General features: G+C 36.6%; 2 protein-coding genes across 10 annotated transcripts; one reads left to right on the top strand and one right to left on the bottom strand.

Annotated features, from left to right (window-relative positions):
• Nucleotides 1–17,088: 17,088 nt before the first annotated feature.
• On the bottom strand, nucleotides 17,089–54,687 carry LOC121417324 (fibropellin-1-like). 9 transcript variants are annotated; one of them, XM_041610987.1, is made up of 14 exons: nucleotides 54,551–54,686; nucleotides 54,299–54,356; nucleotides 50,761–50,812; nucleotides 42,058–42,240; nucleotides 41,594–41,701; nucleotides 40,680–40,787; nucleotides 39,795–39,902; nucleotides 38,221–38,328; nucleotides 35,820–35,927; nucleotides 34,774–34,881; nucleotides 33,063–33,170; nucleotides 31,910–32,017; nucleotides 30,554–30,661; nucleotides 17,090–18,517 (listed from the first exon to the last, which is right to left on the bottom strand). In XM_041610987.1, the coding sequence occupies exons 2-14, from the start codon at nucleotides 54,299–54,301 to the stop codon at nucleotides 18,165–18,167; spliced, it is 1,563 nt and encodes a 520-aa protein (XP_041466921.1). In that variant the 5' UTR covers nucleotides 54,302–54,356; nucleotides 54,551–54,686; the 3' UTR covers nucleotides 17,090–18,164. The 9 variants fall into 9 exon arrangements, with proteins under 9 accessions (XP_041466926.1, XP_041466921.1, XP_041466925.1 ...); XM_041610985.1 differs by having other exon boundaries at nucleotides 17,091–18,526; nucleotides 54,551–54,684; XM_041610986.1 differs by having other exon boundaries at nucleotides 17,091–18,526; nucleotides 54,299–54,338; nucleotides 54,551–54,684.
• Nucleotides 43,802–50,500, top strand: LOC121417325. The gene is made up of 2 exons (XM_041610995.1): nucleotides 43,802–44,728; nucleotides 50,414–50,500. The coding sequence occupies exon 1, from the start codon at nucleotides 43,878–43,880 to the stop codon at nucleotides 44,691–44,693; it is 816 nt and encodes a 271-aa protein (XP_041466929.1). The 5' UTR covers nucleotides 43,802–43,877; the 3' UTR covers nucleotides 44,694–44,728; nucleotides 50,414–50,500.
• Nucleotides 54,688–72,089: the final 17,402 nt, after the last annotated feature.

Raw genomic sequence — 72,089 nt, 5'->3', positions numbered from 1 at the left:
AATAACGCCACAAATGTTCGGATTAACGAACCCTTTTACGTTTTCGGATTAACGAACATCGAGGTATATAGGCATATTAACGTGTTTCGGAATTACGAACCTTCGGAATTACGAAGTGTCGACCGGAAAGAAGGGGGGCCCTGAAGCTTAAAAAAAACATCAGAAGAGAATTTAGGTTATATTTTCCATATCAATTTAGTATGCTCTCATATTTTCCTCTCTATTTCATATCTGACTGTCTGCCTACAATTCGTTTAGGATATTCCTCATTGGAATGGTCGCAACCGTGGTTGCCGTAGCAATCCTGATGGACGTGGTCAAGCTAATCCGTCGTCCAACCGACATCAAATACAAGCGAGTCCCAACTGCCTCCATGGAAGGGACTTAGAAGCAATCAATGGCCAGAGTGGAATTCATATTCGGAGTGACGTCACGTGGATTAGCGCGCTTCTTGACACCCTTGTGCGCAAGGTCAAAGGTCAAGCATTAACATTTCAAAAGTTCCTTCAATGTAATAGGAAATTATCAAGACTGTCTACCGCTCCTTAACAAAAATATAGAAAATAGCGATTGAAAAAAAATCCGCTGATGTCATTCTCCGTGTATACTTTATTAATAATATGATCTTTAAAAAGTCATATAGTAGCAAATATAATTCAACTATAAAGTTGATTTTGATTTATTTAAGTACTTCTTCTTGTTAATTTACTGCTGGTGGAGGACTTAAAATTGTGTTTTTCATTCTTTTGTAATGCATACAAAAGTTTTGAAGACTAAAATTATTGTAAGAATTATTTGTAACACAGTCGTCCCATTTTATAGTCAGAAGTTTGCGTTCATGATTATCAAAACTATTTGATGCTCCTGAACAAAACAACAACGGGATATTATTATTTAAAAAAAATATATAAAAAACAAATAATACGCTCAAATCATTCCTTTATATACCAGTCCAATCTGGGATCAACCGAAAGTTTGACTATCCTTATTTACAATTTGCTCTTAAAATAGCCGTAGAAGAGGAAATATAAAAAAAAACTCAAATGATAATTGTGATTTATTTAAGTATGTCTTATTATTTTGATTGCTGGTGGAGGGCTCTTTTTGGGGGGTGCATTATTTTCTAATGTAAGTTTGCGGAAGACGACATGAGTATAGTAAAATCATTTTAAGAATTAAAATGTAATCCTAACATTCTACATAGTGTCTCAGAAAAAAAATGTCTCATCTATTAATACATCGATATGTCCTACTGCGCTATAAAAAGTGTGGTGTTAAAACTTACACCAATTGGTGTTAATAAAGGACCACACTCTGAGGTGTTAAAATTACACCCTAGAGATTGAACATAACACCAAAGAGTGAACTAAAGGTGGTGTAATATAGGTGTAAAACTAACACCATCAATTTAACACCGGTGTAAAAGAACTGGTGTGGCCCTTTATGTACACCGGTTAACAATACAGTTTTTGTCTCACCTGCGAAGCAGAGTGAGACTATAGGCGCCGCTTTTCCGACGGCGGCGGCGGCGGCGTCAACATCAAATCTTAACCTGAGGTTAAGTTTTTGAAATGACATCATAACTTAGAAAGTATATGGTTCTAGTTCACGAAACTTGGCCATAAGGTTAATCAAGTATTACTGAACATCCTATTAAAGTTTCATGTCACATGACCAAGGTCAAAGGTCATTTAGGGTCAATGAACTTAGACCATGTTGGAGGAATCAACATCGAAATCTTAACCTGAGGTTAAGTTTTTTAAATGTCATCATAACTTAGAAAATATATGGACCTAGTTCATGAAACTTGGACATGAGGTTAATCAAGTATCACTGAACATCCTGCATGAGTTTCACGTCACATGACCAAGGTCAAAGGTCATTTAGGGTCAATGAACTTTGGCCGAATTGGGGATATCTGTTGAATTCCCATCATAACTTTGAAAGTTTATGGTTCTGATTCATGAAACTTGGACATAATAGTAATCAAGCATCACTGAATATTTTGTGCAAGTTTCAGGTCTCATGATTAAGGTCAAAGGTCATTTAGGGTCAATGAACTTTGGCTGAATCGGGGATATCTGTTGAATTACCATCATAACTTTGAAAGTTTATTAGTCTAGTTCATTAAACTTGGACATATGAGTAATCACATATCACTGAACATCCTGTGCGCGTTTCAGGTCACATGACCAAGGTCAAAGGTCAATGAACTTTGGCCGAATTGGGTGTATCTGTTGAATTACCATCAAAACTTTGAAAGTTTATGGATCTGATTCATGAAACTTGTACATAAGAGTAATCAAGTATCACTGAACATCCTGTGCGAGTTTCAGGTCACATGATCAAGGTCAAAGGTCATGTAAGGTCAATGAACTTTGGCCATGTTGGGGTTTTTTGTTGAATAACCATCATATCTCTGTAAGTTTATTGGTCTCGTTCATAAAAAGTGGACATAAGAGTAACCATGTATCACTGAACATCTTGTGCGAGTTAGAGTAGTATTCAAAGTCAGCACTGCTGCTATATTGAACCGCGTGATGCAGGTGAGACGGCCAGAGGCATTCCACTTGTTGCTGTGTAGAATCGTCTCCCTGTATATTCCGGTACCAATTTCATACGGATCTTTGCGCGTATGACTGAGTCAATCTCAAAAGGATGGTAAAATCTGAGTTGCGCCGGGTTGACGGCTGAAGAATTAAACAAAGTGTGAACAAATATTGTGTGCAGGCAGGAAGACACCTACCACACGCACATACTTTTTTTTTTTAATAATATTTTATTTTCTTCCTCTTTCAAAACAATAAGTTGACAATCACAATTCATATAAATAAAGATTCGTTGCATGTATACAAGCAATTAACAGTCAAACAAATAAATATATCAATATCAATTAAATTACAAATATTTTAAAAATGATTACAAATGAAATCAAACCGCCATATTTCTCTTCTATCATGTCTATAACAATATGAAACTTTTTTTTTGTAAGAGAAAAAAAAAAAAATTACCTCAATATCATGTTAATATCAAAATTATGTCAAATCAAATAAGAAACTCTACAAGCCTTCAAGAGGAAGATTACATATATATGTTTCACGCACCCCACACTCCCTACTACACAATATACCACCCCCCCCCCCCACCAAAAAAAAAAAACACACACACGCCCTCACACACACAGAAGACCCCCCCCCCCCCTCCCAGGCAGCAAACATACCATTGCACACTCGCATTCACACGCGGACATACCATTACACACTCACAACACCAGCAGACACATCACACCTGTTTGCATTCAATGTCTCATTCACCCTCAGTTCTTCCCATTTCTTTACATGCAAACTCAATTTGCCCGATTTTATAGCCAAGCATTTTTCTTCCTCCCTACGTTCTGCAATATATTTTTGTATTTTATGGCAGGAAGGAACCTGACTATTGGTTCTGGATTGGAAAATGGCATGTTTGATGAAAAAGATTATACTGTTTACACAATTATTTCTATTCGTACTTCCAGATAATCCCAAATGTATATCTCTCCATTCTAAATCTCTTAATTCAGATATACAAAAATATTTAATAAAAAATTCCCATAAAGGTTTTACCTTAGAACAATTTAGAAAAATATGCATGTATGATTCGGTTTCCCTGCCACAAAAAGAGCATAAACTGTCTTTAACATACCCAAATCTCAATAACTGTTCTTTGGTATAAATCGCCCCGTGTAAAAGTAAGAACTGGAATTCTCTTTGTTTCCTAATCAACGTTGTGCTCCTGGTTTGGGAAAACCTATTACACATTTCAACATCTGTAAAATTCAAATTAATGTTTTTATCTTTCAATGTTAAATTATACGTTTCCCGTAAATTTTCAACAAAACTATTATATATCGTTTTTTATTTTATCACCTCAAAAGTAGTTTCCAGCTTACTGATATTCAAATTAACATTGAAGTTCTCATCGTCAATCTTTATAAATTTAATAGAGCTGTAGGCATTTTTCCAAGTAGTTGGAATAGCATGTACTATATCAATAATGTGGAGCAGTTCATCTGCAGTTACCCCAAGATTTTGAAAATAAGCCACAGGTCTTACAACCCCGTTATCAAAAATATGATCTACAGTGTAAATTCCCTTATTATAAAGATCAATGTCAAAAATCATTTTACCTCTTACACATATATTCTTATTATTAAATATAATCGGATTTACTTCCTCTTTTGTATATCTATATTTTCTCATATCTTGCCAAGCCTTCAGCATTTCAGAATAAAATTGTGGCATTGTCTGTGTTAATTTGCAAAAATTAAAATCGCATAGAAATAACAATCTCCCACCAAGTGATCTAAAACAGAAATCAAAATACAATTTCCACCCAGCATCGCGTTCCCCGTATAAAAGACGTTTCAGCCACATTAGACGTTGGGCCTTTATGAACAACTTAAAATTCATCATTCTTAACCCACCGTGTGAGTAATCCTGATACATAATGTTTCTCTTTATACGGTCTTTACCCGACCATAAAAACTCAAAAGTGATCCGTTCCACCTCAACGAACAACCAGTTAGGAACAACTAAAAGTGACGAGACGTAATTTAATTTTGATAATGCATAACTTTTCAACAGATGTATTTTACCCATTAGGGTTAGATCCCTTTGTTTCCACCATCCCAAAAGTCTTTTTATTTTGCTAAGTATCTCTTTGAAATTTAGATCTTCTTTTATTTTTACATTTAGAGAGAAATAAACGCCTAAGATTTTAATTTGCTGAACCAAATTTCCAAATAGTGGAGTTTGAGGTCTGTCTTGATCTTTTCCCATCCAAAAAAAATTTGTTTTCCCTTTGTTTATCTTCAAACCGCTCACTTTTTCGAATTCTTCCAAAAGATATTTAAGCCGTTTAACAGAATTGCTATTTTTAACAAACAGAGTGATATCATCGGCATACAATATTTGCTTAATTTCATGAGATCCAAACTGAATTCCTTCAACTAGAGCGTCTCTTCTTATTGCCAAAGCTAGTGTTTCTATGCACAGCAAAAACAGATAAGGAGAAAGGGGGTCCCCCTGTCTTACCCCTCGTTTTATATCAAAATAACCAGTGGAATAACCTCCATTCATAATACAACTAGTTATATCTGTATATAAAACACGAACCCAAGAACAGAAAGACTGGCCAAATCCAAATAATTTAAGAGTCTGAAAAAGAAAATCATGGGAAATAGAATCAAAAGCCTTTTCAAAGTCCACCGTGATCAAATATCCAATATTTCCAAAAGAGGACTGAAATAAAATATCATCGATTAATCTCACACCATCTCCAATGTTCCTATTTTCAACATACCCTATTTGATCAATATGAATTATTTCATTCAGAACCTTTTTTAATCTTTTTGCTAATACCTTTGATAAGATCTTGTAATCAACATTTAAAAGCGTGATCGGTCTATAGTTTTGAATGTATAAAGGGTTTTTGCCTTCCTTTTCTAATAGTGTAATCACGCCCTGCCTTTGTGAAGTTGCTAATAATCCCCTATTATACACTTCATTTAACACTTCCACCAAAGTCCCCCAAATAAATTCCAAAAGGTATAATAAAATTCAACAGTAAAACCGTCGTTTCCAGGGGTTTTATTAAATTTCATTTCTTTCAAAACACTTAAACAATCCTGAATAGTAATTTTACCTTCACAAATATCTCGACTTTCTTTGGATAATTTAGGAATATCCTTAAAGAAAAAAGAGTTTTCATTTACAATCACTTCATTCAATGAATATAATTTTTCGTAAAATGACTTTAGCTTCTTTAATATTTCACTCCTATCTTTTATAATCTGTTCACCTTGATCATATATTTCTTTTATTACACTTTTCCGTTTATTTGACTTTAATAACTGTTCAAAATATTGTGTTTTTTGTTCTCCGTCCTCAAACCAAAAAGCTCTTGATCGGATTTTTACACCTTGTCGGCTATAATCAAACAATTTGTTCAATTTAGACTTTTTCTCCTCCATTTCATCAAGTATTTTCCTCGAAGGCTGAGTCGATAGGTGGATTTCCAAACTTTTTATATCTTCCTCTAATTTTTCAATTTCATGTTTCCTAAGCTTTGCTTTTTTCTTTGTGTACTTATTAATAATCTCCCTCATTTTCATTTTTAGAAAATCCCACAACAATAATTTATCTTTTATTTTCGGGAGCCATTCTTTTTTTAATTCAACTACTTTATCTTTGAATAAATTCACGAATTCCTGATCTGCGCACAGACTATTGTTAAACTTCCAATATGAATTGCCTAAGTGCGGCTTGTCTACACTGCTTGTCAACTGAAGCAGAACGCCCGAATGATCTGGCGTGATTGACGCTACAATATCACAACCATTAACTAAATGTTGAAAAGCAGAGGACCCGAACCAATAATCCAATCGACTTTGCATAATAGGACATTTTTGCCTGAATGTAAATTGTTTCTTTTCAGGATTTATCCTCCTCCATATATCTTCTAATCCGAATCTATCTAAAAATCCCTCAAATTTCTCGTTAAATCTGTTTTTATGAAAGATTCTTGGACCTAAATAATCCAAATCTCCATTCATTATTGTATTAAAATCTCCCCCAATGATTATCATTTCTTCAGAGCTGTAAAGCTTTGAAATACATTTATCCAGTTCCTCTAAAAAATCAATTTGCATCTTCTCCTTATCTCTTGTGGGGAAGTAACAATTACCTAAAATTATTTTAGATTGTTGAAATTCTAACTTCATAACGACTTATCTTCCATTTTCATCAAAAACAACATTATCCATTTTTATATTTAAATTTGGAGAAATGAGAACAGAAACACCTCTACTATGGTTCGTTCCATGACTAAACAATATAGGCCCATTCCACTCTAATTTCCACTTCTCTTCAACCTCTTCCGTACTGTACGTTTCCTGTAAAAACACAATATTACTCCCTTTATTTTTGCAAAATTCAAAAATATTTTTTCTTTTAGCCTTGTCTCTGAGACCCCTGACATTTAAAGTGAGTAAAGTAAAATATAACCTTCTATCCATAAACATTTACCAAATCCGAAAAATACAAGATAACTTGAATGAATGAAAGACATGAAAGACTATTCATAAAATGCAAACAGGCAACACAAAACTCCATACAACCACGCCCTCTCATAGTATCACACTCCAAACACCCCCATTCATTCAACATCCAACACAATAATTCGCCAGTCACCCAAACACACTTCCCCATGCCATTCACGTGGTGATCATGCATATCTAATATGCCAACACCAAGTTAAGCCTAACCCAAACATATTATATCCAAAGAACTCCCGTCTATTTCCAAACATTAAATTCTATGGGAACCAAATAATGCGTGAATAGGGTGGATCCTTTTGCAATTCAAGGAATTAATTGTTTAACACTGCACCTGTCTGGTTTACTGTGGAAAAGAAAATACCCTTTCCATTGCTTTCTAAATTACCCCCCACACACACACACACATTAAACCCACTGCAATGAAACTTTTCCGATGTGCCTAAATTTGTTTGAGAATGAACATTCTCACCTTTACGTCAGTCATGTACCATAACAAGCATAAAAAAGTAGGGGTTTGGATTTAAAAAAAAATCTCATCTAGGTTTTACTCAGATGCAAACATGACATAAAAGAGAACGATCTACTAAATTATTCATCTTCATACTAAAAAAAAAAAGAGGCTATACAGCTAGCTATCCGTCAAGCTGCAACTAGCTATAACATATCTTACGTCACTGATGTAAGGATAATCAAACGATCATGCACCATTACCCTACAACTCCATATCTACATTTTTAAAGTGAGTGTATTATAATAATACCAATTCATAAATCTTCCATTTCAAAAACCACTGCGGTGACAAATATTATTGAAAACAAAACACCCCCCATTCCATTATCAACATTCCATGCTCCGACAGTAAAGAGTAAGCATGTTGTAAAGCTTAAACCTCGTATTATTTAGTTTCATTAAGACGCATAACTAATCAAATCGCATTCTTTTTTTTCCACAAATATTTTCCAAAGACTGATAGCATTGCCTTGCCCGGGTTATGCATCAGAGCCCTAATTAGAGCAGAGACAAAAAGCTAGGAAGACCTACACTTTGCACGTAAAAAAAAAATATATATTTCATTCCATACACAATTAAAGGAAATAAATAAATAATGAAGAAATGGTTTCTTGCTCCTGCTCTGAGCATATACATATTTTCAATAATATCAACATTCCAGTCCCTTTTTTTCCTTGATAATGAGGACTAAACCTTTTTTTTTCACTCAAATCAAATTCATTCAACATCCAAACATATCCAACGCAACAATTCGCCATACACCCAACCACACTTTCCCATGCCATCAACGTGGTGGCCATGCATATCTAATATGCCAACCCCAGGTTAATAACCCAAACATAATACATCCAACTCATTAAGGCGCATTACTAATCAAATCGCATTCCTTTTTTTTTCACAAGTATTTTCCAAAGACTGATAGCCCTGCCTTGCCGGAGTTATGCATCAGAGCCCTAATTAGAGCAGAGAGAGATAAAAAGCTAGAAAGACATACACACGTTGCACGTGAATGGTTAACTACACCTGCACTTTGCACGTAAAAAGCAATTACATTCCATACACAATACAGGAAATGAATAAATGATTAAGGAATAAATTCTTGTTCCTGCTCTGAGCATATACCGTTTTCAATAATATCAACATTCCAGTCCCTTTTTTTTCTTGCTAATGAGGACTAAAGACCTATTTACTCCAATCATATCTGAATAACAAAGCTCCCATTTACACTTCGTATTTGCTCGCAATGAAAAATCACCCTTATACATTTTTGTAACAATACATGAACTGTATAGTGTACAGTAACAGGTATATTATTTGGATCACATTCTTCTCCCTCTTTTGTATATGCAATTTACATGATCTAAGCTCACCACATCAATTCCATTCACGAAAAGAAAGAGAAATAAAACGAGATGCTGTTACCTAGAATTGCTTGGTGTATTGCCTACAATAGGCACCAAACATAACCAGTGATGCAAATCAGACCTATAACCCGTTCAAGATTGCATGAATCAAATTAGAGTTAAACTACTGGAGACACATAAAAAAAAGTGGCCCCACGACCCAATTATTACTACCGAAATGTGATCGGAATGCCATTATTATTCATCCCTATCTTCACACTTGTTCGGAGGCAACTGAAATTTTCTTATCCTACAGGTGCACTTGAAACCTCCAAGTTAGACAATAATTGAAGGATTCCAATCACAATCCCAATCCATTTTCGAGTTTTGGTATTTTTTATTCACACCTTGACCGACCCCCCCCCCCCCCCCCAATGCCGTAGTCTGACCTTTTCTCACAAAATGAGAAATATATACAAACAAAGTAAATCTTTACCTTAAGTTGAGGGAACAACGCAAAAGCGATTAAATGACTTTAAAAAAAAATTTTAAATAGTGAAGGACAAACATGAAAACAGCAACTGCCCTTACTCTACTCATTGACAATTATCTGTCTCATCTTTGTTTCTTCAGGAGGAATTCGTGACCACAGGGGAAAGAGGAAAATAAAAATGGGTTAATGTTCTTATTTAATGGTCTTGTCTTTACCATCAAAAGTTTTAAAAATCCCATTTCACTTTCTTTGGTGAATTCTTCTTCATTCATCTGTTTGTTTTGAAGGCTTTGTTTTCCTTTTTGAAAACACAAACCAGACAGTGTTTTTCAACTCTGAAAACAAAGCCCTGTATCTTTACTACAATTTTTTTTTCCTTCCCCTATAGTGATCAAACATAATAATAATAAAAAAAAGGTTTACGCATTCCTCCATAATGTAAAAAGATCTGAAGTCGTATATTATTCTATACCTTCAAACATCATATCTGTTTAAACTTTCTAACTTATAATTCAATCTTCGGTTCTTTGATTTAAATTATTTACATGTTAAACATGCTAATCTAATCCATGTCTACTCCTTATAGTGATTTTTCTTCTTTTAGTCAACAAAAACAAACTGTCTAAATTCTATTACAGACTAACAAAGGGCATTTGCATTTACTACTCTCCTTTGTTTTAAATATAAATAATAAATCAGAAGTACAAGGCCCTGCAAGGTCTCTTATGACACCATGACTTTTATCGGATTAAGACAAACAATTAAATAATCTTTCTTGGTTTTCAAATCTTAAGAATATCCTTATTATAGAAGCAGGTCCTGAATTTTGAACTTGTAATATTTGACTCATGATCCACTTGCCTTCACATTTTCTCTTCCATTCCAGGTTGTTCATGGTCCCCTTGATTATCAGGGTTATCATCTCCTGTATAAACCGCTACTTCTCCTTCACTACAGTATTCACACTCATATCTCGATCAAATCTAGCTCCATGATCAAATGAAAGATCTGTATAGGTAAATAGTCTAAACACAGGAAACACACCATCATATAGCTTTAAATCTTACATATCATGATTATTCCACTTGCTTGTGCCCTTTTCCTTCCATAAAAGGTGAAGCTCGGTACCTTTCTGAAAGATCCTTGTAGAAACTCCCTTCTCCTTCCTTAATTTGTAGGCTTCATTCGCGAGGATCGACCTACGGATTTTCATTGCTGGCGGCAAATCGGTTCGCACAGTAAGTCGAGTGAGAGCATGGCTGGTTTCCCCGGAGCTCCTCGTACGTTTCCTCTGCTGATCTTCGAAAGCCGTCAAGATCCTGTTTCTATCATGCATGTAGCAAAATCTTGCAATAATCGGAGGGGGTGCTTGGGCGCCGGCGGCTTGGCCTTCGGATTCCCGTCGTGGAAGACGATGGGCGTTGGCTATCGCTATGAGCATTGCTATCTCTTCCTCTATCCCAAGGGAGACAAACGCCTTTCTGAGCACTTGGTAGACATTTTCCCCGTCTGTAGATTTAAGTCCGTAAAAAAGTAAATTTGACTTCCTATTATGGATTTCAAGAAGTATGATTTTTTGTTCTAAGGACTTGATTTTTTGTTGAAGTGAGTCTTCCAATACCGGCAATTTTTGTTTTTCGATGTCCAAGATTCGTTCAGAGTTGAAGTCCACGTTCTCTTTGAGGTCGTTAAACCTCTTGTTCATAGAGGAAATATCTGCAGCAATTTGGTCCAATTTAGACGATACAGAATTCTTAAAATCTAGAATGCTGGCATGCAGATCTGCGAGTGAAGGTTGAGTCTCTATTTCTTCATCCTCAACTTCCGGTGCCGCAGAGGCGACGGGTGGCTTTGATTTAGAAGTAGTGGCTTTACCTTCTTTGGCTTGCGTGCGAGTCATCATGCCTCTTCTTGTTCTATCTCATGCACGTGTATGAAATATCGTTATAAAAAAAAACAGCTTCCCCGCAATACAAATCAATGCAAAACGACTTTATATCACCAACTCCGACCCAAAATCGTTGAAAACCGGCGACAATCAGTCAACAAAATTCCATTCCAGTCAAATCCAATGGGAGAAATCATATGGAAAAGTAAAATTGGGTGTTGGCTGGAGAGCTCCTTTGCTACACGTCCGCTCTCGTCGATGGCATAATAACACACACCCTTCCGCACATTCACAAACACACACGCACACACCCTCGTCTCCACATCCACACACATAACACATCACCTTCCCCCAACACGCATCGCCATCCACACACACACACACACAAACCCCCTTACACTTGTAAAGGGCTAAACATAACCTTTTTCAACTCAGGCAACCCATTTTGAAGGAGGTAGTACAATAATATGACAGTTGTCCATTATGATCAGCGACAAACTATACCAATGAGAAAAGGGAGATATGGGAATATGTAAACAGTGCTATATAAAGGGTCTATGAACTTGTGTGCGGAGTGGCTGGGTGTATCGGAGGATGTGTGATGTGTGCGTGATGCATTGTTCACACAGAGCCGAGTTGGGTTCACGAGTTTGTGCGAGTTGTGGCGAGTTGATTTTTTGGGCTACTCGCGGCAAGTTTTCATTCAACTCTTGATAACTCTCCGTTACTCGCAGCTACTCGGCACAGCTCTACAACTCTTGGCAAATCGACTGATGTCGCAGTAATATTGCCGGTGGTCCTCCGAACCGTCGTATCCACAAACGACGGTTGAAAACCCATTTCAGAGAAAATCGACTTCATAGTTTACTTTAATTTTTGCAATTAGTTCTACGGCCTTGCAACATATTCATTGCTAGAAAAATACATGGTTGGAAAGACCAAGAAAATTGCTTGACAATGGTATCCTTATTTTTACACAAAACCAAGGATTGTGGAAAATATTGCAAAAGAGCTCCGTGCTTGCAATTTCGGTTTGAGCGGTTTAGATTCACCCTGTACAAAAATGCCACGGGGAATACAACAACCCAGACCGCGATTTCAATACGGCGTTCAGTCAAAACGTCGTATCGCTTTTGACGTGCAAAGTCATTTTGCAGTTGGCCGATACGACAGTTTGGTTGACCGCGCGCACTGAAATCGCGGTCAGTCAAAAAGTCGTATTGCTCTGCTGCAGTACATGTTCCCAATGGGATTTGCGCATTTTATCAAAAAAATGTATGTCATCGCCGTAAAAATCCCCTCATATCTCTGAAACTAAAATAAATTGATGCCTTCATTTGTGAATAGAATAGGACTTGTATATTCATTTTCTGCAAAAATCTCAAAATCGATTTTTATTTATTTATTTTTTTTTTTTGGGGGGGGAACAAAATTGACTGATACGACGGTTCGGATGAACGCCGATGATATGTTACGTGTATGGGGTATGTGCATAATGGTGATGGATGGGACCAAACCCTAACAATATCTGTGATAAAAATGTATCCTCATGATGCTTTTTTTTAAATAGGAGGACATTCTCAAAGTGTAAACTCTTGAGAGCTATGGTTGTTTCTGGTGGCTCAACGGGTCTGCAACGTGACAAACTGTGAGGGCGCTATGCTCGGGAGTAAGGTCACACTGGTGCGGTACTATATTGACGAGCCAAAGTAAACAACAATAGGGAGTATTCACAAAGAACGCTTTCAAGAACCTAGAATATGTATTGCCAAATGCCCTTCACAACAACAATAAAAAACATCAACAACCAAGAAGCCTTTGTCGAATTTGGTGAATCAATTAATTAAAGCATCACTTTCTGGAAAAATAACAAATTTCCACCACGAAACAGCTCTTCCGGTTTAACCAATGTTCGACAAAGACCTCCTAGCTGTTCATTGCCATTGACTCTATTCTTATATTCATTCTGCGTCGCAGTTGCGAAAAAAAATCACTAGTTTCTCCAACATAAGCGAGGCCAGACACAAAATGAATTTGGTATCTCCAAAATACTCTAGCAAAGGTGGCATGAATAACGCATGGAACCGAGATAGCATTAGGTGTAAAGTCTAACGTTAATTCCTGGCTGTCGCAATAGTGGGAGTTGATCTTGAACCTCGATCTAACCCTCGTTATCTTTTGTAAGTCTTCGTGATTGGCAGAGGATGTCATGGAAAGGTAATACCATGGTCACATTTGCTCTACGGTGGCCGTACGGCGAGTCGAAACAGCCGTTTTATTCATTTATTTTCAAACCACCTATATTTAGCTGGCACAAAAATGTTAAAACGGCTGTTTTTGACTCGCCGTACGGCCGCCGTAGAACAAATGTGAGCATGGTATAACGCGCATTATCTGATTATGGGCACACATGAGTATTACAGCCCCATTCACTCACGTGTTATATCATAGCTCATCAAAAAATCATTAAAAATCAATCCCTCGATAGATTTTCCTTTATTTCACTGACATTAGTCACATTTAACAGTACATTAAGACTTGATATGTTAATCAGGTACTTGCCCAGCTCAATCAAAATTAAATGGCCTGAAATAAGAACAAACATAATTTCGGCCAGTTCATTGCCAGAAAAACCAGAACTGCATTGTGGGTAATAATAATTAAAATGAAATACAAAAATGCAGTCTAGCCTCCCCAAACGCCTTAATTATGAAAAGTATGAACATAGAATTATCTTTATCGTTTTTCCTTTGATATACAAACATTTGATCTATTTTTAATGAATTATTTTAATCAATAAAGTCACGTGATCTTTACTTAAGCCTGTCCGGCATGCTTTGCGCGCAGATGAATTACTCTCCTGTGCCCTATAAAGCAGCTTGCCTGTTTCCCTCAAGAGGGCGACAAACACTTTACCTATACATTTTTGTATGATTGTCACCATCTGTTGGTAAGAGTGGTCATTTTTTTTTCATTCGGTTTTAGAAAAAGTGTGATATTGAATATCGCTTAGGGATAGCGACTGGTTGTTGATTTGAACGGGAATTAGTTGCACATAATAAAGAAAGCCATTTTTACAAAGGTTTTCAGTTCAACTTCAAGACCACAATCCATTTTTTATTTAGAAATTTTACATCTCTCATCTAGCAAAGTTTACATCAGATATATATGTACTACTTACATTGGCGGCGGAGCAGAGGATTATCTCTTGTGTTTTTTGGGGAACGCAACAATAGCTGCCCCCCCCCCCCCAAACACAAAAGATAATCCTCTGCTCCGCCGCCAATGACTACTTACATGACATACTTATGAATAAAAAATACGACATTGATCAGTCATTCTTTACTTTACACTACAATTCCAGTGCAACGAACTGGGTCACATAGTTTGTGTTTTGATAGGTCACTATGGTCAATAATTTACATTGGTGTTGGGACAACACCAACACCAGCTACAACACCGTACTTGAAATCACGCTGGTGTTGGGATTGACCTCGGAAAATATGACGTTTTTCCTGCAGTTTGTGTTGAATGTCGTCTGCTCAACCGAGCATTACAGCTGGTGTTGACGATCTACGTGCAATTTCCCCATTCACCAACACCAACCCCCGGGATTGGGGAAATCGTGATTTCAAGTTCGGTGTTGGTGTTGGTGTTTATGAACTGTAGTTTACGAACAGGAGGCGAACACGATGAAACACCCCCGTAAAATTATCTATTACAGTTAATATGAGCGCAAATCATTAGAGTTTTACACATTTTAATAAATAATATTTATGTTTTCTGATTACTGCAGTGATTTTAACCTGTGCATTCTGTACAATAACATTTTACTGCAATTTCTTCCCGATTTCACTTTCGTCGTCGAGAATTTCTCGCGTAAAGTTGAGATGATCAGCAGCGCAGAGGCGTGACGTCATAGGATATCGATAACGCGATCGGTATCGCTCCTCTGAACTCCAGTGGCGTAGCTAGGATTTTTTTCCCGGGGGGCAATGGGGGGTCCTTGCTTTTTCGGGGGGGGGGCCACCGGCCATTTTTCCGGTGTGTGTGTATGTGTCACAAGAGCGGATCCGATTTTCGCCAATAGGGGACGGGGCCCGAAATTATCTTCACCTATATTTTCCCCGATCAGTCACTTCTTAGTTTTATTCTTATAAAACCACATAAACATGTAATAATCTCATAAGCCTTATAAAAAGTGCGAGCGCGAAGTATTTTTTCCTGAAAATTTAATTTTCTGGGCAATGTTGTGTGTGATCCTGAACAAGATTCGTATGTAACTAGATGGTTACTGCAGACGCCAATATATTTAGATAATGCGAGCGCGAAGCGCGAGAATTTTTTTTTGACATTCCGACCTAAAAATTGGTCATTCTAATTTTTGTATTAATAAATGGGATAGGTATGTAACTTAACAATTGATGCGAGCGCGAAGCGCGAGAAGAAGAAAATTGAGATTTTAGACCTAAAAGCGGGACACTCTATTAATATTTTGTAAATCATAAATAGGATTTAGTCAATTGGGTATAATTAATAATGCGATCGTGAATAGTGAGCAGACAATTATTGATATTCTGATGTGAAACTGGATAATTTAAGTACATTTTAAATAAAGAACATGCAGGCTATCGCACATGTTTTAGATTTAGACCTTAGAATCTGGGCATTCTGAATACATTTGTTTAATTGAAAAAACATTATGGAATACACGGAGACAATATGAACTTAGCTAATGTGATCAATGTGACCACGCAGCGCGAGCTTAAAATGCTGATATGTAGACCATAAAACGGACATTTTACAGATCACTTAAATTTGTAAATGAAAAAAAAAATGATAAAAGCTCGATGTCCGAGCTAAAATATGAGTTTGAGTTTTTAATTGCGCAAGGAGTGTGAAAACGTCTTTCAGTTTATCAAAGTATGATCGTGAACCATACTGCAGTGACTGACTCAGATTGTGTGTGCTTTAAGGTAGACAGATCTATGATATATAGTAATGAAAATATGATAACATACTCAATTGATATTGATAATATAACATAATTGACATAAGGGCAACCTGGCCATGCAAGGTGCCACATTAAAGCATTACAAGAAAATTTGAATTTCCTTAATCGCAACAATGTCACTATTTTAATCAAATTGGTAAAATATTGTTCTGATTTAAACAGTTATGATATGGGAATATAAAATACCTTGAGAACTCAGAAGTAATTCTTTAGTTTGAAAAAGAAACATTCCAAGCTTAAAAAATGATCGTGTCAAAATTGATCAAGAATACCCACAAATTAATGATTTAATTGAATGCAGAAGAAACATATAACTTCAAACATATGGGAAAATACAATGTGTGGAGATTAGGGTTCACTGAAGCTTGAGATGTGCACGTGTTGTAATCTCAAAAATTAGCGAAAACTTGTGCCAAAGAAACTCTTGTATATTTTTTCACTCTCTTCTACTAAACATGCTAAAGAAGGGTATTTAGTGCATTTTATGTCGGTGTATTTATTTAGGCAAATACATTCACTTGACAAGAGGTTAAATCGTACGGATACGAACAGCTATATGTGAACCAATAGCCACTCCAAATGTCCACAGCCACGCAGTCAGTACTCTCGTATGAGCTGTCGTAGTAAGAATAAACATCATAATGCCAATCTGAAAAAAAAGTGTAGACAAATAAAAACTTAAAGTCTAATCGCCTTAAGAGTTTAATCAAACTATGTTAATGTTGGTATTGTAATATCGCATGAATGGACAGAACGCTAGCACGAAGTAATACTAAAACCAAAACAGACGAGACTGACGCAGTGGACGCTAAACGACGAGTAGTGATTGGCTGACAAGGTAAACAAATTAGGCTTAGGAAACATCCGTTAATTGAAGCAAATTTAGTAAAAGAACACAAAATTAAAAAAAATACTGAGCCTAACATGGACACCTGACAGCAAATCACAGCTAGTCATTAAGTGTCCATTGTCTCTGTCTGTTTTTTATAATCATATTTGTTCCAAAGTTGTGTTTATAATACTATGATAATTGCATGTTGAAAAGCTAAGTATATCAGGTTTTGAGGCTTTTTTACGAATTTGTGGTTTCAATCAATTTAATGTGAGAATGAAAATCCGGGCAATATTTTTCCCTAAAGAAAGAAAAATCATGGCCAAATGTACATGTTTTGGGTCATAAATTTGCATGTGTATTGATAACTATCTCTTTAAACATAAACAACTAAATTGAAATTATCAGCATTTGACACGAAAGAGGATATAGAAAAGAGAATATTGATTCATGACAGTATTAATGTATTGATTTGATTAGATAAATGGCAGATACTTCAAATGTATTACACGATTATTGCGATAAAACGAGACGAAAAAGCAACCTCCGCGTCTTAGTTAAACTAATTATACTGACTACAATGCGACCGAATCTTGCATAGCAGAAACACCCTTTTTCCTAAATTAGGGAACCAAAATGGTGAATTTTTACAAGAAATAGGCCAAATAAGCAAAAGGAGTTGGTTAATTTCAGCAGCTCCTCGAGGGGGTAGGCTTCGATGTGCCAGGTACTTCTTTATATGTATGTGATAGCGAACCCTACTCCCTAGGGGAGCTGCTGAAATTAAAGCTACATACCACTTGGAAAAGAAGTATGGGTTTTCTCTATCAGCTACATAAATATACAAAAGTGCTAGGACATCGTCAGCTACCCTTTCAGGGGTTCCGACATCACCCCACCCCTTTTCCGCTATCATTCCTATTTTCTTAAAAAATACAATTATAGAGCACCCATTGGGAAAAGGGGGCATTTATATACTACACTCTCATTGCTTTGAAACCACAGAAGAAGAAAGAATACATTTTCTATATGAGCTGTATATACAAACAAGCTTACTTCGGTAGTCACTTGTATTTCCGGCTCTGTCTGTGAAGCAAGTAATATTCATGTCAGAAACCTGGCAGTTCAACCAGTAGAACCACCAAGGGTCGGATATGCCGAGTTTGAGAAGATCATACTCTTCCTCGCTCTCTATGAGGAGTAGAGATGGTCCAACTCTGTTTCCGTTTCCGAGTACAACCTCGTCCAGACCGTTACAATAGTCACGCGCACTAGTCCAGTTGGATTCTCGGCCAGCCACTTTCAGAAAACACTTCGTTCCTCCATACACCCATCCGTCTGGACATACTTAAATGTAAGACAAGAAAGAAGATAAAGGCCGTACATAGATTTCCATCATAATTTTTGTTTAACTAGAGTATCATTATTAAATTTGTTATAAAAGTTTGCCATTCGGGTTTAGTTTGAAATGTATTCATAAAAGGTTAAACGTTATCACACTGTAATATGATGGAAAAGGGGCTTTATCAGAGGTATGTTTCACAGAAGGAAATGTTCGTCAAAAGACGCGAAGCTTACTATGATATGTAATTGAAATATTTTTATTTTTGACAATGGGACAATTTTCAGGCAGAAAAGTGCCTCATCGTTTACTTTTGTCCTTAAACATGTTAAATAATTTATCCTTTTTCTACTTTTAGGGGGGCACATGGGGGGGGGCAAAATCTCGTTTTGCCCCCCCAAAAAAAAAATTATTTAGGGGGCAAGTGCCCCCTCCCCCCCCCCCCCCCCCCCCGCTTGCGCGTTTCCGTTTTACACCCTGGCGAAGGCATTTTCCGGAAAAGTAGCCAAAAAGCGACTAGTGAAGAGTCTACGTCTACGTTTGTTTACATTATCAGCTGGGCGCGCGATCCAAAGTCCGCACCGAAGTTATCCGCAGCTGAGCTTATACTTTCCAGGTTCAATACGAATGTTTGCCTTGATCATTTGCCTTGCCGATTTGCTGATGTCTGTCTTTCTCTCTATCTGTCTATATATCTATCTCTCAATTTCTATCTCTATCTATGTAACTGCAGTATCTATCTATCTAATAATCTTCTCTGTCTCTCTCATTCTTTATCTAACATCTATCTATCTCAAATTCTCTCTCCCTCTATCCATCCATCTGTCTGTCTTTCTCTATTTCTCTCTCTCTACCTACCGGTAACTACAGTATCTATCTGTTAATTTGTCGCTCTACTCTCTCATTCTTGATCTATCTGACATCTATCTATCTCTCAAATTCTCTATCTATCTCTCTATCCATCTATCTATCCATCTGTCTGTCTTTCTCTATTTCTCTCTATCTATTTATCTATTTTTTTAACTAGAGTATCTATCTATCTGTTAATTTGTTAATAATCTTCTCTGTCTCTTTCATTCTTTAATTATCTATTTAATATCTCTCTCTATCTATCCATCTGTCTGTCTTTCTCTTATTCTCTCTATCTATTTATCTATCTATTTTTTAACTTATCTATATGGTAATATTCTTTGTCTCTCTCCCTCTTTATCTATCTAACATCTATCTATCTCTCATCTATCTATCTCTATCTATCCATCTGTCTGTCTTTCTCTATTTCTCTCTATCTATATATCTATCTATGTATCTATCTGTTAATTTGTCTATATTCTCTGTCTCTCTCATTCTTTATCTTTCTATCTATCTAACATCTATCTATCTGTCTCTCAAATTCTCTCTCTCCTTCTCTAGCATCTGTCTGTCTTTTTTCTCTCTTTCTCTTTGTCCGTCCATATTTCTATCTACAACATCTCTCTCTCTCTCCCTCTATCTATCCTTCTCTCTCTCTTTCTCTCTCTCTCCCCCTCTCCCTCTATATTTCGACCTCTCTGTCTCTCCCCCTCTCTCTATCTATCAATCCATCTCTCCCTCTTTCTCTCTCTTTCTATCTATCCACCTCTCTCTCTCTCTCTTTCTCTATTTCTATCTATCTATCTGTCTATCTTGTCTCTATCTATTTATCAGTCTTCTATATCTATCTTTCGGCAGCTTCTAAGTGTATCAATCCATCAAACTTAAATTTGTCTTTCCATTATAAGTATCTGTTTATTTTGATTTTGTCCGTCATTCTATTTAGTTAATAATTTATTTTTAGAAAAAAAAACTCATAAACAACGCGACTGCAAAAGCATGTTCGGATTTCACTCCTGACTGCCGCTCTCTCTAAGGAACTCTGATCAGTAACTGTGCAAATTGCATGCGGTGGTGGACTCGCCTGTGTCGCACGCTGCATGCAACCCAGCGACGTGTGTAGACTCTTCACTAGTCGCTTTTTGGCTTCTTTTCCGGAAAATGCCTTCGCCAGGGTGTAAAACGGAAACGCGCCCCCCGCTTCCGGCGCCTATGAGTGTCAACATTGTTATTCGGCGGTTACGTCACAATAAGACATGGATGGACCTGAACCTTAGGCCTATACTCCTAGCATAGTCTGGTCAGTTAGCGGAATTATGTGGACACGTTGGACAAAAGCGTGATTTTTTCTCCAGACCTTTGTTTAAGAATTAAGAATGGGGTATGCTCCAAAAAATCTGGCTGCAGGAACAGTGAAAAAATGGGTGAAAATGTCAGAATTTAGGAGTTCAGATTTGTCTGGTATATAGACTAGCGCTAGTGCAAAACTCAATAGCAGTGCATTATTTTGCATTGGCTTAGTTCTTGAATTCAGACCCTTTTTGAACAGATCTTCTGTTTGTCCTCGCATCTCAATGCACCAAATATCTGAATGAAGATGCTAACCAAGCCGAAGGGTGACGGTGGAGGGGGTTGAATGTTGGTGTGTGTGTACATATTTTGGTCTTGGGGTAAAGGTGTGCAAGACACATTTTTTGCATGTGTTGGAAATTGTGTTGCCATGGTAACAGTGTATTATTGCAAAAATAAGGTAAAAATCTTGCAGTTAGAACCACTTCCTCTGTTTTTAACCGATTCTCATGAAATTTGGCACACACATTGGTCTTGAGATGAAGATGTCTAAGACACACTTTTGTGTGTCTTTCAGAAATCTTGTTGCCATGGTAACAACATATTATATGGTGAAAATTGGGAAAAAATCTTACAATTCAAACTGCTTCATCAGTTTTCAATCAATTCTAATGAAATTTGGCACACACATTGGTATTGAAGTAAAGATGTACTAGGCACTTTTTGTGTGTGTTTCAGAAACTGTGTTGTCATGGTAACAAATTATCATATGGCAAAATTTAGGTAAAAAACTTGCAATTTGAACTACTTCATCAGTTTTGAACCAATTCTCGTGAAATTTGGCTCACACATTTGCCTTGGGGTAAAGATGTGCAAGAACCTTTTTTTGCATTTGTCAGAGAGTGCATTACCAGGGTAGCCACATATGATAGCCAGAAATGTAGGAAAACTTATTGTGGATCAAACTTCTTCCCCTGTTTTTAGTCAGTGCTCATAAAAATTGGAAGAAATATTCATCTTAGGGTAAAGATTCATATTAAATTCTAAATGTCTTCTCTGCATTAAAATGTGGGGGTATTAATCACCTTCATTAATATTTCTGGGTTTGGGGGAAGGGGCAGGATTAGTCTTTTAAATCTGACATCAAAGAAGGTTAAAGGCAGTGGCCATTAGAAACATAAAAATGATAAACACTCTTAAAAAAACGCATCCCCTTAACATGCTTAAGGGCATATAGGCTGGAGGTAGTGGGTGAATATGAAACCTTCTGCTGAAGCAGAGGAGTTCCAACACTGGCAAGCAAAACAAAATGTGTACCCCTTCTACTTTCAACAGCTGATTTTCCAAACCTTAGTTCCACCTCCCCAAGATGTGCACCCCTCCCCATACCACTTTTAGCTCTACTTCCTCATGCTCAAACCAGTCTACACCTTTGTCCCTCAGGGGTCAATGCATTTTTAAAGCTAGACATTACTCTTTTTTGGGGGGGTGGGGTCTTTAGAAAATGACCTCATTAAAATTACAGTTAAAGGATTATGACTAGGAACTTAACACCCCCCCCCCCCGAAAAAATAGGGGGCTGATAATACTTTTTAGCAGAACCCCCCCCCCCCTTCAAAGGTAAGAAGAGTCCTTTGCAGTTCAGACCATTCATTTGAAGCTTAATGCATTCTGATTTGATAAAAAAAAATTGTTTACAGTACCCAATTAACCATTGTTTATTTATATTCTCCTACTCAGTCTTTTATTCATATTCATATTCCGTTCCTACTCTTTCTTTTTAACTTTCACATCACTCTTGATTTTGAGCTTCACCATGCCATCTCCTTCTGTTTCCTGTCTCTAAGTATATTTTTTCTGACATATTTTAAAGTGTACCTTTAATCATGCAACTAATTATTATAGAAATATAAATATATACAAAAATATCTGCACTTGTTTTAGAAATTCACTTGCAAATCCATGACTCAGTAACATACCATATCAAAAATATACCTATGTGCACAATAGATTTTAGCCTTATATTTTCTTTCATTTAATTTTTTCAGTATATTTCTGTGACAGCCCCTGCTTCATGCTTCAAATAAAACATTGATTAATTAGACACCGGAAACTTTTTTTTTTCAAAGCAGAATGTTTGAGACTTTAAATTAATTTGCTGAAGTGTAAAGGATTTCCTTTTTTTTGGGGGGGTTAAGTTCCTAGTCGTTATAATTTCATTTTAATCTTTATGTGGCAATTTTCTAAAGCCCCCCCCCCCCCAAATAAAAAATGTAAGGGGTGTTTTTTTAAGAGTGTTTAAGTTCCTCATGGTCATGGCCTTTAACCTTCTATATTTTTATGTTGTCAGTTTTTAAGGACCTTCTCCGCCCCCCAAAAAGCCTATATTATTGAAGGTGATTAATACCCTGCGCTATTATATGACGTTATAAAGGGGAATCAAACCCAAATAAACACATGTTTTTAGAGGAAAATGAAAAATCAGACAAGTTTATAGGTCAAAGTTTGAACAATATCGGACAAACCATAACAAAGTTGTGAACATATTAAAGTTATAAACATTGGTAATCACTATACCCATGAAGACTTCAAATTGACCGCAAATGTGATTTCACAGTAATTTAAGAAGGCAAGGACCACTCTTCCATGTACTGGAATAATTAATTAGCTAAAATTTCTTTTTTTAAAGTTTTACTTCAAATTATATCTTTCTTTCATGAGGACACAAAACATACTACCGGGTTTATATTACAGCCCCAATGGAATAGGGATTTAGGAGAAAACCAAAAATCCTGATAACTACTAGTCTTATGGGAAAGTTGTCCTTGCAGCCCCACCCCTTGTCATAATTTACTTACCCAGTTGCCAATTTGAATTCTACATACTAGTAGCCTTAGGGATCTTAATTTTAAAGCAGCCATAACTTTATTTTGCTTGTCCGCTTTCTTTAAAACTTTCACCATTCCTATCTTTCTCCTTTTCCATGCACAAAACATTATGACCAAGGCTTGATTCCCTTTTAATACTGAATATGAATCTTTACCCAAAATGAATATTTGTGTCAACTTTTATGAGCACAGGCTGAAAACTGAGAAGTAGACTGATCCACAATGAGTTTTCCCCATATTTCTGGCTAAATGTGGTTACCAAGGCAATGCACTCTCTGACAAAAGGTTCTTGCACATCTTTACCTCAAGGCCAATGTGTGAGCCATAATTATTTCATGAGAATTGGTTCAAAACAACAACAACAAAAAAACTGATGAAGTAGTTCAAATTGCAAGGTTTTTACCTAAATTTTGCCATATAATATGTTGTTCCCATGGCAACACAATTTTGGAAACACACACAAAAAGTGCCTTGTACATCTTTACTTCAATACGAATGTGTGTGCCAAATTTCATGAAAATTGATTGAAAACTGATGAAACAGTTTGAATTGTAAGGTTTTTTCCCAATTTTCACCAGATAGTATGTTGTTACCATGGCAACAAGATTTCTGAAAGACACACAAAAGTATGTCTTAGACATCTTCACCTAATGACCAATGTGTGTGCCAAATTTCATGAGAATCGGTTAAAAACAGAGGAAGTGGTTCTAACTGCAAGATTTTTACCTTATTTTTGCAATAATACACTGTTACCATGGCAACACAATTTCCAACACATGCAAAAAATGTGTCTTGCACACCTTTACCCCAAGACCAAAATATGTACACACACACCAACATTCAACCCCCTCCACCGTCACCCTTCGGCTTGGTTAGCATCTTCATTCAGATATTTGGTGCATTGAGATGCGAGGACAAACAGAAGATCTGTTCAAAAAGGGTCTGAATTCAAGAACTAAGCCAATGCAAAATAATGCACTGCTATTGAGTGTGTGTGTGTGTGTATTTCAGTTTTGTCAGACGTGTATCAATCAGATATGATTATTTACGTCTGGGACCGACCTTTAACGTCACCATCCGAAAGACGTGACCAGGGCTCGAACCTCTGCATCAATTTGTAACTTCCCCACAGCTTGGATTACAGGCGCACGCCACAACGCCCAGTTTTGCACTAGCGCTAGTCTATATATCAGACAAATCTGAACTCCTAAATTCTGACATTTTCACCCATTTTTTCATTGTTCCTGCAGCCAGATTTTTTGGAGCATACCCCATTCTTAATTCTTGTACATAAACAAAGGTCTGGAGAAAAAATCATGCTTTTGTCCACCGTGTCCACAAGTAGGGCATTTTTGACGCTAACAGACCAGACTACTCATGGTTATTTAAGCGTTATTGTCCGTTTCCTATGTACATGATGTATGAGAAAAGCATGTGTCTCAAATTGCGAGTAAGTAATGTCATGGTCACATTTGTTCTACGGCGGCCGTACGGCGAGTCGAAAACAGCCGTTTTAACATTTTTTTGTCCAACTACATATAGGTGGTTTGAATGAAACATGTTTATGTTGCCCATCGACGAGAAAGAAATAACTGATATTGTTCATAATTTGAAAAATAAGAAAAGCCCTGGCTTTGATAATCTTACGAACGAACTGATTAAAACCATTATCGGTGAAATCATTGTACCGTTAAATCATATATTCAACATGTCAATTTTACAAGGTATCGTACCAGATAAAATGAAGATTGCGAAGGTGATACCTATCTTTAAGAAAGGAGATCCACTTGAGTGTCATAATTATAGACCAATTTCTCTCCTAACTGCTTTTTCAAAAATTTTAGAAAGACTGGTATATAAACGTACAATAGATTTTTTCATACGCTATGAAATTTTATCTGATAATCAATTTGGATTTCGAGAAAAACACACAACTTCACATGCAATTCTTCATTTCATTAACAAAATTTCATCTGCTATTGACAAACATTGCCATACAATCGGATTATTTTTGGACTTCTCCAAGGCCTTCGATACCATTGATCATAGTATTCTTTTTTATAAACTACATCATTATGGTGTAAGGGGGAAGGCCTTGGAGTGGTTCAAAAGTTATCTTACAAACAGAAAACAATTTGTCTCATTGAATGGAGTAGAATCTAAACGCCAACCAATTACTTGCGGTATTCCTCAAGGGAGTATCCTTGGCCCCCTGATTTATATCATATATGTAAATGATTTTCAATATTCATCCCCACTTTTGTCTTTTATTCTATATGCAGATGATTCTAGTATATTTTTCTCACATAAAAACCCTCAAATGCTCGTAGATATTTTTAACACCGAGTTGAAAAGTATTTGTGAATGGATATTTGCCAATAGGCTCTCTCTAAATCTTGATAAAACAAATTTTATGTTATTTAGTAACTCTCTTACAAGTTTACCTGACAATATTTTATTGAATGATGTCCAGATCAGTAGGGTAAAATCAACTAAGTTCTTGGGACTTTTCATTGATGACAAAATGACCTGGAAAATGCATACAAACCACATTTGCTCAATTTTATCTAGAAATACTGGTATAATGTATAAACTTAAATCAATGTTTCCTCTCAATATTATGCAAATGTTATATTCCACTTTAATACTTCCGTATTTAAACTATGGTATTCTTGCCTGGGGAAATTCTAGTAAGCTTCAACTTGATAAAATTTTGGTTATTCAAAAGAGAGCAATTCGTATAATCTCCAATGCCCATATACGGGCTCATACAGGTCCTCTCTTTTAGAAAAGGGTGTTTTAAGAGTTTCTGATATTTTCCTTCTTCAGTTGGGTTCTTTTATGTTTCAACTGAATAATAATGACTTGCCTCCGGCACTTAATTATATGTTCATAAAAAACAACCAGTTGCATGACTATCCAACACGCCAAGCATTTTCATTTCATCTTCCAAAAACCAGAACAAAATTTGCCCACAATACTATTATTTATTCAGGTCCCAAATATTGGAATTCACTCAATATCGATATAAAAAGATCTGTTAGCTTAACTGCATTTAAAAGAAAATTGAAAACGTCTCTTTTGAGAAAAGATTACTCCTCGTAGAACCCAACTGTAAGCTTTAAATACACAATATATATTTATCTATTTGTACTCAATTGCGTATTACTTTTAAGACGGTCAGAGAGTGGATTGGGCACCTGGTAGCCAGGGAAACTCTTTAAAACCACATAGCTCTTCTAAGTTTTGCTTCGGTCCTTTGATACTTTTTCTCTCCTAGCAACTATCAAGTTGTTTTTTTTTCTTTTCCCGTCTGCCAGGTGCTCTATCCCCTCACTATGTCCGTATGTTTACCATTGTAATGAATTACATGTATTCATATTTACAGCTGCAGATACCCTTACAAAGGACCCGTCTACTATTCCACTGCCATACGATCAATTCTGTCAAAATATTTTACGTCATGCTTTAACGACGCAATCATGAACAGCAATATAATAGACGGGTCTTCTTTCCTTCTTTCTTTCTTTTATGTCTTGTTTTGTCCTCCTTGTCTTGTCTAGTAACCTGTGTGCCCCTGTTCTTTGTAACGTTCTCTGTTTTCGTCCTTGTCCAGTTTCTGTAACTTTCTCCGAGCTCAGCTCTATTTTTTTCTATAATTATTTGTAGCTATCAATGATTACACATAAATTATTTGTTAAGGGCCTATCCACAACAAGCTTTTGCTTTACTTTAGGTCCATCCACTTAGAATCTGCTTTTATATTGTAATTATGCATACTATTTCGGAATGAGTTGTATGTTTTTCTTTGTATTTTGATTGATTTGTGGAAAATAAATGAAATGAAATGAAATGAAATGAAACTTGACAAAACGGCTGTTTTCGACTCGCCGTACGGCCGCCGTAAAACAAATGTGACAATGGTATAAATCGTTTATGGAATGATCTGAAAAGAAGGTAAAACCACGTCTTCTGCGTTCTTACGGATACCCCAGTCCGTAGGAATTTCGGAGTAAGAAAATACTAAGTAAATGAAGTCACCATCCCCACGTCTGTTTTATCTTACATAATCCTTCATCATGTTCAACAGTAAGTAACAAAAACTAAAATATTCCAAAAATAGAAGTAACTTTTTTCAAATAAAACAATTGGAATATAAATTTTAGTGAATCGTCTACCTAACAGCCCAAAAAAACTGATTTGAATAAAAACAGAAACTAAATTTTAGTGTGGATTGAATTAGCATAGTCAGTGTAAAACCCCTCTGAAATGAAGGTAAAAAATCGTCTTCTGTGTTCTTTCGGATACCCCAGTTCGTAGGTTTTTCGGAGTAAGAAACTATTTGTAAATGAAGACATCATCTCCGCGTCTGTTTGATATTACATAATCTTTGATCATGTTGATTAGTAAGTAACAAAAACTGAAATATGCCGAAAAAAGACAAAAATAACGTTTCCAAAGTTAGATAAAATAGCTGGAATGCGAATTCTAATAAAACTACTACCTACCATCCAAAAAAGTTGATGTGAATAAAAACAGAAAATAAACCAAACTTTAGTGTGGATTGAATTAGCATAGTCACTGTAAAACCCCTCTGAAATGAAGGTAAAAAAATCGTCTTCTGCGTTCTTTCGGATACCCCAGTTCGTAGGAATTTCGGAGTAAGAAAATATTTGTAAATGAAGCCACCATTCACACGTCTGTTTGATATTACATAATCTTTGATCATGTTGATTAGTGAGTAACAAAAACGGAAATATGCCGAAAAAGACAAAAATAACGTTTTCAAAGTTAGATAAAACATCTGGAATGCGAATTCTAATAAGACTACTACCTACCACCAAAAAAAGTTGATTTGAATAAAAACAGAAAATAAACCAAACTTAAGTGTGGATTGAATTAGCATAGTCACTGTAAAACCCCTCTGAAATGAAGGTAAAAAAATCGTCTTCTGCGTTCTTTCGGATACCCCAGTTCGTAGGAGTTTTGGAGTAAGAAAATATTTGTAAATGAAGCCCCCATTCAGACGTCTGTTTCATCTTAAATAATCTTTGTTCATGTTCAACAGTAAGCAACAAAAACTGAAATATGTCAAAAATAGAAGTAACGTTTTCAAAATAAACAATTTGAAATGTAAATTTTAGTAAATGGTCTACATACCAGCCCAAAAAAGTTGATTTTACTAGAAACAAAAAATAAACTTAACTTTAGTGTGGATTTAATTAGCATATAGTCAGTGTAAAACCCCTCTTAATGATTTACCTTAAAATGAATGTAGCACAGGGTGTGTGTCAATGTTGGACAAATCAATAAACCTGAGAATCTCATTAAAATTGGTTGTCAAATAAGATTTCCTTTCCTTTTTTTACATCATTCACTTACCTGCCACCTACATATGTAACAGTATGGGTATTTATAATGTGCTTAAGAGACATGCATTGTATGTATCTAAGCGCTCACGGACTTATTATTACCCCGGCCATCGGATCGAACAGTCATTCCCGGTATCCATTTAACTTCTGGGTGGAGAGTAGCAAAATGTGGATTGACGCCTTGCCAACGGACGCGAGCTCACAGTGTGATTAGAACACATGGCATTACCACAAACTGCTTAACTAATTCTTCTACTTTTGAATTTCAATCCTTCTGAGCTACACTGCAAAAACTGCGGTTTTGATTTAACACCAACCTGGAATCCATATATGTCCACACCAGAGAAATATTTAAATAATACCCGGGGGAGCACTCGACCAAAAAAAGTGGTGGGGGTGTGCCGCGGGCGAGACAAAAAAACGGGGGCCTTGGAGCGGGCTTATTGTAAAAAGGAGGGTCCTCGGAACGGGCTTCGGAACTACAAGTGTTTGTGAAAACGGGGGTCCTTGGAACGGATCGCCAGCGTGTGAGTGCGTATGCATCCTTATGGAACGGTCATGCGTGCATGATGCAGCTAGCGCTGCCTCCGCCTGGTGCGCTCGCGCAGAGCTGAGGCGATTGTCGAACAGCGCTCTGCAGCCGCTTTTTACCAAAATTGCAGCTCATTGTATCAGATGAATGCGATCAGAACGGCGTAGTGAAAAATATGCGAAGCTTTGGGGCGGATTTCTTTCTTCTTTTTTCTCTATAAGAAGAAAATGCTATTCTTTGGAGCGGCTTTCTTTGTTTGTTTTTTTCTCAATACGACAAAAATGTTATGCCTTGGAACGGAAATTTGAGTGTAAATACCCACTATGCATTATATACTGAGTGCCCCCCCCCCTCCCCGGGAAACAACACCAGTTTGGAATCAAACCGATGCTGTTTTAATACTAATTGGTGTTGTATAAACACCAATCTGGTGTGTCAGACCAAAACGAAACTGGTACACTTCTCTGGTGTGGACATATCTAGATTCCGGACTGGTGTTAAAAATTAATCAACACCAGAGTTTTTTGCAGTCTACTGTTCTCGATACAACCATCGGCCAATTTATTTCTACGGACCACTGAATATCCCTATAATTATACTGCAGGGTAGGATCCCGAATTCTGAAACAGAGGGTGCAAAATTAGAAAATCAAAAGAAAAAAATCAGGGTGCACAGATTTGTCTTTTCTAGATTTTCCCGTACACTCCAAAAACTCTGGTGTTGATTTAACACCAGTCCGGAATCTATATATGTCCGCACCAGAGAAGTGTAAAACAAAAATTACACCAGTTTCGTTCTGGTCTAACACCAGATAGGTGTTAATACAACACCAATAATTATTAAAACAACATCGGTTTGATTCCAAACTGGTGTTGTTTCAATACTTCTTTGGTGTGGACATAATATTCCGGGCTGGTGTTAAATCAACACCAGAGCTTTTGCAGTGTCAGCAATTATTTTGAATGAATGATTCTTGAAATATTCAGTAGATGGAGCGTGGGCCCCTTGCACACTGCCCGTATCCTCCACTGTTCTACCGTTATTACATTATCTTTTATAAAACAAAAACACCCCCCCCCAAAAAAAAAAAAAAAAACTCACCAGGCTTCTCACAGTGAATTCCCACATAGCCTCCATGACAGGAACAATTATAGCCACCAAGCTCCTCCACACATGTCCCTCCATGAAGACAAGGATTGGAGTCACATGCTGTAAACACACACAAAAAAAGTTGTAAAAATCATATATAATAATAATCTAGCTGCCATGACTGCAGTGTGAACAAGGCGGCGCTAAACTACTTTATCCCCCGCCCATACTGAGGAAGCAACTTATCGTTAAACAATTCCGTTATTGGTATAGGTTAGACTTGATTTTAAAAATCTACTTTGCGTGTTCTTATAACTTATAATAATAAATTTGCAAAAAAAGGTTCAAAGTTATTGAAATTTTTCATTCTCACTGGTTGATAACAAATTTGTTATAAAAATTGCTTGTAAATCATTATAAATAATAAATTGTGAAATATTGCTTATAAATGATTCTTTATACACTGCAAAAACTCGCGCAGAGCTGAGGCGATTGTCGGACAGCGCTCTGCGGCCGCTTTTCACCAAAATTGCAGCTCATTGTAACAGATCAATGCGATCGGAACGGCGTAGCGAAAACTATGCGAAGCTTTGGGGCGGATTTCTTTGTTCCTTTTCTCAATACGACAAAAATGCTATGAATTGGAACGGAAATTTGAGTGTAAAAATGGGGTCCCCTCCGAGGCACATACCCACTATGCATTATATACTGAGTGCCCCCCCCCCCCCCGGAAACAACACCAGGTTGGAATCAAACCGATGCTGTTTTGATACTAATTGGTGTTGTATAAACACCATTCTGGTGTGTCAGACCAAAACGAAACTGGTACACTTCTCTGGTGTGGACATATATAGATTCCGGACTGGTGTTAAAAATTAATCAACACCAGAGTTTTTTGCACTGTACTTTTCTCGATGCAACCATCGGTCAATTTATTTCTACCGACCACTGAATATCCCTATAATTATACTGCAGGGGTGGATCCCGAATTCTGAAACAGAGGGTACAAAATTAGAAAATCAGAACAAAAATCAGGGTGCACAGATTTGTCTTTCCTAGACTTTCCCGCACACTGCAAAAACTCTGCTGTTGATTTAACACCGGTCCGGAATCTACATGTCCGCACCAGAGAAGTGTAAAACAACACCAGTTTCGTTCTGGTCTAACACCAGATTGGTGTGGACATAATATTCCGGGCTGGTGTTAAATCAACACCAGAGCTTTTGCAGTGTTAGCAGTTATTTTGAATGAATGATTCTTGAAATATTCAGTAAATGGAGCGTGGGCCCCTTGCACACTGCCCGTATCCTCCACTGTTGTACCGTTATTACATTATCTTTTATTTAAAAAAAACCTAAAAAAACTCACCAGGCTTCTCACAGTGAATTCCCACATAGCCTCCATGACAGGAACAATTATAGCCACCAAGCTCCTCCACACATGCCCCTCCATGAAGACAAGGATTGGAGTCACATGCTGTAAATACACACACACACAAAAGAGTTGTAAAAAACATGCATCGTGCATGTACAAAAAATATTAATCCTGCCATGACTGCGGTATGAACAAGGCGGCGCTAAATTACATTATCCCCTGCCCACACTTAGGAAGCAGCTTATCGTTGAACAATTCCGTTATTGGTGTAGGTTAGACTTAATTTTTTTAAATCTACTTTGCATGTTCTGGGGCCCGTTTCAAACTTATAATAACAAATTTGCAAAAAAAAAGTTCAAAGTTATTGAAATTTTTAATTTTCATTGGTTGGTAACAAATTTGTTATAGATATTGCTTGTAAATAATTATGAATAATAAATTATAAATTATTGCTTATAAATGATTCTTTAGACACTGCGAAAACTCCGGTGTTGATTTAACACCAGTTCGGAATCTATGTATGTCCACACCAGAAAAGTATTAAACAACACCAGTTTCGTTTTGGTCTAACACGAGAAAGTGCAACACCAAATTAAATTAAAACAGCATCGGTTTGATTCCAAACTGGTGTTGTTTCAACACTTCTCTGGCGGGTGTGGACATATATATAGATTCCGGGCTGGTGTTAAATCAACACCGGAGTTTTTGCAGTGTAAAAACTGTGACCATTGTCTGCGCCATTATTTCAACGCGGTCTTGTTAACATGAAGAATGCTTAGCATTATCATACTAACATTGCCTTCGGTTTCGAAACATACCTATGTGGGAAGTATGTTGATATCAACAAGATATTGCAGACGCTTAATGTTTCATTCGGCATGCGCTGTTTAGTAGTCTAATCAAAGAGTGTAGGCCCTATATATTTTAATCACGTGAACAAAGGTTTTACTAATCTTTAAACTTCTCAATATTCATGAAAGGGATACACTGTCGAATTTCTCGAGATAGCGACTGGTCATTTCGTGATTAATATTTCGAAACTTATCATGTTGCTCACAATGAATTCCCCATTTTCCTTCATTATTTTTCTGAATACCCCTTTAATTCTGGCTACTCTTAAATCAGCTATTTTCAATCAAAAACGTACCATGTTGTTCACACTGAATTCCAAAATAGATCCCAGGACAGGAGCAACTGAACCCGTCAAGTTCTTCCATGCAGCTTCCTCCATGAAGACATGGATTGGAGTAACAAGCTGTAAAAACCAATTGCATTTCGTAAATACTATACATTGTAATCTGACTTATCGATACAATTTCCATTTTGTGTTATGACGCAGATCATGGCACTGACAATATCCCCCCCCCCCCCATGCAACTCCGCTCTGATGCGGGTTGTCGTAAAACGATTCGTCGCGAGGTAGTTGATAATTGGTATGGTTTGATAACTTGCATTGTGCTGAGTTTACCATTGACCTGGCCACGGAGGATTATCTATTGTTACTGTGGGTGCAGTGACAATGCTCAGCACCCCTAACAATAGAATAATCCTCCGTGGATAGGTCCCTGGAGTTTACTTGATTTTCTTAAGGGAACGAGGCAAGCTAGCCAATATTATCCTTCCTTAAATTCGTATGGGCTACAAAGGTACCTTTCTGCAGAAAATGAGATTAAAAAAACTCATTAATCTACATTGTTAATTGTTAGCTTTGAGGTCAGATTCATTACTTTTGACACAAAATAAAATATATGGTCAGATATGACCATCATGCTCGCCGAATCGTATAGCACTCTAAAATAAAGCTAACTACAGTTTGTAGTTCAACGAATTTTCTTCATTCAGTTGGTGTGAAGCGACAAGATGGTTAAAGTACACCTGTAAGCGCATAAAAAAGAAATACTTTTTACTTCTCTACCTAATTCCTTTTCATCTTTTTTCTCTTTTTTACTCCACGTTATATTTGAACATAATTACGCTTAAATGTCATCGCGTACACAAAGTTAAATCCAATTAAATGCACGTTTGGCCAAGTGCGTTTAAAATGAAGCGCGTTAACGAAATAAATCTGCATACTACATGTTTTTGTACCATGGTACAATTGAAACCTCTTTTGAGATTACGGGCCATTTGGTTTAAACTTATTTGTCGATAAACTACTTAAAAATTCCATCTGAGTGTTTTTTTTTATTGTTATTATTTGCATACATGTGGCCTTAAGCCCAGAGGATTTTCCTTTGTTCATGGGGATGGGGAACATCTATTGTTCCATCATGCCCATGTCCATAGCGATCCTTCCCCCACTTTCATGCACAACTATCAAAAGGGGTTTTCTAGATAACGACTGTATTTTTCACAATAATTCTATGGGAATGAAACAGTATTAATAAGTATTAAAACAGCATCGGTTTGATTCCAAACTGGTGTTGTTTCAATACTTCTTTGGTGTGGACATGATATTCCGGGCTGGTGTTAAATCAACACCGGAGTTTTTGTACTGTTAGCAATTATTTTGAACGAATGATTCTTGAAATATTCAGTAGATGGAGCATGTGCCCCTTGCAAAAAGCCCGTATCCTCACTGTTCTACCGTTATTGCATTATCTTTTATAACCCCCCCAAAAAAAAAAAAAAAAAACTTGCCAGGCTTCTGGTCTAACACCAGATTGGTGTGGACATAATATTCCGGGCTGGTGTTAAATCAACACCAGAGCTTTTGCAGTGTTAGCAATTATTTTGAATGATTCTTGAAATATTCAGTAGATAGATCGTGGGCCCCTCACAAACTGCCCGTATCCTCCACTGTTCTACCGTTATTACATTATCTTTTATAAAACAAAAACACCCCCAAAAAAACTCACCAGGCTTCTCACAGTGAATTCCCACATAGCCTCCATGACAGGAACAATTATACCCATGAAGCTCCTCCACACATGTCCCTCCATTAAGACAGGGATTGGAGTCACATGCTGTAAACACACACAAAGAGAGTTGTAAAAAACATGTATCGTAAATATAAAATTTGTTATAAAAACTGCTTGTAAATAATCATAAATAATAAATTATGAAATATTGCTTGTAAATAGTTCTTTATACACTGAAAAAATTAAGGTGTTGATTTAACACCATCCCGGAATCTATATATGTCCACACCGGAGAAGTGTTAAACAACGCCAGTTTCGTTTTGGTCTAGCACCAGAGTTGTGTTTATACAACACCAAATAGTATTACAACAGCATCGGTTTGATTCCAAACAAGTGTTGTTTCAATACTTCTTTGGTGTGGAAATATAAAGATTCCGGGCTGGTGTTAAATCAACACCGGAGTTTTTGCAGTGTAAAAGGATACTGTGACCATTGTCCGCGCCATTATTTCAACGCGGTCTTGTCAACATGTTTCAACACTTCTCTGGCGGGTGTGGACATATATAGATTCCGGGCTGGTGTTAAATCAACACCGGAGTTTTTGCAGTGTAAAAACTGTGACCATTGTCCGCGCCATTATTTCAACGCGGTCTTGTTAACATGAAGAATGCTTAGCATTATCATATTAACATTGCCTTCGGTTTCGAAACATACCTACGTGGGAAGTATGTTGATATCAACAAAATATTGCAGACGCTTAATGTTTCATTCGGCATGCGCTGTTTAGTAGTCTAATCAAAGAGTATAGGCCCTATATATTTTAATCACGTGAACAACGGTTTTACTAATCTTTAAACTTCTCAATATTCATGAAAGGGATACACTGCCGAATTTCTCGAGATAGCGACTGGTCATTTCGTGATTAATATTTCGAAACTTATCATGTTGCTCACAATGAATTCCCCATTTTCCTTCATTATTTTTCTGAATACCCCATTAATTCTGGCTACTCTTAAATCAGCTATTTTCAATCAAAAACGTACCATGTTGTTCACAATGAATTCCAAAATAGATCCCAGGACAGGAGCAACTGAACCCGTCAAGTTCTTCCATGCAGCTTCCTCCATGAAGACACGGATTGGAGTAACAAGCTGAAAAAACCAATTACATTTCGTAAATACTATACATTGTAATCTGACTTATCGATACAATTTCCATTTTGTGTTATGACGCAGATCATGGCACTGACAATATACCCCCCCCCCATGCAACTCCGCTCTGATGCGGGTTGTCGTAAAACGATTCGTCGCGAGGTAGTTGATAATTGGTATGGTTTGATAACTTGCATTGTGCTGAGTTTACCATTGACCTGGCCACGGAGGATTATCTATTGTTACTGTGGGTGCAGTGACAATGCTCAGCACCCGTAGTAACAATAGAATAATCCTCCGTGGATAGGTCCCTGGAGTTTACTTGATTTTCTTAAGGGAACGAGGCAAGCTAGCCAATATTATCCTTCCTTAAATTCGTATGGGCTACAAAGGTACCTTTCTGCAGAAAATGAGATTAAAAAAACTCATTAATCTACATTGTTAATTGTTAGCTTTGAGGTCAGATTCATTACTTTTGACACAAAATAAAATATATGGTCAGATATGACCATCATGCTCGCCGAATCGTATAGCACTCTAAAATAAAGCTAACTACAGTTTGTAGTTCAACGAATTTTCTTCATTCAGTTGGTGTGAAGCGACAAGATGGTTAAAGTACACCTGTAAGCGCATGAAAAAGAAATACTTTTTACTTCTCTACCTAATTCCTTTTCATCTTTTTTCTCTTTTTACTCCACGTTATATTTGAACAAAATTACGCTTAAATGTCATCTCGTACACAAAGTTAAATCCAATTAAATGCACGTTTGGCCAAGTGCGTTTAAAATGAAGCGCGTTAACGAAATAAATCTGCATACTACATGTTTTTGTACCATGGTACAATTGAAACCTCTTTTGAGATTACGAGCCATTTGTTTTAAACTTATTTGTCGATAAACTACTTAAAAATTCCATCTGAGTGTTTTTTTATTGTTATTATTTGCATACATGTGGCCTTAAGCCCAGAGGATTTTCCTTTGTTCATGGGGATGGGGAACATCTATTGTTCCATCATGCCCATGTCCATAGCGATCCCTCCCCCACTTTCATGCACAACTATCAAAAGGGTTTTCTAGATAACGACTGTATTTTTCACAATAATTCTATGGGAATGAAACAGTATTAATAAGTATTAACACAGCATCGGTTTGATTCCAAACTGGTGTTGTTTCAATACTTCTTTAGTGTGGACATTATATTCCGGGCTGGTGTTAAATCAACACCGGAGTTTTTGTAGTGTTAGCAATTATTTTGAATGAATGATTCTTGAAATATTCAGTAGATGGAGCGTGTGCCCCTTGCAAACAGCCCGTATCCTCACTGTTCTACCGTTATTGCATTATCTTTTATAACCCCCCCCCCCCCCAAAAAAAAAAAAAAAAAAAAACTCGCCAGGCTTCTGGTCTAACACCAGATTGGTGTTAGACCAGAAGCCTGGCGAGTTTTTTTTACCCTAAACACGTAATTTTCCTCGCGAAATACATACCCTTTTTCATTTTTTTGTGTTTTTGACACCCTTATCACGTTAGGTACGTAACGTGCCCTATCGTGTAAAAGACATCCTTTTTACGTGTTTTTTTTTGGTCGCGCATGGTATCCACTCGCCAATGTAAGTGGCCCCTCCCCCGGGAGTCACATATAGACCCCGGACCATCCCGGATCTGATCCGGGTTGGTATGGGGAGAGATCCGTGTTGGCGCCTTCGGCATCCTTGGAGGTACATGGTGGTTCGTGTTGATACAACAGCCCGGAATCTATATATTTCCACACCAGAGAAGTATTGAAACAACACCAGTTTGGAATCAAACCGATGCTGTTTTAATACTAATTGGTGTTGTACAAACACCTGTCTGGTGTTAGACCAAAAATATATAGATATATAGATTCCGGGCTGGTGTTAAATCAACACCAGAGCTTTTGCAGTGTTAGCAATTATTTTGAATGAATGATTCTTGAAATATTCAGTAGATAGATCGTGGGCCCCTTGCACACTGCCTGTATCCTCCACTGTTCTACCGTTATTGCATTATCTTTTATAACCCCCCCAAAAAAAAAAAAAAAAAAAAAAAACTCGCCAGGCTTCTGGTCTAACACCAGATTGGTGTGGACATAATATTCCGGGCTGGTGTTAAATCAACACCAGAGCTTTTGCAGTGTTAGCAATTATTTTGAATGATTCTTGAAATATTCAGTAGATAGATCGTGGGCCCCTCACACACTGCCCGTTTCCTCCACTGTTCTACCGTTATTACATTATCTTTTATAAAACAAAAACACCCCCCAAAAAACTCACCAGTTTTCTCACAGTGAATTCCCACATAGCCTCCATGACAGGAACAATTATACCCATGAAGCTCCTCCACACATGTCCCTCCATTAAGACAGGGATTGGAGTCACATGCTGTAAACACACACAAAGAGAGTTGTAAAAACATGTATCGTAAATATAAAATTTGTTATAAAAATTGCTTGTATATAATCATAAATAATAAATTATGAAATATTGAACATAATTACGCTTAAATGTCATCGCGTACACAAAGTTAAATCCAATTAAATGCACGTTTGGCCAAGTGCGTTTAAAATGAAGCGCGTTAACGAAATAAATCTGCATACTACATGTTTTTGTACCATGGTACAATTGAAACCTCTTTTGAGATTACGGGCCATTTGGTTTAAACTTATTTGTCGATAAACTACTTAAAAATTCCATCTGAGTGTTTTTTTATTGTTATTATTATTTGCATACATGTGGCCTTAAGCCCAGAGGATTTTCCTTTGTTCATGGGGATGGGGAACATCTATTGTTCCATCATGCCCATGTCCATAGCGATCCCTCCCCCACTTTCATGCACAACTATCAAAAGGGGTTTTCTAGATAACGACTGTATTTTTCACAATAATTCTATGGGAATGAAACAGTATTAATAAGTATTAAAACAGCATCGGTTTGATTCCAAACTGGTGTTGTTTCAATACTTCTTTGGTGTGGACATTATATTCCGGGCTGGTGTTAAATCAACACCGGAGTTTTTGTAGTGTTAGCAATTATTTTGAATGAATGATTCTTGAAATATTCAGTAGATGGAGCGTGTGCCCCTTGCAAACAGCCCGTATCCTCACTGTTCTACCGTTATTGCATTATCTTTTATAACCCCCCCCCCAAAAAAAAAAAAAAAAAAAAAAAATTGCCAGGCTTCTGGTCTAACACCAGATTGGTGTTAGACCAGAAGCCTGGCGAGTTTTTTTTACCCTAAACACGTAATTTTCCTAGCGAAATACATACCCTTTTTCATTTTTTTTGTGTTTTTGACACCCTTATCACGTTAGGTACGTAACGTGCCCTATCGTGTAAAAGACATCCTTTTTACGTGTTTTTTTTTGGTCGCGCATGGTATCCACTCGCCAATGTAAGTGGCCCCTCCCCCGGGAGTCACATATAGACCCCGGACCATCCCGGATCTGATCCGGGTTGGTATGGGGAGAGATCCGTGTTGGCGCCTTCGGCATCCTTGGAGGTACATGGTGGTTCGTGTTGATACAACAGCCCGGAATCTATATATTTCCACACCAGAGAAGTATTGAAACAACACCAGTTTGGAATCAAACCGATGCTGTTTTAATACTAATTGGTGTTGTACAAACACCTGTCTGGTGTTAGACCAAAAATATATAGATATATAGATTCCGGGCTGGTGTTAAATCAACACCAGAGCTTTTGCAGTGTTAGCAATTATTTTGAATGAATGATTCTTGAAATATTCAGTAGATAGATCGTGGGCCCCTTGCACACTGCCTGTATCCTCCACTGTTCTACCGTTATTACATTATCTTTTATAAAACAAAAACACCCCCCAAAAAACTCACCAGGCTTCTCACAGTGAATTCCCACATAGCCTCCATGACAGGAACAATTATACCCACCAAGCTCCTCCACACAGGTCCCTCCATGAAGACAAGGATTGGAGTCACATGCTGGAAACACACACAAAAGAGTTGTAAAAAACATGTATCGTGAAAGTAAAATTTGTTATAAAAATTGCTTGTAAATAATCATAAATAATAAATTATGAAATATTGAACATAATTACGCTTAAATGTCATCGCGTACACAAAGTTAAATCCAATTAAATGCACGTTTGGCCAAGTGCGTTTAAAATGAAGCGCGTTAACGAAATAAATCTGCATACTACATGTTTTTGTACCATGGTACAATTGAAACCTCTTTTGAGATTACGGGCCATTTGGTTTAAACTTATTTGTCGATAAACTACTTAAAAATTCCATCTGAGTGTTTTTTTATTGTTATTATTTGCATACATGTGGCCTTAAGCCCAGAGGATTTTCCTTTGTTCATGGGGATGGGGAACATCTATTGTTCCATCATGCCCATGTCCATAGCGATCCTTCCCCCACTTTCATGCACAACTATCAAAAGGGGTTTTCTAGATAACGACCGTATTTTTCACAATAATTCTATGGGAACGAAACAGTATTAATAAGTATTAAAACAGCATCGGTTTGATTCCAAACTGGTGTTGTTTCAATACTTCTTTGGTGTGGACATGATATTCCGGGCTGGTGTTAAATCAACACCGGAGTTTTTGTACTGTTAGCAATTATTTTGAACGAATGATTCTTGAAATATTCAGTAGATGGAGCATGTGCCCCTTGCAAAAAGCCCGTATCCTCACTGTTCTACCGTTATTACATTATCTTTTATAAAACAAAAACACCCCCCAAAAAACTCACCAGGCTTCTCACAGTGAATTCCCACATAGCCTCCATGACAGGAACAATTATACCCATGAAGCTCCTCCACACATGTCCCTCCATTAAGACAGGGATTGGAGTCACATGCTGTAAACACACACAAAGAGAGTTGTAAAAAACATGTATCGTAAATATAAAATTTGTTATAAAAACTGCTTGTAAATAATCATAAATAATAAATTATGAAATATTGCTTGTAAATAGTTCTTTATACACTGAAAAAATTAAGGTGTTGATTTAACACCATCCCGGAATCTATATATGTCCACACCGGAGAAGTGTTAAACAACGCCAGTTTCGTTTTGGTCTAGCACCAGAGTTGTGTTTATACAACACCAAATAGTATTACAACAGCATCGGTTTGATTCCAAACAAGTGTTGTTTCAATACTTCTTTGGTGTGGAAATATAAAGATTCCGGGCTGGTGTTAAATCAACACCGGAGTTTTTGCAGTGTAAAAGGATACTGTGACCATTGTCCGCGCCATTATTTCAACGCGGTCTTGTCAACATGAATAATGCTTAGCATTATCATACTAACATTGCCCTCGGTTTTGAAACATACCTATGTGGGAAGTATGTTGATATCAACAAAATATTGCAGACGCTTAATGTTTCATTCGGCATGCGCTGTTTAGTAGTCTAATCAAAGAGTGTAGGCCCTATATATTTTAATCACGTGAACAAAGAATTTACTAATCTTTAAACTTCTCAATATTCATGAAAGGGATACACTGCCGAATTTCTCGTGATAGCGACTGGTCATTTCGTGATTAATATTTCGAAACTTATCATGTTGTTCACAATGAATTCCCCATTTTCCTTCATTATTTTTCTGAATACCCCTTTAATTCTGGCTACTCTTAAATCAGCTATTTTCAATCAAAAACGTACCATGTTGTTCACACTGAATTCCGGAATAGATCCCAGGACAGGAGCAACTGAACCCGTCAAGTTCTTCCATGCAGCTTCCTCCATGAAGACATGGATTGGAGTAACAAGCTGTAAAAACAAATTGCGTTTCGTAAATACTGTACATTGTAAACCGACTTATCGTTACAATTTCAATTTTGTGTTACGACGCAGATCATGCCCATGTCCATAGCGATCCCTCCCCCACTTTCGTGCACAGCTATCAAAAGGGTTTTTCGAGATAACACGCACACCTACGACTGTATTTTTCACAATAATTCTATGGGAATGAAACAGTTGAATGTTTTTCCTTTCTTCTTCGCTAATTTGCCCTAAAACGTTCAGAAAAGGCTCATAATCTAGCCAGAAATTTTTGAAAGCTTGCAAGCATAATAGGTATTATTCTATATCTACCACGTTCGGATACAAATTTCATAGATTTATACCTGGATGGGCGCAGTACAAGTTAACCTTGTCACGTGCTTCCGGTGGTGTTCTGACGTCGTACTCGGGGTGATCACGTGTTAGGTACTTGGGAACATATTTCACCCATTCACCGGTATACTCAGAAACTCCATAAGGACAGACATCCTGAGGAATATCGGCACATGTTCCGGCACCATAAACGTCTTGGTACAAATAGATCAGAAAAAAAGGAAGTGGCATGTAATAGGTATATGGTACACTGCAAAAACTCTGGTGTGTTGATTTACACCAGCCTGGAATCTATATATGTCCAATCAGAGAAGTGTTAAACAACACCTGTAATCTTACTATATCTTATTATACTTATTATATCATGTAAAATTACTGGAAATGGGTAAGGTGTTTGGAACCTTACAAATTTCCTTAAATAAAACACCCTTTCCCCTTTTTAAACAAACCCGTTCTTTAAATTGCGGAAAAATTCATGTTTTATGATTTTACACAATGATTCTTATATCACTTTTTGCATAATCTTCTTTTTTTTCTGAAAATCTGGGGGGTTTTTAACAGTGTACCCGCGAAAGAAAAAGACCGCCTTCCTGCTTTTTTTTGGGGGGGGGTCGCGCACGTTGTCCACTCTTCAATGGCAGTGACCCCCCCCCCTATCAAGAAGGCAGAATTTCAGAAGCCTTTGGTATGACTCGGCCGGGGATCGAGCCCACGACCTTCCGTTCATGAGACTGGCGCTCTACCACTGAGCCAACGTGTCCGTTCACTGAGAAATGGAACATATTGCCCTATAATATTGCCAAACAGCTGAACTGAACGAAGAAACGTGAACGTGAAAGTGAATGGAACGATCAATCACACTGCAAAAACTCTGGTGGTGATTTAACACCAGCCCCGAATCTATATATGTCTGTATTTCCACACCAGAGAAGTGTTAAACAACATCAGTATCGTTTTGGTCTAACACCAGATAGGTGTTTATACAACACCAATTAGTATTAAAACAGCATCGGTTTGATTCAAAACTGGCGTTGTTTCAATACATCTCTGTACAAGTGTGGACATATTACAGATTTCGGGCTGGTGTACCGACACGAACAACAATGGACCTCCAAGGATGCCTAAGGCGCCAACACGGAGCTCTCCCCGGACCAACCCAGATCAGATGCGGGATGGTCCGGGGTCTATATGTGACTGGGGCTTAATACTTCTACTGCTACTAATTCACTGATAATAATCATAAAAAATAACCAGGGGCGGCAGAAATGGGGGGGGGGATGGGGGCACGTGCCCGCCAAAAATCCCCCGTAGGAAATAAATACTCTTTTTCAAAATGGGAAATGCCTATTTTTCAAAGTGTAATGTGCCCTTTTTCAAAACGAAATATTCATTTTGAAATAAAACATAATACAGTTCAGATTAGGAGAAAAAAATTGGCTTGACCTTCGCGCTCCCATCAATTATTGTTTAGTAAGTACTCATCCTGTTCATGGTTACTAAAACACTAAGAATGTCCAGTTTTCAGGTTGGAATATTACAACAAAAAAAATACTCGCGTCGGGCGCTCGCGTTAATTATTGTTTTGTAAGGTAATCATTCTCTCCTCGGCTAAAAAAATTGCTTAAATCATATTTGATTTGACTTGAGAATTAAATAACAAGTAGGTAATATCTTAGAGAAAGAAAAAAAATCTCATAATTCACGAAATTTTTTAGGGAGGAAAATTTAGCCACGAGATTTTGCTCGTTATCGTTATCGGGATGAACGGACGTGTGTGACGAAGGCTCCGCCAAGCATACAATTAACAATTGTCCAGATAATCTTGACCATTATGGGTGGACCCGATAGACCAAGACGAGGAAAGGGGGGATCGTTGGCCGACAACTCCCCTAAGCCCAAGCGTCCCTCTCCCGCTGACAACTCTGCTGCCCAAAATGACGACACTGACGGCGACGACTCCACACTATCCGATGCTATCCAAGCAGCCATCGATAAACTACTCACCAATGAGAATTTTATATCTAAGCTGGTTTCGGCTATCAAGACAAAGCTGCTAGATGAGATATGTGAATCTCTGAGATCGGAAGTAAGAGACTCGTTGAAATTTGACATTGACAACGCCAACGACAAAATGGCGTTGCTTGAAAAACGTGTAGATGTCGTCGAGGACGCCATGGACGACGCAGAGCAGTACTCTCGAAGAAACTGCCTAATCTTTGCTGGTATCAACGAGACGCAAGATGAGGACGTGGAGAGGAAAATAGTGAACATATGTAAAGAGGACCTCGGTGTAACCATCAACGAAAGCGACGTCGACAGATGCCACCGACTCGGGAACATAAACAACAAAGGACAAAAAACTCGCAAACATCATCGGGACGTCATCGTAAAATTCACGAATTATCGGAAGAGAGACTCCATCTACAAGGCTAGATTCAACCTGCGAAAGTCATCGAGTAAGTCAAAGCATATTTATATCAATGAAAGCCTAACACAGAAGCGGAATAAACTATATTGGAAAGTCAAGAAAAGTCTCAGAAGCAATGACTACAAACTCTGGACGCAAGATGGTAAAATAATTGTCAAAAAACCAAACGGCGAAAAGGTGTCGATTGCCAGTGAAAAGGACCTGTCCAAAGTAAACTGAACACTCGAACTCTATACAGACTGTCAAAGCTAGAGGTAAATTGTGGTGTTTTATCGTCAAATAGCTTTGTCTTTGTTGAATGTTGTTGTTTTCTTTATTTAAAGTTCATGTTAATTTGTTTTATGTGATTTTGGTTAACGACGCTCATTTTTTCGTTATTCATGCACCTTCTTGTTTCATAGTATATCTGGTGTTATTTGTTCCATGACAATTAAGTATGCGTGTGTATGTTGCAAGAAGCCAGTAAAATGCAACCAGAGGGCCCTTCTCTGTCCAAACTGTAAAAATTGGGTTCACATTACGTGCGCCAATGTACCCCAATCTGTATACAATGATGGAAAAGAACTTTTTGAAAATTGGAGTTGTCCTATTTGTATTCTTCAAGAATTGCCCTTTTTTGATGTTGATTGCGAACCAGATACCGTGGATGAGTTATTTTCGGAACTCGACAACCTATCTAATAACGAAGATAATGATTTTTGTATTTATGATAAAGGATTGTCAATATCCCATCTAAACGTCAGAAGTTTACGTAAGAAAAAGGAAGAAATCGAATATTTCATGAATAACAATTCAGTCGATTTATTCACTATGTCTGAGACATGGGTAGACGATACATTTACCTCAAATATATTAGACATTCCAGGTTATATTTTTGAAAGGAGAGATCGTAATGTCCACGGTGGTGGAGTTGGATGTTATATAAAAAATAATGTAGAATATGTTAGAAGACGTGATTTTGAAAAAGATGATTTGGAAATAATGTGGTTCGAATTGAAAATTCGATATCGGCTTCCATTTTTCTTATGTGTAGTATATCGCAAACCGGATTGCTCTTTATCATTCTTTGAAAACCTAGAAGCAAGTTTGGAACAAGTATTTTCTTTTACGAATAACGTCATTATTCTAGGTGATTCTAACTCCAACATGTTCACCAAAAATAGCCTTTCAGATAAGGTCCATGAACTCTGTTCCACCTTTCAATTAACACAGCTTATACAAGAACCAACAAGAATAACTCCTTGTAGCAGTACCTTGATCGATATTATTTGTGTTTCTAGTTCAATGGTAACAAGTGTTAAGCGATCTGGAACAATCTCATGCGGACTTAGTGACCACTCCCTAGTATATTTGATCCTTGGTTACAATAGACCAAAAGCTAAGCCTGAAATCTTTACATTTAGATCGTTTAGAAACTTTGTCGAGGATGACTTTGTCGATGACCTTGCTAATATTCGATGGAGTGACCTATTGTCGTCAGAAGTGGACGTCGATTATAATTGGGGGAAATTCATTGAAGCTTTTAAGGTATTAGCTGATAAACACGCCCCCCATATAACAGTAAGAAAGAAATTGGGTGGGTCTCCCTGGATTACAACTGAATACCTGGCTCTATCGAGAGACCATGATTATTACAAAAGAAAGTTTGACAAACTGAAGAAATCAATAAAAACAGGTCAGGAAATCAATGACCTTTGGGGAAAATATAAGTATTTCCGAAATAAAGTGAATATTTTAAACAAGAAGTTGAAAAGGGAATTTTATCGCAACAAAATCCAAAAGTGTCAAAACAAATTACAACATTCTTGGAAAATACTGAAAAATTTGTTGCCCAAGAAAAAAGGTTCAGTCAACCCCAATATAAATACTGGTACTCACACGACATCTGACAAGCAAGAAATCGCAAAGTCATTCAACGAATTTTTTGTTAATGTTGGTAAAAGCAAGAACCCGCCAGACAATCAAAATTTTAATTCAATGAATACATTATCAAAAGTCGTTTCAAAATTCAAGTTTAAAAATATAGACCCGGAATTTGTAATGAAGGAACTTAAGAAAATCGATGTAAACAAAGCTGTTGGTCTGGATGATTTACATCCAAGATTATTGAAAATCGCAGCCCCTTTTATAGCTGAACCACTTTCAATAATATTTAACAAATCTTTAAGCTCTGGATGCTTCCCAAGTGATTTCAAAAGAGCAAAGATTATCCCAGTACCGAAGAATGGTGAGTCAAGTGACATCGGCAATTATAGACCAATCTCATTGTTGTCATGTCTATCAAAAATACTTGAAAAGGCAGTGCATGCCCAACTTTACGATTATTTACAAGAATACAAACTGCTGTCACAGCGCCAATCAGGTTTCCGGCCCAAGCACTCAACCGCAACTTGTTTAATTGAAATAACTGACTACCTGTTAAATAATATTGATTGTGGCTTAATAACAGGTGCGATATTCCTTGATCTGAAAAAAGCCTTCGACGTAATATCTCACGAAATATTGTTATCAAAAATGCCATATTATGGTATAACATCGGTCGAATTAGACTGGTTCTCATCATACCTAACAGATAGACAGCAGTGTGTCTCGTTTCAAGGCGTCCAGAGTGATTTTTTACAGATCTATTCAGGTGTGCCGCAAGGGTCAATTTTGGGCCCCCTGATGTTTTGTTTATTTCTAAATGATATTTGTAACTTGAAATTTAGTAATCAAATCAAAATTGCACTTTACGCTGACGACACGGCTCTGTTTTGTAAAGGAAATAATTCAAAAAGCACTCAGAAAAAATTACAAAAACATTATGATTTACTGTGCAAATGGTTTAAAATAAATAATATGGAAATCAATGCAAAGAAAACCAAAGTGATGGTTTTTGGGACGAAATATAAAACTAAGAATCTAAGTATGAACATCTTTCACGGAAGAGAATACCTTGAGAATGTTTCTGATATTAAATATTTAGGGGTAACCCTTGACCAAAGTCTAAGTTGGACACCGCACATCTTTAATCTAACTAATAGAATCAACCGGGCTATTGCATGCATTAGAAGGATTAAATGTTACTTGAATAGACGCATTCTCAAGCACCTTTACCACGCTCTTGTTCTCCCACATATAGATTATTGTTCGGTTGTTTGGGGTAAGTGTAAAAAGAAAGATTTGCTCAAATTACAGAGGACACAAAACAGATATGCTAGATTAGTCCTCAGTGCAGACTATCGTACCCCAAAGGATATCCTTTTAAACAATCTTCAATGGCAAAGTATTGAAACTCGCATCAATTACCACTACTCTATTTTCGTATTCAAAATACTCAATAATCTAGCCCCACATTATTTAGAACCTTTTGCCTGTAACCGACCACTCTTTTATGTTACTCGTCATTCTACCCTAAGTCCTTTATTTATTCCGAAACCTAGGACTGAATTTAAAAAGAGATCTTTTTCTTACATCGCTCCAAATATCTATAATAATCTACCGACTCATATACGCACGGCAACTTCACTCCAAATGTTTAAAAATCAAATCAGGCCACTCTCTTTATTGTTTTAACGCATGTACTGGTCCTATTTATAGTCTTTTGCCATGAGGTTAATTTACTTTGTTTTTTGTTTTAATGTTATCGTGCCTTTTTTTTGTTGGTCTTTTTGTTTTTTTTTTGTATTTGTGATACTTCTGTGTATTTTTGTTTGTTTCATTTTACCCTTTTAATCTCTTTTGTACTTGTATGCTACCTGCTTATGCCATTTTATATTATTACTTTTCATTGTCTTTTAAATTGTCAATTTTATAACTTATTTATTGATTTTATTAGTTTAAGTTTAGTCAACACGTTTTTAAAGTAATTTCCTTTATTTCTATGTTTTTGTTTCGTCTTTTAAACTGTCTTGATTTAAATCTAGGTTTTTAATTTTTGTTTTGATTCATTTAATGTGATATCATTGATATGTCATGTAATTTTGATTGTGTACTGTATTTTACTTTATATTATTTGTATTTCATTATTTTGTAAATCTATACAGGGCTCCTTTGTAAAGCAGGCCTTTGGGCTCTGAAAGGACTACCCTGTTTTTAAATAAAACTGAATAAATAAATAAAATCAGTCTGGCCTATATTGCTCATTAGAATTGTGACCTGTGGTCTAACCGATGAGCCTTTTGGGGATGGGGGATTGCAGCATGGCGGATTTCGATGGGGGTGCTGACTCTGCGGGACCATGGGATGTGGCGGGGGTATGGTCTTCAGGTGTGCATGCGTGGTGGGCCAGAGTAATTGTTATGCCCGGTTGACACTTGCACGCATTGTGGTGCCCGCATTGCCCCGCATTGATGCGTGCCCATGCGGGACACTAAATGGCACGACTTGGCTATATCAGTTCATGCAATGTGCCGACAAGTTCACGACATGTTTGGACATTGTTTGCGCATAGTTCGCGCATAGTTCACCCAGTGTTCACGCAGTGTTCACGCACTGTCCCGACGTGCTTTCATCAAATATTCTCGACACCCTATTCTGTGACGTATCTAGCGCAAATTTAAATATTCAACGTTCTTGTGTTAACGCCCTCTACGTTCGTTGATCAGGACGACTCATACTGATCACGTGGTCTGCACTCACAATTTTGCGCATATCATTCGTGAACTATGCGTGAAGTATGCTTGACCTATGCGCAAAGTATGCGCGACCCTGTCGTGAACTAGTCGTGAACTGCGTGCCACTACCCCGGGGGTGTGCCTACTATTCTTTGCGCCACGAAATTTCTATTTCGATGCCACGAAGTGGTAGGCAGTGGCACGACTAGGTTGCGCATAGGTTGCGCATAGTTCACGAACAGTTCGCGAATTTGTAATGCGTGCCACAATTTTCAACATGTTGAAAATTTTGGCACGCATTTTCACGCACTGCCACGCACCTATCCGCAAGTTGGCACGCATAGCTCGCGCATTGGCCCGCATGAGTGCGTGCCCATGCGCAAACTATGCGGGAACCACAATGCGTGCAAGTGTCAACAGGGCATTAAACATTATAATGTTGGTGCATTTTCTATGATTGTCCAAGTGGTAGACCGTGCGTTTTTTATATACATTTCATCTGATATTGTCTAATGAAGCCGATTGTATACTAATTTTTCGGACTTTTTGATATTATTTTAACTGAGTACCGAAGTGTGACGTCACTGTCATGACAACGAGCTGGATGGTTCTGATCAGAGTCGTAGCTGACGATCGTCTATACACACACATTTGCATTTGCCAAAATTACCATCATTCTAAGGTTGCAAGCGATGAAATTCCGTTAGCAGCCATTTTCTTCGATGAGAGACATTCGCGCCCCGGGTTCATTTGTTTAGAACCAAGCTGTCATGACACCATCGCAACTGACGTCATTGCTTCGGTACTCTATCAAACAGGATTTAAATTTAAATTTAATTTTGAATTTGAATATGAAAATGTTATCACAGATGCGGATGGGTTTAAGTTTGAACAAACTCGGGCAACAGATAGACAAATAATCGTAGAAATTATTGGAATCACTAAATCTATGGAGACTCCGAGATGGCCATATCTGTGAGTCCATAGTGAGGTAGAGCAATGTTTACACTTTAATTTGATCCAATACACAAAATGGCCTACACGTGCTAAATGTATTTTCTTAACTTTTTTTCATGAAAACATCAAACTATTCAATTTGCTCTATATTTTGATCACTTACTAAGCGATGTACATTTAAAAAAACTCACTCATATCCATGATATCCCTGATGATTAAGCCTAAAAGTCCTCAGCATGATGAACATTTGTCCGTAATTCTTGTCATAATATTACCGACCTAGCTGTTGCCAATTTGTCTCAGGGATTTTATTGCTTGCCTGAATTCTTTCTAAATGTTCACCACTTTTTCTCTCTTTTTTTTTATTTCTCTCAAACGCCATTCCAGGAATTCCGTTTTGACTACAAAAAATGAACATCAGATATCATCAAAGTGACCAAACCAACCAACATGGACAAAATGGTCGAGCAAAATAATACAATTTAATTTTTCTTTAGATGTGACGTAATGATATTCATTAATGTACATTTCGGTGAATTAATTATCGGATGACATATGTATTTCATGTAGTGACTTTTTGCAGCTTTAAACTGTGCTTCATCAATAAATGAATGGTTTATACCCTGGAGGATTTCTACGATTTTTCCTCAGTGGTAGTGGTAACACATGTTTTTGTGCCCACTCCCCCAAATGGGATAAATTGCTGAACGAATACTGATTGAAATAAAACTTACCCTTGAATTGGTGGTTGAGTAGGATAAGTATCACGATGGCTCTCTCCGTAAACTGTTTGGATAAAGATGGACAGAGGTCACATATACTACTTAATAATCATATTTCTTGATGGAGGCGCACGATAGCTCCGACCAATCGCAACTATGGAAAGCCAGCAAGGCCAACATCTAAAAATGCATGTTTGTTTAAAAAAATAGGTATGAATGTATATCCATAAATTCATTGAATTTTTTTGACAATTTGGTGTGTTCTCCTTTGTTTTTTTTTCTTTGCAAATTTCCTGTAGAAAAAATATGACACTGATGGATTTCCATAGAGTTACGGTTGATTGGATCAATCACTACTATGCAAAGCCAGTAATGTCAACATCTATAATGCATGTTTGTTTTTGAAAAAATATACACTCAGCAAAAAAAAGTTCTTGGACACTTATAAAAGTTGAAATATTCCATATAGATATTTGATTAAAGGTAAATTATTGTATGTCATCATGACCAGACAATATCCCTCTTCCAGTATGACATGACATTTTCATGCAGTCATGCATGGGTGGTTATATGCTCTAAACAATAGCAATGTCAGTAAAAGAAAATTGCAAGAATGGATTAGTCAGTGCATGGCTGGTTACAGGCATTTAACAAAAGCAATGTCAGTAAAAGTATATTGCAAGAAAATTATCAGCCATTCTTTCAGTTGTGAAAGTTTATATGGCATATGACATAAATATCCATTAAACGATAAAAGCAAACTTAATGTCGAATACCACTATAAAAGAGAAGATAAAGTAATCCAACTTGGACGCATCACTACTCCACTGGAATTTTAAGTCAAAGTTAGTCAATGAATTTCAGATCCGATAGTTGGTGCAGTGACAAATCGCCTTCTAAACGCAAGCATCCTTAACCTCCTATCTTCTGCAGGGGTGGTGGCCCTAGGTCGACCACTCCTAGTTCGGTCTCTGACTTCATCAGTATCCAAATACCGCTGGTTCAAATTTAGAATTGTTGTTGGTTAAACTTGGAAATATCGAGCCACTAGTCTACATGACTGCCCAGAATGCATTCCTATCGCCCTTACACGTTCTTGATTGGAAAGCTTCATCTTGAAAGTGAGTGTCCAAATGATCCATCTCATTATGCATCTCATGATGCATCCCTAAGCATTTAATTCGAATGATAACCACCTATTGAAATTGTTTAATGTAAGCCTACAGGATGGCCTTGATCATTATCAATTGAGTGGTCCATTTCTTGCAATTTTCTTTTACTGACATTGCTATTGTTTAAAGCATTTAACCACCCATGCATGACTGTTCACATGAAAATGTCATGTCATACTGGAAGAGGAATATTGTCTGGTCATGTTGACATACAATAATTTGCCTTTAATCAAATATCTATATGGAATATTTTAACTTTTATAAGTGTCCAAGAACTTTTTTGCTGAGTATATATGAATGCTGTATGTCCATAAATTCATCGGTTTTTTGACAATTTGTTGTGTTCTCCTTTGTTGTTGTTTTTAATTGCAAATTTCTTGTAGAAAAAATATGACACTGATGGATTTTTATAGAGTTACGGTTGATTGGATCAATCACTACTATGGAAAGCCAGTAATGTCAACATCTATAATGCATGTTTGTTTTTGAAAAAATATATATGAATGTATGTCCATTAATTCATTGTTTTTTTTACAATTTGTTGTGTTCTCCTTTATCAATATTTTGCAAATTTCCTGAAGAAAAAAATATGGCACTGATGGATTTCCATAGAGTTACGGTTAATTGGATCACTTGCAAGTCTTTGTAAGACGGGGCCCTGGTTACTCTCTTACCTCTATCCACTTTCTTAGTCCTTCTAGGACCCCCAACATGCCTTACAGTAAACCACTCCCGCAATCATATACATTTCGCATTTTCGTTGTGTGTGCTGCTGGTTAAAACCCTCTATGGTTTCATACACCAACCATTTTATCTGTAACTTTATCTTGCTTACCAAATCTACAGTAGCGTAGTTACGTGGGGGGGGCGGGGGCACGTGCCCCCCCCCCCCCTGAAAAAAAATTGGCAGAGCAAAAATAAAAAGGGAGAAAACAGACAATAAAAAAGGAAGAAGAAAGATAGAAGAAAAAAGAAGAGGAAAATAAGAGGAAGACGAGTGAATGAAATAATGTGAGGGGGGACTTGCAACAAAAAACAAAATCTTTCATGTTACTATATAAAATGTTTGCTTGCGCTTCGCGCCAGAATTGCCTGTTCAATGAGATTCATATGTTTGCTCAATAGGCTGATATGGAGCAACTTTTGAAGTCAATATACAAAACCTATTTTAGCTCAGACATCGAGCTTTCATAATTTTTTTTTCATTTACAAATCTAGTGCTCTGTAAAATGTCCGTTTTACGCTCTACATAATCAGCATTAAGCTCACGCTGCGTGGTCACATTGTTTGATTTGCCAAGATCCTATTGTCTACGTGTATTCAATAATGTTCCATTAAACAAATGTATTCAGAATGCCCAGATTCTAGGTCTAAATCTAAAACATGCTCGATAGCCTGCATGTTCTTTATTTAAAATGTACTTAAATTATCCAGTTTCACATCAGAATATCAATAATTGTCTGCTCACGCTTCACGATCGCATTATTATTGATTCTCAATAAACTATATCCTATTCATGATTTACAAAATATGAATAGAGTGTCCGCTTTTAAGTCTAAAATCTCAATTTTATTCCTCTCGCGGTTCGCGCTCGCATCAATTGTTTAGTTACATACCTATCCCATTTAATTAATACAAAAAGTGCTTGGAATTAACATTTTTAAGTCGGAATGTCAAAATAAAATTGCTCGCGCTTCGCGCTGGCATTATTGAAATATATACCGTCTTCGTGGGTAACTGTAAGCAGTCCTTAACAGGTCCCTTTTCGATAATTCTAGAACAGTTAATATAAATTTCTGCTCGCGCTTGGCGTTCGCAGTAACCATCTAGTAACATACGAATCTTCTTCAGGATCACACATAACATTGCCCAGAATGTTAAAGTTTTAGGATAAAGTACATTAAAGTATAATAAAAATCGCTCGCGCTTTGCGCTCTCACTTTTTATAAGGCATATGAGATTATTTTGTGTTTATGTTGTTTTATACAATAAGAAGTGACTGAGCGGAGAAAATTTAGGTGAAGATAATTTCGGGCGCCATCCCCTACTGGCGAAAGTCGGATCCTCCCTTGTGACACATATACACGCACCGGAAAAATGGTGCCCATCCCCCCCCCGGAAAAAAATCCTAGCTACGCCACTGCAAATCTATAGATTTGGATGTGTCTCTTATTTTAACGAAATGTAATAAAATCAACTTGAATTCAATTAACTTATTACCGATGGTTCGTCAGCTTCATCAAGTTGCTTGAAATGAACCTAAAGTATACCTCGAGCAAGGTAATCATTTGAACCAATAACCAAAAGGAATAAGAAGTATTTAAGTTTGGATTCTAACCATTAAGTGATGGTTATAGAACAGTTTGACAGATACTTACCATTTCCGAGAGTCAAACACTAACCCAGAGGCCTGTAAGACTACGTAGATAAACCACACTGTAAAAAATATTGGGTAAAATTATAATCAATTATTTGCCCAACCAATCTGGGGCAATATTTTACCCCAATGCGGGAAACACATTGTCCTTTAGAATGAGCAACATTTTCATCAGACTGGTTTAATTAAAATGTCCAAAAGAAATTCCCAATGTTGGTTAGACACATAGATTACGGTCATGGAGGATTTTTACCCGATATTTTTTAGAGAGCAGCTCCTAAACCTCACTACACGAAGTCGATTGCGAATAGAGAAGTTATCAAACTGTTGTGACGTTTGCGAGACCCGGCGAAGTGTTGTGATGGATATGCCTAGGGATTTAGTTGCGAGGGAATTAAAATTGACGGCACAAAACTAATTAGCCAGTTCGTAGTTCCACTCTGCGCATGATCAAAGGATTCTACGCATGATCAGAGGAAGGTCATTTGTACTAAAGTGACATGGTGGTTTAAAATCTAATGAGATAAGCACCAACTTTGATGTCTTGATTATTCATATATTCTTTTGAATTGTGGTTTTCATTTACATCCACAAAAAACAACAATGCGTCCACGAACGACTGGTATTTCACAGTTTGCCAAGTACATTGTGCAACATGCTAAGATATGCATTCAAAGTAGGAATGCAACAAATGCCTTCATGAAGTGTTCATTGGTGTGCTATTCTAGTCCCCTGGTCTATTCAATTTCTTAATCCTGCTATGTAAGGCAAGTCTACGAAATATCTTGCTTTGAAATCTGCCTATCATAATGAAAGAAATGAAAGGTCATTTGACCAAAATTGTCCCTGAAGTAACCACGAACTGGTCTATTAATTTGTATCAACTGCCAAGGCGCCTACGGCGCTGATGCAGATCAGATCACTTTAAATTCACCCACCCTTGCATCTTTTATAAGCATGTTTTCACTTATTCATACTGTTAAACATGCTTCATTCATTCATTCATTATTGCAGGAAAATATTATTGAAATTTATCGTATTTCGTTTGCAGTAATGATACTCTATTGCATCTGTAGCCTCACAATTTGTCTCGTTTTTTGTTAATATACAGTGCGTCCCAGAATAAACGAAACCGAGATTTAGCGATCATTTATCATAACTTAATCATAAATAGAATAGACAAATGACCTACCAATTTAAAGCTTAGAATCTCCTCTTTCATCTGATATTACTTAGGTTATTTCTTATTCACGCATGAGTGAGCAAAAACAATTTGAAGAAAGGATACCAAAAACTCATTTGGCGGGGGGTATCTGGGTTTCAAAAAGAATACCACATTTCTGAAAAGTTCAATATCTGCTCTTTAATTTGGTACCTAAATTACAGAAAATGGTAAAGAAATAAAAAAGTTCTGGTCATTTGAAATAAGGCTTGTATTTCCATAATTTCATGAGATAAACGTAATTTCACCGGTTTCCCACAGAAGCTTTCGCATGGTGAACAAAAGATTTTAATGCATGGCTGATCGTCAACAAAACAGAGTGTCGAGTGAGTTTGAAAGCCAGCCTGGAGAACCTCTTCATTTTTATGAAATTATTGAAATTCAAGCCTTATTTCAAATGACCAGAACTTTGTTATTTCTTCACCATTTTCTGTAATTTATGTATCAAATTAAAGAGGAGATATTGAACTTTTCAGAAATGTGGTTTTCTTTTTGAAACCCAGATACCCCCGCCAAATGATTTTTTGATATCCTTTCTTTAAATTGTATTTGCTCACTCATGCGTGAATGAAAAATAATCTAAGTAATATCAGATGAAAGAGGAGATTCTAAGCTTTAAATTGGTAGGTAATTTGTCTATTTTATTTATGATTAAGTAATGATAAATGATCGCTAAATCTCGGTTTCGTTTTTTCTGGGACGCACTGTATGTATATATTTGGTATTTCTGATTTGTATGTTGAAAATATATAAAGCAACTGACAGTGGCGTAACTGATGTCACATCCCCTTGTTCTCTTGTATACTATCATATGTAATTATGTTTATTAATTTTTTTTCCTCCAAGAACTAGAAATATTGGATTGACAACTGATTTAGTGCATTAGATATTTATTACTGCAACTTATTTCATTATGAGCGAGACATATTATTCACACAAGTTTGAAATAATGAAAAATTATGATTTTATGTAATAACATAAGAAAACGCAAAGTGGAGATGTGACCTCATCAACCCACCTAATGAATATTCATGACGACTGTTTTCTCAAAATATTGCTAAACTTTAAACTTCAATAACTTTATTTTTTATCCAAATTTGATGAAATTTTCGGCATTTTTCTCAGTGAATTCTACTTTTTATATTACGATATAAATATTTTCAGCCCGGATCATCACTTTAAACCCACAAGCAAAACGTTATTTCTTTCCGTAAGCTTTTTAGCAATTTCTTAATCGTCAAGCGAATGCTACCAGGCAGTTAGCAATTGCTTGAAATATATAAACTTCGATTAAACACTGCCACGCAATATCCTAAGACTTGATGGATATATGCAGAATATATTTGAATTAAGTCTAAACTAAATCAATTAAATCTAAACATAATAACATATTATTGTACATTTTTTTACGCTTCATTTATAAGAAGTTCCCGTAATAAATTTGCTTTAAGACCGTTAACATGGCGGTAGTTCTTTCCCCAAAATGCAACAACTCAGAAAAGGTGATTATTTTACTTAAAGGGGAATGAAACCTTTGGAATAAGAACAAAGAAAGTTTGAAAAAAATCAGACAAATAATGAAAAACTTATGAGCATTTGCATAATGCAATCACTAATGCTATGGAGATCCTCCCATTGGCAATGCGACAAGGAGGTGTGATGTCACATGTGCAGGAGTGGTTAAGGAGCTACTTATTCAACAGACAACAATACGTGTTTGTTAAAGATCACATCTCCAATTTGAAATATGTTAACTGTGGTGTCCCTCAGGGTAGCGTATTGGGCCCACTTCTTTTCACAATTTATATAAATGATTTCTGTAGACAATCCAAAATATTGTCCCTTATCTTGTTTGCAGATGATTTGACCTTAGTTTTTTCTCATCAGAATCCACAAACTTTAGTTGATGTTATCAATTCTGAACTTATTAATGTTACTAAATGGATAAGAGCCAATCGATTATCTTTGAACCTTAACAAAACAAAATACATGTTATTTAGTAATTCCATAGACAAGTTACCGATGAACATTATGTTTGATAATACCCCATTAGAAATGGTACCTTACACCAAATTTCTTGGAATAACAGTTGACAGTAAACTTTCTTGGAAAAATCATAATGAAAATATATCCAAAATAATTTCACGAAATATAGGTATTATTAATAGGCTAAACTTTGCATCACCTCCCCATCAATAATCATGCTCTACTCATCCTTAATCTTGCCTTATTTAAATTACGGGATTCTCATTTTGGGTGATACCCATCAATATTTATTAGATATATTGTTTATTTTGCAAAAGAAAGCACTTCTTATTATTTATAGTACATGTTTCCGTTCTCATACGGACCCACTTTTTCTAGAAAGTCAACTGTTGAAAGTCAATTAAAGGACCTGTACTGGCAGTTAGGGTGCTTCATGTGTAGTTATAATAATAATGCACTTACCCATATTTTTGATGCCACGTTCCCTAAAAATCAATTTTATCATAACTACCCCACGAGACGATCTGACGAACTTCACATTCCACTTAACAGAACTTTACTGGCCAAAAATACATTCAACGGTCCTAAATTCTGGAACTCACTCGCTAATATTGTTAAAGACAGTGTCTCCTTAAATTCATTCAAACGTAAACTCAAACTTATCCTGCTTGATTCCTATAATTTTTCGCAACGGAACTAACACTTCATTATCTTGATTATAATACTTACATTGTTCACTTTTATTTTTTTTATCTTTTTTCATCTGATATTGTCCAGTTATATCATCTTTTGTTATTTCACCAGATCAAGCTGGTTCATGGTCAGCCCTTCCCATTCTTAGTTTTCCTCGTTTTTAAAAAATAGTTATCTTGTCTTGTTCTGTCCTGTCTCTTGTTTTGTCTTGTCTTCTATGTCTTGTCATCCACTCTCTCTGTTTTTTTTCCTCTGTCTTGCGCAACATATCCTTGACAACGAAAACCTCTTTTTGTGAAAAGCTTTGCATTTGTTCAGTAATTATGTTTGCATCATTATGATTTCTTTTGTTCTCTTTTCTTTCATGTAATACATGCATGTACGCATATAATAAGTCGACTATAATTTCATTTCCAAGGGGGTCCACCCTTTACAAACTTTGCTTTCAGTGGATCCCCCTCATTTCCATTTATGCTCTATACTATACTGCATGGGTTTTTTTGTCTGTTTTACGAAGTAAGAATGCCCTTCTGTAAAATTGTACTTGATTTGTATTGCTTTATATTACTTTGCATTATGTTTTGGATGGAAATGAAAATAAAGAGAATTGAACAACTTTCCCTTTGATGGACTATAAAATACCCTCAAAATGTCTCCTTTTGCTTTTTCTTGTGGTGATACAAACTCTTTATCCATGATGTATTCTTTAAAAATATGTATTACATACCCTCCTATAGAAAGAACACGTGATCTACCGATAGATGTGATAAAAGAGGCAATGTAAGTGAAATATATATTAAAGTAATGGGGAGAGTTGTTCACAAGTGACATCACACATCTTTGTCGCATTGCCAATTTGAGGATCTCCATAGCATTGGTGATCGCAATATTCAAATGCTCATAACTTTCTCATTATTTATCCGATTTTTCTCAAACTTTCGTTGATCTGTTTCTTTGGTTTTTCTGTTTTCACACAATTAAGCTATCTTGTTTTATGTTCATTGGTGTACACTTACTAGGAAGAACATGAGGGTTTTTTTCCACTCCCATGATACAATGGGTCAGATGCATGAAAAGTAACAATTGCTTTTGCTAGGCTTTTGCTTGATTATACATAAAAATAAGCGAGCAATTGCGTTTGCTAGTAAGTTCAAGCAATCGCTAACTGACTGCTATCATTTCATTGAGATTCAGCTATTGCTTAAAAGTGTATATGCATAAAGCGAGCATTTCGCTTCTGCTTGCGCGTTTAAAGCACTTGCTTTGGATCTTTCAAGCTCCGTCAGAGCAGCTTAATTGAGAGATTGCTGATCAGGGGGCCATTGCATAAAGAGTTGCGTTTAAACGCAAGCCAAAAAATTAATCGCAAGTCCCAAATGCGCGCTGTTGATTGGTTGAAAATCAAGTTGCGCATGATTTTTAGAGTTGCGATTGATTACAACTCTTTTCTGCAACGGGCCCCAGGACGCTCGCGTGTTTTTTTTAAATCATGTTAACATGGTTAATGCACCTGAGCGAGACCCCCAAGGTGAACCATAACACGCATATGGGTCATTCTCAGAAAAATGCATCAATTGATGGGGGAAAAGATCGTAAAAGTGAAGTCTACAGAATGGGTTGAAAGATGCATATTGTGAAAGTACCATGTACGAGAAAGTGGCAACAGAAAAGATGCAAGTTGCTGTTGCGTCAATTTGAAGTACTGACCGGATTAACTCAGGCACTGTTTATCAACGTTAGGGAGGTTAATCGTAAGCATTGCCCACTTATGTTACTCAATTAAATCACTTTTGAAATGATTGGAATTGAAATGCACACAATTTAGTTTAAGTGTGGTATCAACAATTTTATTTCTGAAGCCAAAATGTTTTCAAGATGGAAAAATATTCAGTATTGTTTTTCAGAAGCAGGATTTTACCAAATAACATATAACAAAAAGTACTATAAAAATCATTGCACATCTTGCGTTCAGTATAATGTTCATAATTTCAATGAGGCAACCTTAAAATCAGTTTCATCCAAAACCTGAGATCCTAAGCAATGCATGACCAATGTTGGGAATCCAAAGATAGTCTACCATTAAATCCTCTCGATGGCATTTAACTTTGTCAATCTTCGTTACGGAAGTTAAATCAAGTTACAAATTGCAATATTTATTTGTTGGCTTAGGAAAATCCATATTTAGGTATTCTTATTACATTTTTTAATAAATAAAGATAAATGTGGAGCGCATAGCTTAATTTGCCACCCCCTACTATGTGAAAACATAACAGGAAACGGAAGCTGTAATTTTATTGTCGTTCTTGTTCAAAGTTAGAATGAGAAAACTGAATAACAGGGTCACAGAATTGCAGTTCATCTTAAAAAGTTTCTGGCAATGAACAAAATAAAACAATCGTATAGTCCCGTAACCAGGATGAGTTCTCTGGGTTACGAGGAATCCCGCCGCTTGCCAATAGCCAAAAAAGATAGAGAGAGAAAAAAAAGAAGAAAAAAAAACATCTAAAAAGGTCATGGGGAAACGAATAATAATAAAGTGAGGTGAATGAAACAAGAGGCTAGAAAATCACAAATCCATAAATTATTAATGGAATCTATATGATCTAATCGCGATTTTAGTTTAATTTTTTTGTTTCATCGAGATACACAATATTACGCATCCTGTTCGTGATTTACAAAAATGATGAATAGCCAAAATGTGTGATTATCGAAATACGTATTTCGTTAATAAATTCCAACGAACGTTGAGTGTTTGAATACCCCTTTCTATGTTTTCATGTAAGTAGACCTATATCAAATATTTCAGCGATTTTCATGCGCATTAAAGGGGTCATTCAGGCTGAAAAAATATGTTCTGAACAGATAATAATCTGACAAACAAAATACTGCATATATGATCAAAATCGAACAAGGAATAACGAAGTTATGCCATTTTAAAGATTTGCATTATTTTAGTGAAACAGTTTGGTCTATGCACATCTTCATGAATATTAAAAGAGTTGATTGGTGGTGTACGTACATGTAACCCCCACTTGTTCTTTTGTATTTTATTGCATGAAATTATTTTTTTATTCAATTGATATCCTCTTTATTTGAAAGCGTGCTTAAAATGTCTGTTTTTATATTGGAATGACACATATTTTCAGCTCGCGCTTTGCACTCGCTGCGCATCTGTTCCTTAGCAAGACACCCATCCTTTTTATGATTACAAAAAGTTAATAGAATGTCCCGTTTTGGGTTCTAAACCTCAAAAAGCGCGCGTTTTACCTTTTCAATAATTGTTTATTGGATATATATCTTGTTCTCAAATTAAAACTTCAAAAAATGATTGTTTTCAGATCAAAACATAAAAAAATTACAGTCGCATCAATTAAGATACCCATCCTTGTAATTGGTACAAACACTGTTTAGAATGTCAAGGTTTCAGTCAGAATACTAAAAAATCAGCTAGCACTTTGTACTCGCATTAATAGTTTATTCAGATATCATCCTGATCATGTTTAAATAAAAAAAAATGCTAGAATCTCAAGTTTTCAGGTTAGACTATACACAAGTTTTAGCTCGCGCTTTGCGCTCACATTTTTGATCGTTAAATAACCCTTCTCATGAGTCATTGCAAATAGTTTTCCTTTCTCTGCCCTTATCCATGAAAGCTTAATTGTTTCTCCTTCTTCCCTTTCTTTCCACCGTTTCTGCCGACTTCAGCATTAGACAAAGCCATGTCACCTGTTCTGGAACTAGAATCGTACTATCAATCTCAGCAAAGTACAGCAAAGAAGTGTATTAACTTCCGTAACAGTAATTGTTACGGAAGTTAATGCAATTTATATAGCAAAGAAGTTAGAAATGTTAAGTTCTAAAGAAGATGCCAATATTCCACATTTGTAGTATGAATTATTTAAAATTCCAAAAGCATTAAATATCGTATATAATTCTCGGGAAATTGTTTTCGCTGGCAATTTTCCCTCTTTAAAAAGTGATGTTAAAAATAAGGTGTGTAATAATAATTTTACAAGGATGAAGAGCTATCATTTTTATGGGTAAGTAGGTGGAGGGTACCTTATATGATTTATATCTGTATGATCCGGAGTGATTCAATATAGCACAAATTTGTAGCATATTCAAGAAAAAATGTTACGGAAGTTAATGCGTTACGGAAGTTAACGTCTTTATGCTTTAAGGTCCAACGTGGTCCTTATTTAGCAGCCCTACCTTTGAAAACTGTATTTATTATGAAAGGTGTCTCTTATTTTATATAATACTGAATTCTCAACAGAACTGCCAAAGTGCATATTTTCTTAAGGTGCGTTACGGATGTTAAAGCTGTTTAGTCATACATTTCATTTTTTAAGAATAGTCCTTTATTTTCGTGTAAAACAGGAAACACATATGATAATTCCCTATCAATTATTTATTGTTGATTATCACTCTACTTGCAAACACATTATCATATAATATAATTCAGTTTGAAAGGGAGAAAACACTTGTGGCAGTATTCGTTACGGAGGTTAAAATAAATTTGGGACAAAGTTAAAAGTGAAATTAATCACAAAGTGATCATCAAATACTAGGATAAGCGCAGTATGTCAGACGTTTACACCATGTTGCCCTCACCAGACATTAATGTAGGTTCGAAATACAGAGTAATTATAAAAGAGAATGATAGTAAAATCTAAAACTGACCCGAGACAGTGTCTATTCTAACAAAAAGCAAAACTTAAAGGCCTTTGTAATAAAATTAGAGCTTTACAAATTACTGGTCGCATATGCTTTGTGAAGCTAGTCTATTATTGTCATTTTCTTGATAAAAAATTTGTAGAAAATGTTCAGGGTTGTGAAGCTAGCGGCCATAAGATAGTCGAGACACGTTTTTTGTGAATTGTATCATTTTTTTGAGAATGACCCATATGCATGTTTTCTTTAAAATTAGTGCAAACAAAATGGTAACTATACAAATTTATCACCACGTCTGAGGAAAAGATGTTAGATGAAAGGAGCGGTAATTAAATTCACATTGCCACGCCTTTGTGTTCGAGTTTTGCATTTGAGTCGTATTCGTACCAGCGTAACAATTATGTTCAAACCGCTAGCAACTGCTTTCTGAAAGCTGAAAGAAAATGGTTCAAGCATTAGCAAAGGAGTATATGCATATGAAATAAAGCAATTGCTGAAGTATGATCTTGGATATGTATTTTTTGTGCTCGATGCTATTGCTATTTTATGCATCCGACCCAAAGGGTAAATTAAAGGATGCATATAAAATATTTGTCACAGGCTTACGAATTATAAGCACATTTGCGTATAATGCCTGGTACAGGCGCTCCTTCAATTCTGTTTTGTTGCTTTTATATCTTTCCATGGAAATAGGGCATCGAATGATTCATATTGTTGGACCCTTGGGATTCAAATATGATTTGTCCTTTGATGGCATCAACTAATTTTACATCTAGGGTCACTTCCTGCAATACCTACTACCCTTAAACAGGGGAGCTAGTACCAAACATCTGAGTGTGTAATTTTGAGACGTGAATTGAATTGAATTGAATTTATTACAGAACGTCACCGGCAATTGCCAACATTTTGTTCAAAACAAGAAAATATATACATAAACAGATAAACAAAGACAAAATAGTATTTTTGTCAAACAAAACAAAATCAAAACAAAATATAACAAAGCAACTTATACAATGTTATATATAAAAATATACACTATAAACATAGGCATTATTCGGGTACTCATTTTAACAATGAGTAAAAAAGAAAAAAAAAGCTGATGTCCAAGAGAGGACAAGGAAAACACAAGGAAAGTGGGAGAGGAAAGGGAAAATAGAGAAGACGGGATATATAGGATTTTTATAATGATATTACTTTTCTGTATGAACATCATTCTGTTCATTTTATTTCGATTTTACACTGCCAAGAGGCCCGTTGCATAAAACTTTTTACCTGAGAAAACTCAGGTAGTTTTACCTAAGTTTTGCCCTGTGTTAAAGTCAATGGCAAAAATCAGACTAACCTTAGTTTTCAGTTTCTACCAGAGCTTTCTCAGGTAAAAAGTTTTATGCAACAGGCTGAAGGTGTTTCATTTGTTACTGCAAGGCTTTTTTCCTTTGAATAATAATCTATTTTATTTGTGGAGTCATCCATTTCTTATCATTATCATTTTTGTTTACTCCTTTGTGATAGGTAAGAACTCGTTTATTTTAGATTTAAAACAGAATTAGAAAGCAATTACCACTTATCAGACGAATGTAATGTCTGTAGACACGTCACTTCAGGAATTGTGTGTGACCGACAGACCGAATAACTGCATTTTATTTTAATGAAAATGGGACGTACAAATTATATTTGCGAGACCCCACTTTTGTGATACGAGATGGAAAGTGTACGATCATTCTATCATTAATTTGTAATGATTCACAGTTCACGCACTATTGGTTGATATCAAGCTGTAGTTCACCTCTCCATTAGCGTACCTACGGGGGTGGGGAGAGTGCCCCCCCTGACGAGTCACAACTGACCCCTGACGCTGACGAGCCACAAGTGGCCAGCTCCTTTGAACTTTTTTTTTTGCTTGTCAATATTTTTTCTGGTACGAAATCCTTTATTTGTGGTTGAAGACCTTGTTTTTGCTTGTCAATATTTTTCTGGTGCGAAATCCTATATTTGTGGTTGATCTTTTATTTGGGGTTGTCAAATTTTTGTGCGGACGAATTTGCCCCCCCCCCCTCCTTGGAAAATCTTAGGTACGCCACTGACCCTCTCTCACACATCCCCCCCCCCCTCTCTCTCTCTTTCTCTCTCCCTCTCTCTAAATATATATATATATATATCTTGTTACCAAGGACTAAGCTCTTCATTCCAAGAAATATAATTATTTGTGAAAAGGGCCTGATATACGGCTTCAGCTGGCAAGGAAGTGCATGTATGAGGTGACTGCACTTTGAGTGGTTGATGGGGGGCGGGGTTGAGGTGTCCCATGACATTTGCTCTGGCGATAATTGCTCCGCTTTAAATCCCACACACTATACTAGAATGACTAACTTCAACTCTGGATTTACCACTATACCCTACCCTGAACCGAACCCTAAACCTGACACACAACCCTATTGCAACCCTAACCCTATTATCTTAGACGAAATAAAGCCCGGAGCAATTGTCGCCGGAGCAAATTGTCGTGTCCCCGATGGGGATGGGGCGGAGATAACCCGAATGTTGATGTTGATAACGAATATGATAAATACAGTGATGATGGAAAGGTGCGGGTTTTTTCGAGCTCGCACTAGATAAGGATCAATTTCATTACTCACATTACCACTATTATACAAATGAAGAGTTTGGTTGCAAAAGGGGTTAGGTCCACTTTGGTCCATTCCGACATGTCCGAGAAAGTCATGTTTTTATTCTCCCATATTGCAATATTGTTTGATATGAGAAAGTAAATCGTTATGAAGTACTACCCTATCATGTGAACATAAAATTCGGTAAACATGATAAAAAATTATTTCTGCCATCATTTTTTTAAATATACATATATTTTTCAATCATTGTGGATCTAACCCCTTTTGCAAGCAAATGAATCAATTTTTTTTTATTTAAAAAAGGTGATTTTTCTTTTCGTCTTTTGTCCACATTATTGTGAATTTCAAATTGTCTTTGGAATCACCAGAGCAACTAAACATATATAGGTTTTGAGACAAAAAACAATAAAATTTATGATAAATAGATCTAACCCTTTTTGACAAATGAGCACTTCAGAATAATTTGGTTGCAAAAGGGGTTCGATCCACTCCAAGATTTTTTTATCCATCCATATTGCAATATTCTTATGCTATACTAAATTTTCATGATACCCTACCATAAAAACATAAATTGGGTACAAAAGAAATCTACCTGCATGTCTTCATATGCTTTTAAATATTCTTTTACAAATAAAAAAATGTTTGTGGATCTAACATTCTTGCAGCCGAACTGAAATGGACCAAAGCCCTTTTGAAAAAGGTGATTTGTTTTTCTTTGCAATTTTTTGTTCACTCTTTAATCGGGAATTTAACTTTTCTTTGGTATCATAGAGTTACTAAAAGTTTATCCATAGAAAAAAAAATCAATTTGATGACAAATGGATCTAACCCCTTTTTGCAACGGAACTTTTAATATATCACCGAAAACATCCTGCCTATTAATTTTTAATTGATTAATCAGGGAATGGAATATATCAAATGCGGCATCGGTATAAAATTGTCAATTTTGCACTATTCATTAAGAACCTATTAGAGGCTATCATGAGGCATGAAACATATCCTTGAACTATATACAAACCACTCACAATTATTTTCCATCCCTGAAGACGTCATTGTTAGTAACAAAACAATAATTCGCATGGTAATGTTTGCACTCATTGAAAAAAATGCATCGATTTGCCAACCCCGATGATTTCGACAATTCAAACAACTTATTGCATTTTAATTCATTTCGTTTATTTCAATTTCGATCAAATTCACATTATAAAAGTAGGTTTTTATAAGTACAGTGTATTATCGAGATGACCGTAAGAATGTAGGATGCTGCAAAAACAGAGTTTATAGAGTGCTGCCTTGTATTCACATAATCGTATAAGTATAATAATATAAACCACCCGAACAAGGTAGAATGTGGTGACAACTTTGCCATGAAACCATTTGAAGGTGCATTAAAGATAAAGACAAAGAAAGGGAAAATGACAAAGTGAGAGATTTAATTCTCTTGCCCCCTCCTCCCCCGGCAATCGTAGCGAATTTCACGGATCAGTAGGATAAAGGAAAGCGTGCACAACTGTACGTATCTATATAAACAAATACAGTGTAGTATGAAAATTATTTTCATTTAATAAATTTTGGTTCTTCACAACTCTAGAGAAGATTGCAGATGAGAAATTATCTTATTTAATATGAAAAATGTATGTAAAGAACTGTCACGTTTAATGTTCTACAATATCTCATACTGCCTTCACACCAAGGTACGGTCGCAGAGACCGTACCCAGCGACCGATCGGACGCGATTTTACACCGCTGTATAGCTAACCTAGCCGGAAGCGGAAGTAGAGACAGCGCATGGGCATGTACGGGGGGTCATTGCATTTTTATCGGTCGCTGAGTACAATGTGCTTTACATCAAGTTTGCATCGGCTGAACTCAGCTACCGATCGTTTTTTTTTTTTAGCAACCGACACCATGGTTTTATCGGTCGTTGGGTACAGCCTGTGCGACCGTACCCGGCGACCGTACCTTAGTGTAAAAAACACCATCAGTCAGTCTCTGTTACAACACTCCCTTATATTGTTTTATGAAGCAGTGGAATGCTCAGTACGCTGAAATTTACAGCAAGGAACTTGCCATCTCCGAGTCTGTGGACAACAGGGATTGCTGGCAATAAAAAAGGACAATATGATTAAGCATGTTGTTGACATTGTTAATTTCACTGAGGTTATTCAAGACTCGCCTAGAACATTTAGAAAACCACATCTCTCTTTCATGATGATGAAAAAACACCCAAATATATATAATAATATAGGGTATTTATATTGCGCACATATTCACCTTGTTAGGAGCTCAAGGCGCTCCTATATTACCCGGCTAAGCTAGGCGTTCATAGCGCACACAGCTTTTTAAGGAATTACTTCCTACCGGTACCCATTTACCTCACCTGGGTTGAGTGCAGCACATTGTGGATCAATTTCTTGCTGAAGGAAATTACGCCATGGCTGGGATTCGAACCCACGACCCTCTGTTTCAAAGTCCGAAGACTAATCCACGGGGCCACAACGCTCCACAATATATGCTATCTTTGACATGCTTTGATTACCGCTCCAGGGGATAAGACCCCCAATTAAGTTCATGGCCTGTGGAAAACTTTTTTACCACCGCATGTACTTACTTTAGTTGCCAATTTTAAATTGACAGAATTTCCGTTTCAAAATAACAATTTTTGATTGCTTGTCCGATTCTTTCAAGTTTTCATCATTCGGCTATACTTAACTGTAAGGTTAGCTTCTCGTAACGAATTCCACATTTTTAAATTCTTCAAATATATCTCGTAAATATGTACTTCAACATTGTTCTTTTCCCCAAAACGTCAATCCCCCAGTTGTTACATATTTTGGACCCCCGCCCCCCTTTGTTTTAGTTTTTTTTTACAACTTCGCCGTGCTACCTATCTCCATTCGATTCCAACCCCGGCCATTTCGAAATGAATTTATGATCTTCATGACATCACCACTAACTTGGGTCGTGTGGTCCAGTGGTAATAGCATTGGACGCATAATCGCAAGGTTGTGAGTTCGAATCCCCACTAAAAGGCCCGAGAGTAATAACCTTGACGTAAACAAAAAAATGTTTACTGGTTAATTGGTTATATAATCAGCTTGGCGCTTACCAACAAAATTTCTGTCCTGCCGAGTGCCTACGGGAGCATAAGCAGAAACGGCGCGCAGCAGTTGATAAAGCCTACCCTGAAACTGAAACAAATCACGCCATCTACGACAGAGAACGAAACGTGAGTAAATACATGTGTCAAATTATACAGTGACAGTGTTGAAGAAAATACCGCTGTGACATTATGCGTTGCGACATGTGATGTTATGCGTTAGAAATTCGCTGCGACTTTATGCGTTGCGACATGTGACGTAGCGCGTTAGAAAAACTGCGACATTATGCGTTGGACGCTCTTGGCATAATGTCGCAATCTGCGACATTATGGGTTGTAACAAACCCTACCCCCAACCCCAAACACACACACACACACACGCACCACAAACAGAATTATAATGATGATTATATAATAATGACGATGAAGAATGAATGAAATTGATAAAAAAAGATAAACCACCAAAACATAAACAATCCCCACCCTAACAAATATATATCATTAAATAAAATAAAAACAACACGATCGATAAGAACCGACAACGTTGGCCCTGAAGTTCACTCAAATTTAACTGCTATAATAATTAATCGTCTCACAGCAATAGGCCTAATAAAATTGAATTGATAAGATAGTCCAATGAATGGTATATTGCCAATTCGTCAACTGCCAAAGCTCGTTCAATCACCACATGCATTTTTGGTCCCATTATCACTTCCTCTATTTCGTCTCATAACCATTTGGTCTAATATTCGTTTTATTTTCATTCATTTCGTCCAATTAACACTTGGTCTAATGAGACCATATGGTATACTATTGGACCAACTGGTTATTAGACGAAACGGTGAGTGAACGAAATTGCATGCTTATGCCGTGTGGATATTTGACGAACGAATGGTAGATATATATGTAGACGAGTTGGCATTTGGACGAATTGGCAGTGGACCAAATGAAATAAACCCAATGAGTATAAAATGAAGAAAGCTTATGAGGTACAAAATAGCTCATGAGTTGTGGATGTCTTTGTTTTGCATGTGACGAGAGAAGGGGTAAAATGACAACTGAAAAGTAAGCTATATCTGTGACCTAACGCTAGCTGGTTTATTACTCAGCCGTAGTCTCTCTTACAAGGCCCGTTGACAACAGATGAGCAGCCAACACTTCGAAAATTCGGAACCAGGACGAACGGTCATTTTCCTTCATAGCCGATTTTCACATAGCGAAATCAAAGTGTTCTGCATTTATTAAAGAAAAGCCTGGAAAGGAAGGAGGAAAAATAAAAGTAGAGTTGGAAAGGGGATAATAATTTATGTGATATTGTGTCAAAATTTATCGTATGGGCCTTCTCATGTATGTAAGCCCTTTTTAATTAATATTCATGAAGGCACATTATTTTCCTACAGTCTGCCAAAAATACATTCATCTGTTTTTTAATACAATGTTGGACATTTTTACATAATTGTGCTAAAAAGGAAAGTTCGTCCCGACACCCAGTTGGTTTTGATCAGGGGCGGATCCAGGATTTTCAAAAAGGGGACCCGCATTTCCCGAGGAAAAATTGGACAAGCAAAAAAAAAGTCTTCACTGGGGGGCACCTGCCGGCTTTGCCCCCCCCCCCCCCCCCCCCCCCTCCCTGGAACAGCCTGTGGTTTTGATAAAAAGTATAATAATTGGAGAAAAATATTGATCAAATTCATCAGAAAATAATGAGTTTTTAACGAGCTTTGAAAACGTAATTTGTGACGTACTTTTCCCGAGCAGCTGCTTCATATCCATGTTATGTCACAATTACCAAAATCCCACATTTTAATGGTTTAATTAAAATGATCTTCAATATTTAATATTCTCTCCGTGGACTTTGTACCTTGTCGATACAAGCTTATAAAAATCTCAAATAGTGTCTATGTGTGCATGTGCAATGTGGTGATGAAAGTGTGACAGCTGTGTATATTAACTGTGAGCATGCATTATGTGCACGGTGAATGATGGGACCATTATTTGATAATAACAGTAATAATCAGATTTTATACAGCGCATAACACATAACAAATGTGTCTCTATGCGCATCAGAAAGTAAAGGAGAGGATGAAATCATGTGTGTCGGCCAGGTAAAATATAAATAAGTATGGGTCTTTAGGGCTGTTTTTAATTTTTAACTGAATCAATTGTTTTCAGGGAATTTGTTCCATAAAAATAAGGCTGCATGAGAAAATGAACGTTGACCATATATTTCGGTTGAAATTGGAGGAACGATTAATGAATTATTGAACGCAGATGACGTGTTGGCTTATTGACAGTAACTTCATCATTTAAGTATGAAGGAGCAAGTCCATAAAAACATTGATATGATAGTAACAAAATCATAAATTTGATTCGAAACTGGACTAGTAACCAATATATGTAAATGCTGTAAGACAGGGGATATGTTTCTGTGTACGGGTAACAAGTCGTGCTGCAGAATTTTTGATAGTTTGGAGTGTTTGAATTTAGCGATTATGAAGGTAAGTGAAAGAGAACACTATTGCAGAAATCAAAGTGGCACATATAACAAATGCGTGGACTATAAACGTTCTGGGCCCTGTTGCATAAAAATTTATGTTCTTGTTTGGTCAATGAATTCACGAATTTGCGAATTTCATACAGAGCAAATGAAGCTGCTTGACATTTGTGTAACTGACCGTTCTAAGAGAAGTTTGTCATCAAAAGTTACCCCAAGGTTTCTGCTTCATGGCTTTGAAGTTGCAATTTGATTTCCATCTGCATCTAAATTTACAATAAAACGGTAACCTCTGAGTCAAACCGAGAAAAAAAATGCAGCTTTGATCCATCCAACGGGTGGTTGTTTCATAAAGCTGTTCGTAAGATAAGAGCGACTTTTAGATCCACTGGTGATCCTTTAATTCTTCTGGTAAATATTATTTACCATGAAATCTTCATTGATGATTATTTAGCGCGTAAGAAAGGATTTTTTTTAAAGAAGAATTAAACCTTTGGAACAAGATAGTTTGTGTGAAAACAGAAAAATTAAAGAAACAAATCAACGAAAGTTTGAGAAAAATAGGACAAATAATGAGAAAGTTGTGTGATGTCACTTGTGAACAACTCTCCCAATTATACATTTCACTTAAATTGCCTCTATTGTCACATCTATCAGTGGATCATATGTGTTCTTTCTAAAGGAGGGCATCGGCTTCTTTAAGAACGCATAATGGATAAAGAGTTTGTATTACCACATGAAAAAGCAGAAGGAGAAATTTTCGGGGTATTTTATAGTCCATCAAAGGGAAAGTTGTTCACATGTGACATCACACATACTTGTCGCATTGCCAATTTGAGGATCTCCATAGCATTAGTGATTGCAATATTCAAATGCTCATAACTGTCTCATTATTTGTCCGATTTTTCTCAAACTCTCTTTGTTCTTATTCTTTGATTAATCTGTTTCGACACAAGCCTATAATAATAATAATAATAATGTTTTATTTACCCAGGT

The sequence above is a fragment of the Lytechinus variegatus genome, chromosome 6, assembly GCF_018143015.1.
Source record: "Lytechinus variegatus isolate NC3 chromosome 6, Lvar_3.0, whole genome shotgun sequence".
Classification (NCBI taxonomy): Eukaryota; Metazoa; Echinodermata; class Echinoidea; order Temnopleuroida; family Toxopneustidae; genus Lytechinus; species Lytechinus variegatus.
The sequence above is the reverse complement of the archived record's forward strand: the minus strand, read 5'-3'. Positions and strand labels throughout refer to the sequence as shown.

What these genes read in the sequence shown, in the direction of transcription:
- LOC121417325 (XM_041610995.1), top strand. Translation starts at nt 43,878, where the DNA reads ATGGGTGGACCCGATAGACCAAGACGAGGAAAGGGGGGATCGTTGGCC.
- LOC121417324 (XM_041610985.1), bottom strand. An exon ending in AATTCACTGTGAGAAAACTG is followed by an intron (nt 35,928 to 38,220) that starts GTGAGTTTTTTG and finishes TGGTTTTTTCAG; the next exon opens with CTTGTTACTCCAATCCGTGT. An exon ending in AATTCACTGTGAGAAGCCTG is followed by an intron (nt 33,171 to 34,773) that starts GTGAGTTTTTTT and finishes TGGTTTTTACAG; the next exon opens with CTTGTTACTCCAATCCATGT.